Source organism: Nycticebus coucang, chromosome 3 (genome assembly GCF_027406575.1).
Source record: "Nycticebus coucang isolate mNycCou1 chromosome 3, mNycCou1.pri, whole genome shotgun sequence".
NCBI lineage: Eukaryota > Metazoa > Chordata > Mammalia > Primates > Lorisidae > Nycticebus > Nycticebus coucang.
In genome coordinates this window covers 67432659-67502953 of record NC_069782.1, presented here as the reverse complement: position 1 = coordinate 67502953, position 70295 = coordinate 67432659, and the positions used below count along the sequence as shown (strand labels likewise).

General features: G+C 51.8%; 1 protein-coding gene across 4 annotated transcripts; it reads left to right on the top strand.

Annotated features, from left to right (window-relative positions):
* The first annotated feature begins 20942 nt into the window (after positions 1 to 20942).
* Positions 20943 to 68712, top strand: ADGRL1 (adhesion G protein-coupled receptor L1). Of its 4 annotated transcripts, XM_053586597.1 has the most exons (24): positions 20943 to 21909; positions 39044 to 39208; positions 42918 to 43131; positions 48112 to 48221; positions 55416 to 56216; positions 57092 to 57406; positions 58035 to 58138; positions 58441 to 58626; positions 59146 to 59184; positions 59339 to 59522; positions 59716 to 59841; positions 60514 to 60728; positions 61013 to 61183; positions 61632 to 61841; positions 61929 to 62149; positions 62359 to 62425; positions 63436 to 63527; positions 64186 to 64354; positions 66169 to 66297; positions 66459 to 66555; positions 66645 to 66776; positions 66942 to 66959; positions 67718 to 67987; positions 68174 to 68712. In XM_053586597.1, the coding sequence occupies exons 2-24, from the start codon at positions 39139 to 39141 to the stop codon at positions 68458 to 68460; spliced, it is 4227 nt and encodes a 1408-aa protein (XP_053442572.1). In that variant the 5' UTR covers positions 20943 to 21909; positions 39044 to 39138; the 3' UTR covers positions 68461 to 68712. The 4 variants fall into 4 exon arrangements, with proteins under 4 accessions (XP_053442572.1, XP_053442571.1, XP_053442570.1 ...); XM_053586596.1 differs by having other exon boundaries at positions 66648 to 66776; positions 67718 to 68712; XM_053586595.1 differs by having other exon boundaries at positions 67718 to 68712.
* Positions 68713 to 70295: the final 1583 nt, after the last annotated feature.

The window sequence follows — 70295 nt, the reverse complement described above, 5'->3', positions numbered from 1 at the left end:
TTCCAGAATCTTCTTTGAGGTGAAAGGGACACTGTACATATACACACAAAGAGAAGGAGCCCTCCCATCCCCGATTTCTCAACGAAATATTTCCCCCCCAAGGCAGAAAATGAACCATTATTAAAACAACACAGCAACCATCCGGGAAAACCCATTTGCAGCGATTTATATCATGTAGCCGCCACTGCAGAGAGGAAATAAGAAGAGAAGCTCCAGGTTTTAAGCAGTGGGTGAAAAATCGCATTCTATCAGAGGGAGAACAGATGGGTGTATTTTTTTCTCTCCCCTTTCTCCTGCTTGGGCTCAGAGTCAGGAATCTATGTCAGCTGTGGGTTTGTTCTTGGTGTGATGGGGTGATTCTGGGGAGAAGTGGGCCCAGCCAGGCTGCTGGGTCTCAGGGTACAAGGGATGGCTATGAACCACCGGGGATTGTCCCATCCTTCTGCCTTCCCCCTTTGTCTCCTGGGCCTACTGGCTGCCAGATGGGAGCCCCAGTCCCACCTCCACCCCATTGTAATTTTTACATTTTCTATTACCCCCTGCCCCCAAATTCCTGTTTCTTTTTATTCTTGTCCATGGTCACTTTCCTTGAAGGCAGGGCCCTCTCTGTCCTGCTCATTGCTGCCTCCCCAGAGCATAGGACACATAGCAGCATATGTGAAGTAATCCTCTGCCACAGTACCAGTTACCCCACACATCCTACCCTGATTTTATTAGTGATGCTGCATTATTGATGCTGTTTGGTTTCCTTCATGGATGGATCCATGATCCTTCCACCCACAAAGATAAGGCAAGTCCACAACCAACTTTCTGGGTGCAAGGTGGGGTGGGGACATAAAAAAAATGACTGAGTCATTCAGCCGTGTAAAAGCCATCAGTGGTAGCCAGGTGTGGTGGCTCACACCTGTAATCCCAGCACTCTGAGAGGCTGAGGCAGGAGGACTGCTTGAGCCCAGGAGTTTGAGACCAGCAAACAATGGGCAATGCAGCAAGACCCCATGTCTACAAAAAATTAAAAAAATATATTATCCATGTGTTGTGGTGGGCACCCGTAGTCCCAGCTATTGGGGAGGCTGAAGCAGGAAGATCCTTTGAGCCCAGGAATTTGAGGTTGCTGTGAGCTGTGATTGAACCACAGCACTCCAGCGTGGGTGGACAGAGAAGGACTCTGTCTCTTAAAAAACAGCAACAAGGGTGGTGCCTGTGGCTCAGTGAGTAGGGCACCGGCCCCATATGCTGAGGGTGGCGGGTTCAAACCCAGCCCCAGCCAAAGTGTAACAAAAAAATAGCCGGGCACTGTGGCGGGTGCCTGTAGTCCCAGCTGCTCTGGAGGCTGAGGCAAGACAATCGCGTAAGCCCAAGAGTTAGAGGTTGCTGTGAGCCGGGTGACTTCATGGCACTTTACCCAAGGGTGGTACAGTGAGATTCTGCCTCTACAAAAAACAAAACAACAACAACAAAAAAACAGCAACAAAAATGAAGCCTCTGTAAAGCTAAGGTAATGCTTCCAGCAGCTAGGGGCTGGCCCTCAATAAGGGCTTCCCCCAACAGTGGAGAGGGGACAGGTTTGCCAAGGTCACAGGTGGGAAGTGGTCAAGGGGCCTCTGGGTCCAGACTGCCTGGGTCAGCTTACAGACTTTCTGTTCTGGAATCTTTCATTTGCCTATCTGGAGCAATTATTTTCACTTCTTTACTTGGTCTGCTGTTGAGGTTGGCCTCTGTGGATGCCAGCAATGGGCTCCTGGGTCCTGTGGCTTGGATTGGGTTTGGCCAGGGTGAATCCATGCAAAAGGTGGGAGCAGAGGCAGAGTGGGGTAGTTATTCCCTAGCTTAGCCCCTCACCCTATAGTCACTGTGGGTCATATGTCAGCAAGATAAATGTTAGCTATTATTACCATTATTTGCCACACTCGCCACCACTCTTTACTGTCTCTCTAACAGTATACCATAGATATACCATTGCTGGTGAAGTTGGTCTTCTTAACTCAGCTGCTTGGCTTGTTTATATTACCTACTGTCTGTCCCCTATAGGTTTGTAGACTGCTCGGGACTCAGCTCTGGATTGTTTATAAAGAGTTTGTTCCCCATCAATCCTACACTCCACTGCCCATCAGTTCCTTGATGTTCCCATTTTTGAGTTTGCCTTTTCCCACTGTGCCACCAGTCCTTCCAGAGGCTGCTGAAATGGCTGTGGACTTGAATATTAGGGCCCATGTTCATTTCCTAGGGCTGCTGTAGTACATTACCACAAATTGGGTAGCTGAAAACAACAGGAATTTATTCTTTCACCATGCCAGAGGCCAGAATTTGACATAAAGATGTGGGCAGGGCTGTACTTCCTCTAAAAACTCTCAGGAAGGATTCTTCCTTTTTCCTTCCAGCTTCTGGTGGTTCCTTGTGACTTTATCGCCCCACACTCTGCCTCTGTGTTCACTCGGTCTTCTCCTCTTGTGTTTTTTTCCCTTTCACTTCTAAGGTCATTTATCTTTGGATATAGGGTCACCCTAATCCAGGATGATCTCATTGCAAAGTCCTTAATTATATCCGCAAAGACCATTTGTCTAAATAAAGTCACTGCTGTGGGCTCAGCACCCATAGGGCAGTGGTTATGGTATCAGCCACATACATCGAGGCTGACGGGTTTGAAACTGGCCCGGGCCAGCTAAACAACAATGACAACTGCAACCAAAAAATAGACCAGCGTTGTGACGGGAGCCTATAGTCCCAGGTACTTGGGAGGCTGAGGCAAAAGAATCGCTTAAGCCCAAGAGCTGGAGGTTGCTGTGAGATGTGATGCCATGGCACTCTACCGAGGGCGACATAATGAGACTCTGTCTCAAAAAAAAAAAGTAAAGTCACTTCTGTGGTTTGAATGTATGCAACCCTCCAAAATTTATTGCATTGGAACACAGTCATAGGAGATGGTAGTAAGAGGTGGAGGCCTTGGGAGGTAACTAGTCCATGAGGGCTCCTTTCTCATAGGTGGGAAAGGAGGGATTGAAGGGGAAACTAAGTCCCTTTCTGCCCTTCTCTTCTCTTCTGTCATGTGAGGGCCCAGGATGTGTTCCCACCGAAAGAGGATGGAGCAACAGGGTGCCATCTCGAAAGCAGAGAGTGAGCAGACACTATACCTACCAGCACCTTGATCTTGGACTTCCCAGCCTCCAGAACTGTGAGAAATGAATTTCCATTACAGATGACACTTGAAGAACACGAGTTTGAATTGCATAGGTTTATATGTGGATTTTCTTCTACCTCTGCCACCCCTTCAACAAGACCAACTCCTCCCCTTCAGCCTACTCAATGCGAAGATAATGACATTTCTGATGACCACTTCCAATTAATGACTACTAAATACATTTTCTTTCTGTTTTCCTTATGATTTCCTTCCTTCCTTCCTTCCTCCCTGCTTCCCTCCCTCCCTTCCTTCCTTTTTTGAGACAATCTTGTTCTGTCGCCCAGGCTGAGTGCAGTAACATGATCACTGTTCACTATAACTTCTAACTCCTAATCTCAAATTGACATCCTGCCTTAGCCCCACAAGTACCTGGAACTACAGACATGTGCTACCATTCCTGACTACTTTTTCTATTTTTTTGTAGAGATGAGGTCTTGCTCTTGCCCAGGCTTATCTTGAACTCCTGGGTTCAAGTGATCCTCCTGCTTCAGCCTCCCAAGTAGCTGGGACTATAGGTGCACACCACCACACTTGGCTTATTTTTAATTTTTTCATAGAGATGGGGTCTTGCTATGTTGCCCTGGCTTGTCTTGACAACTCCTGGGCTTGAGTGATCCTCCTGCCTCAGCCTCCCAAAGTGCTGGGATTATAGATATGAGCCACCATGCCCAGCCTCATTCAGTTTTTTGAAGCTAGTGGAGACCCAGACCCAGGACTCCCAGCCCTGACCGTTGAAGCCTGCTGTCCTCTCTTTTCTCTGGCCCACAGGTGTGGTTTCCCTGCTCGGAGGGATGCATAGGCCCAAATGCCATCTTGTTCGCTCTCTATTTCCATGGAAGCTGAGCCCTTAGGAAGCCAGCTCCTCTTCCCACTGTGGAAGAACTGGCGTGACCACTCCCACTTTCCTGTAAGCTATCAGAGAACATCCCCTCTGCTGCAAGTAGTTTTATCATCTCTCCTCATCCCTATTCCCTCCTCTCCCGCCACAGTGTCAGGCTGGGCTGAGCAAAGTGGTTGTCATTTCTCTTTCACGCGTCAGAACTCTGCATTCTCTTCAACAGTTCACTAGCTGGCCTCTGACCCACGGCTGATTTCTTTCTAGGGCTGACAGGTTGGGTTAAGAGGGAACGCTCCCCTGAGCCGAGACATACTTTTTTTTGCCTCCAAGTTGCTTCATATCTCCCTTCACCGAGAATGTCCACAATTCTCTCCACACTCCTGATGCTGCAGTGTCAGTTTCCCTTCCCTGCCCTCCCTTTCTAAATGGCCTCTGCCTCAGGGCCAAGCTGGCCCAAGAATATATTTAGTTTGATCTGTGTGGGTTAACTCTTTGTTTTAAAATTTTCTTTTTGACCTGTAATCCTAGCACTCTGGGAAGCCAAGGCAGGTGAATTGCCTGAGCTCACAGGTTTGAGACCAGCCTGAGCCAAAGCAAGACCCCGTCCCTAAAAATAGCCAGGTAGCTTGGAGCCCATAGCTCAGTGGTTAGGGCGCCAGCCACATACACTGAGGCAGGTGGGTTGGAACCCGGCCCGGGCCTGCTAAAACAACAATAATAACTGCAACAAAAAAATAGTCAGGCATTATGGTAGGTGCCTGTAGTCCCAGCTACTTGGGAGGCTGAGGCAAGAGAATCACTTCAGCCCAATAGCTTGAGGTTGCTGTGAGCTGTGATGACACAGCACTCTACTGAGGTGACATAGTGAGATTCTGTCTCAAAAAATAAATAAATAAACTAAAAGAAAATAAATTAAAATAAAAATAGTTGGGCATTGTGGCAGGCGCCTATAGTCCTAGCTACTTGGGAGGCTGAGGCAAGAGAATTGCTTCAGCCCAAGAGTTTGAGGTTACTGTGAGCTATGACTTCACAGCACTCTACCCAAGGTGACAAAGTGAAAATCTGTCTCAAAAAAAAACACACCACTTTCTTTTTGACAACCAATTCACCTCATAGAAGATTAACCATTTGTTGTTGTTGTCGACAAGGTCTCACTCTGTCACTCAGGCTGGAGTACATTGGCCTCATCATAGCTGACAGCAACCTCAAACTCCTGGGCTCAGTGATCCTCCTGCCTCAGCCTCCCAAGTAGCTGGGAATAAAGGCACCCACCACAACACCTGGCTTTCTTTTTGGTAGAGCTGGGGTCTCACTCTGGTTCAGGCTGTCCACACACCTCAGCCTCCCAGAGTGCTAGGATTACAGGCGAGAGCCACAACACCAGCCAGTGTGGAGTTTTTTGTTTGTTTTGTTTCTTTATAGTCAAGACTTGTGCGCTCTCACCTCTAATTGCAGAGTATTTCCTCCACCCCCCAAAAAGACCCATCCCCATTAGGTCCCCCTGTTAGCCCTCCCCACTCCCCCTCCTCCAGCCCCAGGCAACTACCAAGCTATTTCTTGTCTTTGTAGATTTGCCTGTTCTGGATATTTCTTTTGTTTGTTTTTTGTTTTTTTACACTGAGCCTAATTATGTCACCCTCAGTAGAGTGCTGTAGCATCCCAGCTCACAGCAACCTCAAACTCTTGGGCTTTAGCAATTCTCTTGCCTCCGCCTCCTAAGTAGCTGGGATACAGGTGCTTGCCACAATGCCCAGCTATTTTTTTGTTGCAGTTGTCATGGCTGTTTAGCTGGTCCAGGCCGGGTTCAAACCTGCCTGCCTTAGAGTATGTGGCTGGCACCCTATCCACTGAGCTACAGGTGCTGAGCCTGGATATTTCATATAAACGGAGTTGTACATTGTGTGGCCTTTAGCGTCTGGCTTGTTTCTTTTAGCATGTTTTCAAGGGTCATCCATGTTGTAAGATTAACTCTTTTATGGTGAAGCACACTAATCTTAAGAGTATAGCTCCATGTGGGCGTCGCCTGTGGCTCAAGGAGTAAGGCGCCAACCCCATATACCAGGGGTAAGAGGTTTAAGCCTGACAAAAAAAAAAAAAAAAAAAAGAGTATAGCTCCGTGGATTTTTCTTTCTTTCTTTTTTTTTCTTTTTGTAGAAACAGAGTCTCACTTTACCGCCTTCAGTAGAGTGCCATGATGTCACAGGACTCACAGCAACCTCTAGCTCTTGGGCTTCCGTGATTCTCCTGCCTCAGCTACCCAGGATTTTTTTTTCTGAGACAGAGTCTCACTACATTGGCCTTGGTAGAATGCTGTTGCATCACAGCTCACAGCAACCTCAAATTCTTGGGCTTCAGAGATTCTCTTGCCTCAGCCTCCCAAGTAGCTGGAACTATAGGCACCTGCTACAAAGCCTAGCTATTTTTGTTGTTGTTGTTGTTGTTGTTGTCATTGTTGTTTAGCTGGCCCAGGCTGGGTTCGAAGGAGCCAGCCTTGGTGAATGTGGCCGAAGCCCTAAAAACTGTGCTACGGGCACCGAGCCAGATCTGTGGATTTTAAAAATATGTTTCACCCTTGTCACCATCACCTAGCTCAAGATACAGGACATTCCAGACCCCCAAAAGGCTCCCTAAGAGAACTTTACAGTGCATGTCCTGACCCAAGATACCGCTGTGTCCGCAGTTCTCATCTCACGGTGATTATGCATGCCCCTCCCAAGGGACATTTACCACAACCAGCGGGGAGCTACTGGCATTTAGTGGGTTGAGGCCAGGGACACTGTTCAACATTCTACAATGCACAGGACAGATCTCCACCACAGAGGACCTTCCAGCTGCAAATGTCAACAGTGACAAAGTTAGGAAACCCTGGACTCTCCCACGTGTCTTCATAGGTTACTTCTGCCTGTCCTTGAGAATGCAATCACTCAGGATGTTCTCTTTGTATCTTGCTTACTTTGCTGAACATTATGTCTCTGAGATTCATCCATGCTGTGCATGTATTAGTTTGTTCTTTTGTTCTTTTCAGATATAGGGTCACGCTCTGTCACCCAGGCTGGAGTACAGTGTTGCCATCATAGCTCACTGCAGCCTCAGACTCCTTGGTTCAAGAGATCCTCCTCTCTCAGCCCCCTGAGTAGGTGGGGCTATGGATGTGTACCACCACACCTGGGTAATTTTTTACATTTTTTAGAGACAAGGTCTCACTATGTTGCTCAGGCTAGTCTTGAACTCCTGGCCTCCTATCTTGGCCTGTGCAAGCCACTGCACGTGGCTTGTTCCTTTTCATTGCTGCATTGCATTTCATTATATGAATGAATCCCAGTTTCTCTTCCATTTGCCAGTCACTGGCTGTTGGGTGGTGTCCAGTATTTGGCGATTATGACTGAAGCTGACATGCATACCTGTGAATGTATCTTTTAGGTGGACATAAGTCCCCATTCCTCCTGGGAACCAAGCCAGGAATGCAATTGCTGGATTGTAGCAATTTTACTTTAGTGGATTCCCATGTGATATTTAAAGCTCAGAGAATTTTGCACAGTCACCCTGATTTCTGGCTTTGCTTGAAAAATCCAGTCTGGCAACCCCAAAGCTGAGTTCCTGGGACGTAGTAGCTGGAGTTGAGTAGTAGCAAGTGGATGCCTGCTTAACAATATTGCATGGACTTATTTAAGGGGCTGTAAAGATACATGGAGACCTGAAAATGAAAATGCAGAAATAAGAAAGGTATGAGGCATTAAGGGAATATCAGGTCCTCCCAGCTATGCCTCTTCCCTTAATGCCTCATACCTTCCTTATTTCTGCATTTTCATTTTCTGGTCTCCATGTATCTTAACAGCCCATTAAATAAGTCCATGCAAGGTTGGGCATCACTTCTTACCTTCCGGTGGCTATCACTTCTACCTCCATGGGACCCACATACATCTTTTTATTTAATTGTTTGGAATTTATTGAGGGTACAAAGAATTATGTTACACTGATTGCATTTGTTAGGTAAAGTCCCTCTTATAATTGTGTCCTGCCCCCAAGAGGTGTGCCATACACCATGACCTCCATCCCCCTCCCGCCTCCCCTCTCCCCAGTCCCTCATTCCCCTAACCCCCACCTCGCATTAGATCATCTACTGCCTTCATATTAGAATTGAGGACATTGGATTCTTGCTTCTCCATTCTTGTGATGTTTTACTAAGAAGAATGTGTTCCAACTCAATTCAGGTGAATACAACAGAGGGAAAGTCTCCATTTTTTTTTTTTTTTTTGAGACAGAGTCTCAATTTATCACCCTCAGTAGAGTGCTGTGGCATCACAGCTCACAGCAACCTCCAACTCCTGGGCTTGGACAATTCTCTTGCCTCAGCCTCCCGAGTACCTGAGACTACAGGCACCCACCACAACGCCTGGCTATTTTTTGTGGCAATTTGGCCGGGGCCAGGTTCAAACCCACCACCCTCAGTATATGGGGCCACCACCCTACTCACTGAGCCGCAGGTGCTGCCTGAAGTCTCCATTTTTTTTAATGCCCGAATTGTATTCCATGGTATACATATACCACACCTTGTTAATCCATTCCTGGATTGGTGGGCATTTATGTTGTTTACACATTTTGCCAAATGTAAATTGAGCTTCGATAAACAATCTAGTGCAAATGTCCTTATGATAAAATGATTTTTTTTTCTTCTGAGTAGATGCCTGGTAATGGGATTGCAGGGTCAAATGGGAGGTCTAATTTGAGTTCTTTGAGGTTTCTCCATGCCCACATACATCTTTTCATCTTTTCCCATTCTCTCTCCATTCTGCAAAGCCTATACTCCCCAATCCATCTCAACCCCAAACACAGGATCCCTTTAGACCTGGCATACTTTTTCTTTTTGTTTTTTGAGATGAAGTCTCATTATGTCACCCTCAGTAGAGTGGAATGGAGTCACAGCTCACAGCAACCTCAAACTCTTGGGCTTGAGTGATTCTCTTGCCTTAGACTCCCAAGTAGCTGTGACTACAGGCACCTGCCACAATGCCCGGCTATTTTTTGTTGTAATTGTCATTGTTGTTTGGCAGGCCAGGTTCAAACCCACCAGTCCTGGTACACGTGGCCAGCACCCTAACGGCTGAGCTACAGGCGCTGAGCCCTGGCACACATTTATAAGTTGCCTCAAACCCTACTGCAGCCTGGACCCTGTTGGCAGTTTTCTTGGTGGCATCCTTAGGACCTCCTCAAGAGTGGTCCTCTCTGCCCAGACAACCATCAGGGCCTCTATGTTGAGCCAGTGGGTTCCTGCTCTCAGCTGCCCTGTCATTTCCCCAAGGCAACCTTCTCTGAGCCCCTTGGCCAGCACCAGGGCTGCATCCATTTAGTCCATTGCTGTTTTCCCACCACCCAATTCATCCCACAATGAATCCTGGCCATGAAGCATGAAAGAGGGAAAGGGAGAGCAAGTGCCAGGTAGAATAAACGAACAAACCTCTTATCCTCATTAGTATGGTGGTGAGTAAAAAAAAAAAAAGAGTGAGAAAGAATAAACCTCTTACCTGACCTTACCTTCTGCAAATGGCAGCTGGGCTTCTCAGGTGAGCTTGGTAGCTACACCTCACTTTTTTTTTTTTTTAGAGACAGAGTCTCGCTTTGTCGTCCTCGGTGGAGTGCTGTGCTGTGACAGCTCGCAGCAACCTCCAACTCCTGGGCTTAGGTGATTCTCTTGCCTCAGTCTCCCAAGTAGCTGGGATCACAGGTGCCCACCACAACACCTAGCTATTTTTGTTGCAGTTTCACTGGGGCTGGGTTTGAACCCGCCACCCTTGGTATATGGGGCTAGTGCCCTACCCACTGAGCCACAGGCACCGCCCTTTTTTTTTTTTTTTTTTTTTGAGACAGTTTCACTCACTTCAAACTCTTGGGCTTAAGAGATTCTCTTGTCTCGGCCTCCCGAGTAGCTGGGACTACAGGCACCTGCCACGATGCCCAGGTATTTTTTTTTGTTTGTTTGTTTTGTTTTTAGCAGGCCAGGGCTGGGTTTGAACTCACCAGCCCTGGTGCATGTGGCTGGCACCCTACCCACTGAGCTACAGGCACTGCCAACTTCACTCTGAAGAAGCTCCTTTCTTGGCTGGGTATGGTGGTGCCTGCCTGTAACCCCAGCATTCTGGGAGGCCAAGAAGGGAGGATCTCTTGAGCTTTAAAGTTCAAGACCAGGCTTGCCACCTGTAGTACAAGTTGTACAAGCGGTTACCAGCCCGCCACATGCACTGAAGCTGGTGGGTTCAAACCCAGGCTGGGCCAGTTAAACAACAATGACAACTGCAACAAAAAAAATAGCCGGACATTGTGGTAGGTGCCTGTAGTCCCAACTACTAGGACTAGGCAAGAGAATTGCTTAAGCCCAAGAGTTTGAGGTTGCTGTGAGCTGTGACACCATGGCACTCTACCGAGGGCAACATAGTGAGACTCTGTCTCAAAAAAGAAGAAAAAGGGGGCAGCACCTGTGGCTCAGTGGGTAGGGCGCTGGCCCCATATATCGAGGGTGGTGGATTCAAACCCAGCCCCAACCAAACTGCAACAAAAAAATAGCCAGGTGTTGTGGTGGGTGCCTGTAGTCCCAGCTACTTGGGAGACTGAGGCAAGAGAATCGCCTAAGCCCAAGAGCTTGAGGTTGCTGTGAGCTGTAACGCTACTGCACTCTACCGAGGGCGATAAAATGAGACTCTGTCTCTAAAAATAAAAAAGAAGAAGAAAGAAAAGAAAAACAAACAAAAAGAGTTCAAGTTCAAGACCAGCCTGAGCAAGAGTAAGAACCATCACTACTAAAAATAGAAAAATTAGTTGGGCATAGTGGTGTGTGCCTGTATTCTCAACTACTCAAGAAGCAGAGACAGGAAGATTGCTTGAGCCTTGGATGTTGCAGTGAGCTATGATGACACCAGTGCACTCTAGCCTGGACAATACAGTGAGACTCAAAAAGCTACTTCCCCATTGCTGGCTGAAAACTGAGAAGACCTCCATGCTCCCCCTCCAGACCACACTGGCCAATTCCAAGTGTAAGAGAGTTCAGGGCTCCTTTCCTGAGGTCCTCAGCCCCATAGACCTGTTCCCATCCACCAGCCACCCCAGCTCTACCCATGCATTGTCCAAATTTCCCCAAGTCGAGTGTGCCCAAGTGCCCAGACTGACTCCTCACCTACTCACCTGTCTTCCCACCTCCAACTTTGCCCTTTGACCTCCGTGATTTCCTCACCTCTCTCTCCCACTTTCTCCCAAGCGCTGAGCTATCTTCTTCTCCGCACCTTCTCACACCTCCTAGCCTGTCCTGCTTTTTCCTCCTCCCTTTTAGCAGCCTCCGTCTCCAATACACTCAGCTCTCTCCCTTGAATCCATTCTGTCCCCTCGCACCCCAACTCTTCCCGCAGCTCCGCATTCTTAGCCAGTCTTCTTCTCCCTGACCAGGAGGCGGCGCCTCGCGCACACCTGTGGATAAGGGGCGGGGCCTCCTCACCTGGCAGCCACAGAGCAGAGGGGCAGCGGCCCCTAGCGGCCGGGGAAGGAGGTGCAGTCCAAGTGGGCTCCCCTTCCAGGTGGTTCCTAACTGGGAACCCACCTTCTTTTTCCTACTGCTCAGACTGGAATCTCACTTTGTTCCCCTACTATTTTCTCCTAAGTACCTACTGTGTGGTAGGAGCGGTTCCAGGCTCTGGGCATACAGAAGTGAACAAGAAACAAACATCCCTGGCCTGTTGAGGGGTTGATAACTCTAGTGGGGAAAACAGAAATAAATGAAAAGATAAATAGGTCTGGCTCGGCGTCCGTAGCATAGTGGTTACAGCGCAGCCGCATACACCTGCGGGTTCAAACCCGGCCAAGGCCAGCTAACCAACAATGACAACTGCAACAACAAAAAAATAACCGGACTTTGTGGTGGGCCCCACACCAGTGGTGCAGCTGCAACTCAGCTACTTGGGAGGCTGAGGCAAGAGAATCGCTTGAGCCCAAGAGTTTGAGTTTGCTGTGAGCTCTGACGCTATGGCACTCTACCCAGGGCCACATAGTGAGACTCTCTCTCAAAAAAAAAAAAAAAAGAAGAAGAAGAAGAAGAAGAAAAGATAAATAGGTCTGAATAGGCTATGTGGAGAGGGGAGCTAGGGAGTAAGGAGAGTGGGGTGTTTACAGTTTTCAACACAGTGCTCAGGAGGTAACATTTGAGTAGAGTCCAATGGGGGTGTAAAAGTTAAGGGATCCGTTGACTCGCCTCTAAGATACATCCCAAACTAAGTTGAGTGTGGTGACATGCAGCTGTAATCCCAGCTACTTGGAGGCTGAGGTAAGAGGATTGCTTGAGCCTAGGAGTTCCAGGTTGCGGTGATCTTTGGTGACAGACACTGTCTCAAGAAAAAAAAGAAACAGAAAGAAAAAGAAAAGAAAGAAAAAAGATATACCCCACTTCTCCCTAGGATCCGGTTCCAAGTCCACTGCTTCTCACCTGGAGGACAGAAGTGACCACCTCCTTAGTCTCCTGGCTCCCTTTCAAATCATCTCTATATATTTTTTAATTGAGATGAAATTTTCATAATATCAAATTAACCACTAACCATTTTAAAGTGGGCAATTCATGGTGTTTACAGTATATTCATCCTGTCGAGTTACCCACACGGCACCTCATGATTCCTCATTTTTGTTTTTTTCTTCATTGCTTTGATCACTCTCTGAAATTATCTTCATGTTACTAGACAATCATTGGTCTCTTTGATAAAATGTAAGCTCCAGGAAGAGTGACTTTGTCTATTTTATTCAACTTTATACCTCAGTCAAGACTAGAGTGAGGTAAGGCAAAAGATAACTATCAAGATAAATAATAATGCAGTTTTTTATTTTTAATGTTTTTTGCTGTTGTTTGCTTTTTTTTTATTGTTGGGGATTCATTGAGAGTACAGAGAACCAGGTTACAATGATTGCAATTGTTAGGTAAAATCCCCTTATAATTGTGTCCCACCTCCAAAAGGTGTGTCACATACCATGACACTCCCACCCCCACAATTTATTTATTTATTTATTTATTTATTTTTGAGACAGAGTCTCACTCTGTCACCCTGGGTAGAGTGCCATGGCATCATCATAGCTCATAGCAACCTCAAACTCTTGGGCTTGAGCAATTCTCTTGCCTCAGCCTCTTGAGTACCTGGGACTACAGGCACCCTCCACAACACCCAGCTACTTTTCCTACTTTTAGTAGAGACAGGGTCTTGCTGTTGCTCAGGCTGGTCTCAAACTCCTGAGCTCAGGCAACCCACCTGCCTTGGCCTCCCAGAGTGCTAGGATTACAGGCATGAGCCACCATGCCCAGCCTAGTAGTATCTCTTGTATATTTACAACACATCTGTAATTGGGCTTGTTAATCTATATATGCCTTAGAAATAGTCAATTGGCTGAGTATTTTAGTGTCCTCTTAAATTTTGCAGCTCAGGTAAGTGTCTCTTTGGCCTAGCCCTAATGCTGGTCCAACCTGGGACCCAGTATTTGGTCCTTCCATCCCTGGGTGTGTGAGGATGAATCCTCAAGTTGGTGGCAAGCTGGAAGCCAGGCAAACACCAACCTCATAAACCATCTCCTTGTGCACCACCACCCCCCCGCCCACCTTCACCCTCCACCACCAGGCAGTGGTTCCAAGCAAGGTCCCTGAGTCAGACCTGGCTCAGAACCTAATTCCATATTTTTTTTTTGTTGTTGCAGTTTTTGGTCAGGGCTGGGTTTGAACCCACCACCTCTGGCATATGGAGCCAGTGCCCTACTCCTTTGAGCCACAGGCACTGCCCCCTAATTCCATTTTTTAACCACTTAGACAAGTTGTGAAGCCTCAGTTGCCTCTTCTGTAAGATGGGGAGAAAGCTCCCACCTCACAGGGTACCATAAAGCATAAATGAATCTACACTTTATGGTGTTCATTTGAGCCATTTCTCAAACAGTCTGGACCTCTCCCAAACTCTAGCCTGACATCTGCACTTAGATATATCAAATAAAATGTACATTGTGGATCTAACCTCCAAAACTACCCCATCTCCATTTGTTGTTGTTATTGTTGTTGTAGTTTTTGGCTGGGGCCAGGTTTGAACCTGCCACCTCCAGTATATGGGGCCGGCACCCTACTCCTTGAGCCACAGGCTCTGACCCCCTCCCCCCTCATCTCCATTTTTTTTCATCCTTCCAGGTGCTCACTCAAGCTACAAATTTTGACTTTCCTCCTTCCCTCACATTCCACTTCCAATCCATCTGTTCCATCTTCAAAATACACCCTGAATTTGCCCACTGTTCACTTTCGTTGTCACCTTTCTGGTCCCACTGCCAGCATCCACCTCTCTGCTCTCTGGCTTCTGCTCTTGACTTCTGTACTCTGATCTCCCACCTACAATGACCAGACAGTGCCTGTGAACACATGAGTCAGGTCATTGCCCCTAGCAAATACCCTCCTGCTCAATGACTCTCAACTCACTCAGAACATTCTGCTCCATCAAACCTCTGCCCCTACCTCCTTCCTCTTTCCTCCCCACCCAGACCTTCCCTGATCTATTAAATGTTTCCACTTCAGGGCTTTTGCACAGGATGTTCCTTCTGCCCTGAACATCCCCCCTGACCCCAGTCCCTGTCCCCCAGGGCTCCTCCCTCACATCCTCAGGTCTTTGCTCAAATCCCACCATCTCAGACAGGCTTTCCCCGATCTCCCCTCTCTAAAATTACAGCCACCAGGCTCAGTGCCCATATCTCAGTGGATAGGGTGCCAGCCACATACACTGGGGCTGGCCGATTTGGACCCGACTCGGGCCTGCTAAAAAAAACAATTATACCAGACCTCAGACTATACTATAAATCGATAGTGATCAAAACAGCATGGTACTGGCACAAAAAAAACAGAGAAGTAGATGTATGGAACAGAATAAAGAACCAAAAGATGAACCCAGCTACTTACCATTATTTGATCTTTGACAAGCCAATTAAAACATTCAGTAGAGAAAAGATTTCCCTATTTAACAAATGGTGCTGGGTGAACAGGCTGGCAACCTGTAGAAGACTGAAACTGGACCCACACCTTTCACCGTTAACTAAGATCGACTCTCACTGCATTAAACTTCAGATTTGAAACTATAAAAATATTAGAAGAAAGTGCAGGGAAAACACTTGAAGAAACCGGCCTGGGCAAATATTTTATGAGGAGGACCCCCCGGGCCATTGAAGCAGCTTCAAAAATACACTACTGGGACCTGATCAAACTAAAAAGCTTCTAACCAGCCAAGAACACAGTAAGTAAAGCAAGCAGACAGCCCTCAGAATGGGAGAAGATATTTGCAGATTATGTCTCCGACAAAGGTTTAATAACCAGAATCCACAAAGAACTCAAATGTATAAGCAAGAAAAGAACAAGTGATCCCATCGCAGGCTGGGTAAAGGGACTTGAAGAAAACCTTCTCTGAAGAAGATGGGTGCATGGCCTACAAACATAGGAAAAAATGCCCATCATCCTCAATCATTAGAGAAATGCAAATCAAAACTACTTTGAGGGCAGCGCCTGTTGCTCAAAGGGGTAGGGCACTGGCCCCATATGCCGAAGGTGGCGGGTTCAAACCCAGCCTCGGCCAAAAACTGCAAAAAAAAAAACAAAAAACAAAAAACTACTTTGAGATATCATCTAACTCCAGTAAGATTAGCCCATGTCACAAAATCCCAAAACCAGAGATGTTGGCATGGATGAGGAGAAAAGGGAACACTTCTGCACTGCTGGTGGGAATGCAAACTAATACGTTCCTTAGAAAGATGTTTGGAGAACACTTACGAATCTAAAAATAGACCTGCCATTCGATCCTACAATACCTCTACTAGGTATATGTCCAGAAGAACAAAAATCACATTATAACAAAGATATTTGTACCAGAATGTTTATTGCATCCCAATTCATAGTTGCTAACTCATGGAATAAGCCCAAGTGCCCAGCGACCCATGAATGGATTAATAAATTGTGGTATATTAACCCCACGGACTATTATGCAGCCTTGAAGAAAGATGCAGACTTTACCTCTTTCATGTTTACATGGATGGAGCTGGAACATATTCTCCTTAGCAAAGTATCTCAAGAATGGAAGAAAAAGTATCCAATGTACTCAGCCCTACTATGAAACAAATTTATAGCTTTCATATGAAAGCTATAATCCAATTATAGCCCAGGAATATGGGGAAAGGGGAGAAGGAGGGGAGGGGAGGGAGGAAGATAGGTGGAGGGATGGTAATTTGTGGGACCACACCTATGGTGCATCTTACAAGGGTACATGTGAAATTTACTAAATGTAGAATATAAATGTCTTAACATAATAACTAAGAAAATGCCGTGAAGGCTATGTTAATCAGTTTGATGAAAATATTTCAAATTGTATATAAAACCAGCCCATGATTGCATTGATGTACACAGCTATGATTTAATTAAAACAAAAATTATAACTACAACAAAAAAATAGCCAGGCATTGTGGCGGACGCCTGTAGTCCCAGCTACTTGGGAGGCTGAGGCAAAATAATCACATAAGCCCAAGAGTTTGAGGTTGCTGTGAGCTGTGATGCTACAGCACTCTACTGAGAGTGACATAGTGAGACTCTGTCTCAAAAAAATAAATAAGTAAATAAAATGAAATTGCAGCCAACACCATACCTATGTCTTCCTTCCTTAATTTTCTCCCATGCCACTTGTCATCATCTCATAGCCTGTATCTTTTGTTTGTCTGATCTCTCTTTTTTTTTGGAGACAGAGTCTCATTATGTTATCTTCTGTAGAGTGCTGTTTTGTCATAGCTCATAGCAACCTCAAACTACTGGGCTCAAGTGATCCTCTTGTCTCAGCCTCCCAAGTAGCTGGGACTACAGGCACTCATCACAGCACCTGGCTATTTTTAGAGATGGGAGTCTCACTCTTGCTCAGGCTGGTCTCAAACTCCTGAGCTCAAGCAATTCGCCTATCTCAGCTTCCCAGAGTGCTAGAATTACAGGCGTGAGCAACCACGCCCAGCCCTGTCCGATCTCCCATCTTTTTTTCCTGATTAGAATGTCAGCCTCCCAGAAGACAGACACCTTGTTCGTCACTGTGACCCCAGCCCAAAGCACAGTGCCTGGCACACAGTACGTGTTCAATAAATGTTTGTTGACTGAATGGTCCCTCACCACCCTTCAAATATCTCAGCTGAAATTAATCCCAGCCCCCACCCTATCCTCCCAGTCCAATTTTGCACCTCTTTTCCTTGCTCTCCACTTTGGTGAGTAGTGCAGGTGGAACTGGACACAGCTCAGAAATCACCCTAAGTGGGGAAACAAAGAGCTTCTAGGAAAGCCAGGGACACACACACACACACACACACACACACACACACACACCCTTGTGGAGCTTGTATAGGTCCATCATCCACTCCCCTGGAGAGTAGGGCTAATTCCATCATGCGCTCTGTGTCTATCTTCTCCATGAGAAAGGGAGTGCCCCTGAGAAGGCATCCTGTCCTGTTGGGTTGTGCAGTAGGCTATTCTCACACTACATTTGGCAGATAAGGGTGTATTAGTGGTGCTGTGTGTTTGAGGAATAAATGGAAAGGATGAATACATGAACCAAGTGATTAAATGAACAGCAACGTGTGTATCTTGTACTGAGTGGGCTCTAGAAAAAGCCGAGCTAGGGGTGCCTGGTGATTCCAGGAACGTATATTCATCTCCAACCCCCTCCAGCCTGCTCTCCAAGGTGTTGCAGAGTGTGGCCCCAAGTGCACCTGCAGGACTTAAGCAGCCTGAGGCAGGGCACCCTAGGCGGGGATGGGACCAGATGGCTGGAGGGAAAGGAAAGCTGAACCCCAGGAACAACGTGGAAACCCAGGACAGTGTGTACAACACAGAAGGCACAGGGAGGAGGAAGAGGGCACAGGTGAGCTGAGCCAAGTCTGAAGTCCGGGAGCCGGACTCGTTAGGAGCACAGAATGTGGGGCCCCCAAGACTCAAAGAGAGAATTTGGAATGCCCTAGGCGGGAAACCCTGAGTATGGGGGTTCTCTGGCACGGGTGCACATAAGGTGGCGTTTCCAGGCTCAGGGGTCATGGAACCGGGCGGGGGCTGTGCTTGGAGCACAGGGCACCGTGTGGGTCCAGTGGGACCAGATGCACAGAACGTAGGATGTCCGAAACATGGGGCACGTAAGGGAACCGAGACGCAAGGTAGAATGCTCCAAGAGAGGAGCGCCCTGGGAGTAGTGTCAGAAGCTTGGGGACTGACTGGAGCCGTGCAGGGCACGCGGCGCCGGGAAGCGTTAGTTCCCGGATCCCAGCTGCCCGCGCGCCCTCCACTTCGGCTGCGAAGCCGAAGGTCCGTGGGGCACAGGGTTCTTCTCATTGCACCCATCCTCTAAGCACCCTTTCCCCGTCCCTCAGCCCTCTGCCCAGGAGACGAGGATGGGTTGGAGGCTGATGAGCCACTCCTGCTAAGGGCCCTCCCGTGATCACTTAGAGGTTCTGGAAAGGAGGTCCTACCAAGAATTTTCCAAAGGGTATTGGGGGAGGACCTCTCAAGGAATGCCAGCACGTCCCCTCCTATAAGTAAAGGCCACTCCTCTGAAGAGTCAGAGTTAGAACCATCACCTGGGCTAATCCTTAGGCTCCCTGTGTGGGGTAGAAGGATAGTCGGGGGCTGGAGGCTGGGTTGAGGTGGAAGCTTGGAGCCAGAAGATTCTGGGAACTGTCCAGCTTTCTCTGAGCCCCACTAGCTCTGTTCCCCCCTCAGTCCTGCTGGGTTTATGGAAAGCTGGCTCCCTGCATGTGGGAGAGGGTGTCTTGGTTGCCCCAGAGGCATGGCACCCACTCCCCAGCACCTCAAACAAAGCTTTCATGGGTCTTAGTGCTGTCAATATCTCAAAGTGGGAAACTGAGGCATGGAGAGTTGGGAATCTCCCCTCCATATCCGTGATAGATCCACAGAACCAAAGATGGATGGGATCTTTTCTGTACCCACCAACCCCTACCGTATGGTCCCTCAGATCCAGCTATCTGGTCACCTCTCAGATTCAAGGCAAAAGCTCTGTTGCTTTGGAATCGTGGGTGTGAAGGAAGGTGACCCACCACTGGTTCCTGAAGTTTTTGAGCTAGATTTGGTCTAGGTTGTGGTCTTTGACAATCCCTGACCAGTCCTGAAATGATGGCTGCTCACAGAGGTGGGGCCTGGTCACCTAGCCAGCCTAGAAGTTGGTGACCCTGCTTCTCCCCTAGTTCAACCACCAGGACATGCTTCTGGAAAGGGATTCTTAGAGGCCAAATTCATTGTATTGCAGATACTCAATTCAGGCTTTCTTAGATATTCATTTTTCCCATCCAACTCTGCCCCAAGTTTTGTGTATTTACCACCTTTCCCAATTTCTTACCCATTCTGCAAAAAGCTGGTTAGCAGTGCATTCTCTTCCTCCCAACACAGAGGGGGTGCAGTTTTCTCCCTCCCCTTTCTCTAAAATCCAGATCAGAATTCGTCTGCCCTGAGATTTGCTGAGATTCAGCCTGACTTTGAACTTTGCTTGAGTTGGCTGCTTGCAACATTTAGGCTTTCTTGGATGAACTCCTTTCCCTAAGGATCCAAATCCAGGTTTTGCTCCTCCCTAGCACTCAGTATTAGAGTTGTCCCAATGTTTCATAAAATGGAGCCAGAAGCCCAGCTTCCAGGTCTGGTCTCCAGAGATCCTGACCAGATCTTATCTCTCAGGGACTTACCTTTACCTCCCTCCTCCAGAATTCTGCCCCACCCCCACCCCCCATCCTTTTACCCCCAACCCCTCACTGAGTTGTCTATTCTGCAAAAGTGCCTGTTTTTGGCCTGAGGCCCGGTTTTATAGCCCCCACAGTGGGTCTTGGCAGTCATAGCTCTGGTTGCAGAGTTCCAAGCCAAGTTAGACAACCTTCCCCACTCCAGAGAGGAGACATGGGGCTCCTTCTGCCTCAACCTAAAACCTGTCCCTCGTCTCACTGGGCCTGATGCCTGGAAACCCAAGTCTGTTCTTTGACCTATTTTTTAGAGTCCACCAGATGCAGTGTGGTTACAAGATGGTGAAAATCCGTGCTGGGTTTTTGCTTTTGCCAAGAACATATATTCGATTTTTCTCTCATGACCCTCCCCCCCACATACCCTAAAAACAAGTCCTTTGAGGCATTCATAGATACTAACCTCCCCACTAGCAATCCCCTCCGCCCCTGCTGCCCGGTTAGCTCCAAGCCATCCCGTTGCCCTGGGATCTTATGCTGGGGTCTCATCCCTTCCCCTGAGCTCCAGTCCTGGCTTTGTGTCCCTCTTGCGCCTTTTATTGTAGGTCCGGTCTCCCAGGGTAGCGGCCACCTCACATTCCCTTCTCATCGCCCCTAGATCCAGAAACCACTTTTACCTGCCTGCTCCGATGCAGCCAGCGCGCCGAATCCTTTCGTACCCAGAGTCCAGCCCTCTTTTTGCCCCTCCCCCTTGCACGTCTCTGCCAGGATGATGCGAGCAGCCTGTACCCCCTTACTACTAGAGCCCTCAGTGAGCCCAGGTCCTGGAAACTCTAGGCCGGGTCTTGCTTGTTGCCACTGCATTTGGCCTGACGCACTACTCTGTCTCCTGAGGAGGAATCCGGCCTGAAATTTGCGTGCCCTGAGTGCATTTTGCCAAGTCGCAGCTGCCCCCACCCCGTTCCTCCCATCTCTGTCTAATCCAACCCGGGTTTTGCATAACCTTCCCAGAACTCCTCCCCCCGCATATCTCCCCTCACCAGATTCAGAGCCTTTCCTTTACTTCACTGCTAGAAAATCCGCTCCGGGTTTTTCTTGTACCTGTCGCCCTTCCCCCCACCACTCCCCGATCTAACGCAAGGATCCAGCACGTCTACTTCCCTCTCTTGGCTTTTCCAGGTGGGTTGAGAAGTGGAGAAGAGAAGCAAAATCCAGCTCGGGTTTTGGGGGCAACTTCCAGTGAGCCCAGGCAGGTTGCGGCAGCCAGTCCCTGGCGGTGACTCCAGGCCAGGTTTTACGGGCGCCCGACGCCCCCCTCCCGGAGCGAGTGCGACGGAGAGCTGGGCGAGCAGGCGGCTTGTCATTGCTGGTGCCCGGCGCCGGCTAGGTACGCGGTCCTGCGGTGTCCACAGGCCCGGCCTGGCGCCCCCATTTCGGTCGCACCGGGGGCGCTACGCCGCGGCACCCGCTTTCAGCCGCGCACCCGCCAACCAGTTCCGCGTCGCCCGCCCCCTACCCGAGCCCCCTGCGGCCACTGCGGGGAGCCGGAACCGTCGGCGCGGGAGCTGTCGGCGCTGCGGCGCCCCCGCCCCGCTGTCTGCCTAGGAGGCCCGGGCGAATGGGACCGTGCAAGCCCCGAAGCGGTGCCGCGGGGCGGCGGGGGCCTGCAGGGGCGTCTTGGCTGCCCCGTTAACCCCTCGGCCACCTACGCCGTTGGCGTGAGCTGGGAAGTCGCCTGGGCGCACACGTGCCTCCTCCGTCGGGGCCGCGGAGCTGCGGGGGAGATGCGGACCGCTGCCGGCGCCGCCTCGGGGCGCTCCGCCTCGCCCCAGCCCCCGGAGCTCTGACGCCGCCCCCGCCCCACCGCCTACAGCGCCTCCCTCCCGGGGAGGGGCGCAGACCCGCTAGCCCCCAGCCCCGAGCCTCTGCCGCCGCGAGGGGGCCGCCTTTGGAGCTGTGTAATCCGCCTTTTTTTTTTTTTTAATTTTTGGTCGTTGGCGGTGGTGCTGGGCCAGGGGAAAGAAAGGACACGGAGGCCGCCCTCGCCCGGCCACCCCCCACCCGCTTTCCCCTGCCCGGGCTCCGGGAGATGTGCCGGGCGGGGGGCACGGGTTCACGGAGCCGCAGGAGGGACTCGCAGGGCCGACCCCAGAACAGCGCTGGACAGGTGAGTGTCTGCGGACTCTGGGCTAGGGGGACGCCGCACCTGAGCCAGGTGTGCGCAAGGAGTGGGGTGGTGGAAGGATGGGAGCCAAGGCCTATCCTGGCCGCGAGGGGGAGGGGATGCTGGAGCCGCAGGTCACCGCACCTGAGCCGGAGGGGCTTCCCGCACCCCACCTCCACCGGCTAGGGGGCTGGGAGGAGCAACCCCCACGGAATGCTGTGGGTGCGGGGGTGCGGATGGGTGGCCGCAGGGTGCCTGGCTGGGGGAAGGGACTGCGAGTGTGCCCGCGCGTGGCTGCGTGTGCCCGCGCGCGCGCCAGCCTTTGTGGGGAAGCGGCGCGGCGGTGCCTGCGTGTCCCCGGTGCGTGTGCGCGCGGGTGCTTGGCGCCCTGTTTGTGTAGGTGTCTGGGTGTCAGCGGAGATGGTGCGTGTGCGCGCCGCGCGCGGGCCCGGGGCCCCGAAGGAGCGGTGTTGGGGGCTAGCACCACAGGATGTTGGGCTGGGGGTTGTTTTTCTCCAGGAGTCAGTGGCGCAGGGGATGGGGAGGGGTCTGTGGTGTCCAATCGGCTGCAATCCGGGGGGGGGGGGCGGTGCAGCGAGGCACAATCTTTTCGTGGTACCAGGTTCGGCCTGGAAGGCTGTCAGGTTTGATCCACCGGGATTATTCGTGCTTCGAGGACGAACCCCCACCCCCACCCCAGGTGGGCATTGGATAGAGCTGGAGCCGAGGAGGGGGAGATTCAGTTGTTATCCTCCCACCTGAAGGGCCTGGGACTCAAGGCCAGGTCCAAAGAGGAGGGTGCTGTGCTTGTCCCGCCATGGAAAGAAAATGACCTCCCAGGCTCGGGCCAGTGAACCCCCCTACCCCCGCCGCCCCCATCTGAAGACAGTGTCCTGCTGCAAACAGCCTCCATGTGTATCCCTGTCCCTACACTTCCAGTCTAGGTCAGCGCACTGCACCTCACTGTACCTGCCTGGTGCCCTAACCTCAGCCCCTCTGTCCCCAGCTGTGGCAGCTGTGTGGGTGTCTGACCATTCCAGTTCGAGGCAGGACCCCTTTTCCTCCCAGCTTATACAGGACCGGGAGCCGAAGTCTGTCTTCCCACATCCCAACATGTGGTGTGCCTGGGGGTGTGGGGGAGGGGTTCAAAATGGCTGCCAAGATGGCTGGCCGCCTCCTCTCCCTCTCTCTCTCTCTTTTCCCCCCTCCTTCTCCCTTCCCCTCTCCCTCCTCTTCCCCGTCTCCCTCACCTTCTCTCTCCCCTTCTCCCCTTTTCCATCTGTTTCTGTCTCTCTTTCACTGTGGAGAGGAGGTTGGGCAGTGTGGGGACAGGTGAGGGGGACACCACAGGGTGGATGTCTCTTCTGGGCCTGTTGACCTCCATGCTGTTTGGAGAGAGCCACTAGTTTCTACACCTCTCCCCGGCACCCTGAGGGCCAACATGAGTTTGTAACCTCCAGGCCCTCTGGCTAACAGCTTCCTGCTTTCCACCTGCTCCCTCAAGCCTGGCACTCTGAATCAATTCCTGGGGTGTCAGGATACCCCCACAGAGGGTCCACACCTCTTGTCCTCTTCATCTCTCCTGATCCAGGGGACTGTGTAGGCCCAGGTCAGATCCCAGCTTTGGGGGGCAGGTGACTTCTTCTTCCTCCCTGTGCCTCTCCTACAAATGCCACATTTATTACTTAGAAGTAGGATGAAAACAGGGAGAATAAGAGAAGGAATACAACCTTCATTATCATATCGAGAAAATTATCCGTGATTTTCCTAACTAGCAATTTGCCTGCCATGCCGTTCAGAACTGACTTGCCCATTAATTACAGAGATGAAAAATCATCTGGAAAGAGGAAAAGGGAACTAATTCTGTGGCTGGCAGCCATCGCACCCATTCACGGAGCCTTATATGTGTGTGCTTGTGCTCACATGTGGTTGCTGACCCCACCCCACCCCCACCCCTGCTGTTATTGCTACTGTCTCCCTCCTGCCCCTTGGTGACACCCCTCAGGCCTTGACTTGGCCCACCCATGTGCCTGTAGCTTCTGTCCTGGGATACCCATCTATACCCTCCCTCCCTGCACAATGCCTGCCTCAACTCCCATTTGTGGAGGGCTTACATCCCCCATAATTGCCTACAGTGGAGCCTATCCTTGGGTGTGGAGCCAGCACTCAGGGTTGGGGGAAGGTGGCGAGCTAGGGATCAGCACACCTGGGCAGCAGCCTGAAGGAAGGAGGTAGAAGGGGCCCAGCTTCTATTCCCTACCTTCCCAGAGGAATCCCTTCTCCTGGGGGCTTAGGAAGACCTTGTGGGCACACTGGGAGGGACCTATGGGTGCCTTGGCTGAATGGGAATCTATTTGCATCAACGGTCTGGGCTCCTGGCCCTTGACATCTCCACGTGGGTGTGGGACGGCATGCTTCCTGCGTCTCTGGCATCTATGTCTTCCCTGCCCCACCAGGCTGGCTGCAGAGTATGTGGCATGGCACTTTTGGCCCCAGCAGATATTTTGCGGGGGGGGGGGGCAGTAAGTGAGAATCAGGAAGAGTGGGGGCAGCTCCCCATCCCTGTGCAGTGGCCGTAGGGAGCTGGAGCTTCATCTCTGCCCCCGCCTGCCTCCCCGGCCAGACATGTGGCCAAGGACACACAAGGCTCTGGTTTCTATGTGGGCTTTTCTCATGGATCTGATTTCCAGATGCCAGACATTTCCCCTCCTCCAGCCCTGACATGGGCAGTGAGAGGAGGGGCTCCAGAGGTGGGCGTTCCAGACAGGGAACCCCAGTGACCCTGGAGGTACCTGGGCAAGACAGCATCCCTCCTAGCCTGGGTTGGAGCAAAGTGATGGAAGAGGCAAGTGGGATCCCAGGTGGGGTAGGAAGCTAAGTATTGACATGAGAGGCCATCCTACTGCCCCTGGAATCTAGGATTTAGTCCTCTGTCAGCTGTCTGTCTGTCTGTACCTATGTGTATATGTTCTCAGTGTGCATGGCTTATATGGTAATCCAGCCAAGTATGTGTGTGGCCACGTGTCCAATAGGCTTATCCTGTGGTCTCTTATGTGGTGGTATTTGAGTTTTGGAGAGGGGGCGCTGTGTGTGTTGAGGGGGAGTTCCTGGAAGGAGCAGCTGTCTGTGCATGCATGGGCCTGTCTGCATCTGTGTGCACCTGCAGGCTTGTGCTCAGGTGTGTGTTCTCGGGCTCCTCAGAGCAAGGCTGGGTACACTTTTTCATGCAACCTGCATACATTTTCCTTGTGATTTGTCTTCCAGGCACCTTGCTGGGGACACTGGGAGGGAATGATGGCCATGTCCTGACCTTGTGGAGCTCACAATCTAATAGCACACTGTGATTTCAGTCAAGAGGCTCCTATCAAAGGAGTTGAGGAAAAGGCTTGTATCTCCCCTCTGGAGTAGACAGGGTCCCCAGCTGGGGATGATGACCCCAGATTCTGAGCAAAGCAACCCCAAGCACCCCCACACCCTGGCACAACATCAGTCCCAGGCTTGGGATATTCTGGGGTCTGCCTCTGTACCTCTTTCCTTCTAATCCCTTTCCTCCTCAATGCTCCTCCAACATGCTAAGCAAGATCTAACCCCAGGACCTTTGCACTGCCTGTTCCTTCCACCTGGAAGAAGGCTTTTGATCTCTCACCCCCTTGCGTATCATCTCCCCTGTAATCTTTTACCTCGTCCTCCCTGTATAAAATCTCCATTTTCGGCACTCCTCCCAGCTTTCCATAGAACTGATAGCTTTTTACATGCTATGTAATTTCCTGATGTTTTGTGCCTGTTTGTTTACTGTCTCCCCGATCAGAATCCAAGAGTGTGAGGATGTTGGTACTTGGCTTTGCTTTTGGATGTCAGGCGCTAGAATCATACCTGGCCTACGGTATGTGTTCAAGAAATCTTACCTGAATCAGTGAATAGTGAAGGGCGGCTCCTCCAAAGACCTAGAGATCCTCCCCACCCCACTGTGTGACTCCCCTTTACTCCAGTCCCTACCCTGCCCCTATCCCAGAGCCTACACCTATGCAGACTTAGAGGTGGCTTCATGGCGCTGGAGTGTGTGAGGTTATCTTCCTGGGCATGTGGTTAGATCCTGGAAGGGGAACATGAGGACCCTGTGCCCTCGCTAGGGGGGTAGGAGCCCCTGAGGTCAAAGCCTCACCTGCCCTTCCCCCCTTTCTCAGGGCACTGACCCTAGTCTTTGATGGTATGAGACCTTCCCTCTAGTTTAGGTCTGCTCTGATGTTCTAGGGAATTAACCAAACAGAAGCCCCTCCCCCCACCTTCCCTACTTCTCATTCCAAAATTTGGAGAAAGAGATTCAATAAATAGATTCTGAAGCTAAAAATACCCTGCCAGTCACCAACAGACAGACCAGGAAGCTAGGTGCATTCTCTTTTTTGCCCCAGTGATGCCAGCAGGTGAGGGACCCAGGGCTAGCTCTCCAGGATAAGATTTTCTGGCCATGGCACTCCTGACTTTGGGACCTTGTCATTCTCTGTAGGGGGCTATCCTATGCCTATATACGTTGCCCTGGCCTCCACCTACTAAATGCCAGTAACATCCTGCCCCCTCTATCACCTCAAAATATCTCCAGGCATTACTGAACATCCTAGGTTAGGGCCTGGCATGGCCCTGAATTGAGAGCCATGGCTCTAAAATAGAGGCCAGCAAACTCTTCCACAAAGAGCCAGATGGTAAAACTTGTGGGTTTCATGGCCTGCCGTGAGCTCCCTTGCATGTTCTTTATTTCCTTTTTCTCAACACTTTAAAAATGGAAAAACCATTCATGGGGCCGGGCAAGGTGGCTCACACCTGTAATCTCAGCACTCTGGGAGGCCAAGGCTGGTGGATTGCCTGACCTCCTGGGTTTGAGACCAGCCTGAGCCAGAGTGAGACCCCATCTCTAAGAAAATAGCCTGGCCTTGTGGCTGGTGCCTGTAGACCCAGCTACTTGGGAGGCTGAGGAGTGAATCACTTGAGCCCAGGAGTTTGATGTTGCTGTGAGCTGTGACACCGTGGTACTCTTCCAGGAACAACAAAGTGAGACTACGCCCCAGAGCATCCCCCAGTGTCTGTTGGTGGCAAAGGTTGGGACATCCTATGACTTCACACTCTTCAGCAGAGGGGCAGCCCCATTTGGGGAGCAATTGTGTACTTAATTAAGCATGTGAGTCTTTGCACAGTCTGTCCGGCACCTCCCCATTCTCACCTCCTCCTACTCTTCCCCACCAGCTCACACCCCATGGTCACTCTGAATCCAGCCCCCATTCCTCAAACAAGCAGTCACAGCCCAGTCCCAGGACATTTGCATGGGCAGTGATCACTGCCTAGAAAGATATTGTAGGGAAATCTTCGTGTTCTCTCTCACATTCACAGGGAAGTGTCATCTTCCCCAGGCAAGAAGGCCTTTCCTGATCACCCTGTTGAAAACTAAAACTACAACCACCTCCCCACACACTCAGCCCTCTTCCTGGCCTTTTCTTCTGTAACAAGAACTCTTGGGACTCTTTACAATCGACTTCTTTGTAGCTTTTTGTATCTGGTTCCCCAGTGCCTGGCACGTAGTAGGTGCTCCAAAAGAGATGTGTGGAATCGCTAAATATTATTTCATAGCCACCGTTAAGACTGTTGTCTCCCCTGTTGGAGAGACAGAGTTCAGAGGACCGACTTGGGTGTCCTGGCATGCAGCTCACACAGCTGGGATTTGAACCTGTGATTTAAGGGGGCTGCTATGTCTAGTACCTCGTTCCTCTTGCCCTGCTAGTCACCATGCCCTGCTCTGCTGTGGATCTCTGGGCTCCTCACCTGCCCCTTCACTGCCTCATTTGGTGGTGCAGATGCATCTCTGCACCTTCTGCCTCAGGCCCTGGCTCCTGTAATTCTTTTGAGCTGTTCTCCGCCATGCTCAGAGTGCAAGGCTCTGGGCTAGGCAGCAACACGTTGGAGTGGATGGAAATAGATCACAGGCCCCTGAGGGCACAGAGGGAGTACAAGTCAGGGAGGAAACCTAGAGGAGGGGGCTTCCCAGATGCAACCTGACAGGGGAGGAGGGATTAAGTGGAGGAGAGGGAGAGTCCATGGGAGAGAGGAGCTGCCCAGAGGTCAGAGAGAAGGTGGAGAGAGGAGGCTAGAGGCTGACCCTGGGGTTGTGAATCTGTGTTTTGGTTTGTCCATGGGGCTGCCAAGGTTGTGGAGGGGCTGTGCAGCTTCCTCTGGCTGGGAGCTCCATAGGAGAGAGCTGCAGAGAGCAGGGAGGGAGACCCACAGGAGGCCCCTGAAGCTATCAAAAGGAGGAAGCAGCCAGCTCAAGGGCAAACTTCAGGTTTTTGGCTTTGACAGCCCAGCAGATGGGAGGAAGGGGACAGAAGGAGTCAAACTCCCTCCTTCCTCTACTCAGAAGCCTCCGTAGCTTTCACCATACTAAAAAAAAAAAAAGCAAAAGTCCCCTTCCAGGATCCACAAGTCCCTGTACAACCAAACCTGTGACTCCTCCCACCACCCACCCCCACCTTCACCTCTTTCTACCCTGAGCTTCTCATATGGGGCTCCAGTCACAATGCATTGCAGCATAATCCTACCTCAGGGCCTTTGCATGGGCCATTCCCACTGCCCGGGATGCTTTTTCCCCAGGTATCTGGATGGTTAACCTTGAGATTTCTGCTAAAATGTCACCTTTTTAGAAGGTGGTGCCCACACACACACACACCCATACTCTCCTTTTTTTTTTTTTTTATTAAGTGCTATACACATAGATTATGAATACATTTATGCATGTGTAGGGTACATTGTGTTATTTTTTTGTACAATCTGATGTGCTTACATCAAACCAATCAACATACCTTTCGCCTCATTTACTTGATTATTGTGTTAAGACATTTATGTTCTACAGTTGACAGATTTGACTTGTACCCTTGCAATATGCTCCATAGGTGTGGTCCTGCCTTTTACCCTCCCTCTATGAAACCTTCCCCCTCCCCTCCCTTCCCACTCCATTTCTCTCCTTCATCCTGGGCTATAGTTGTGATCTATCTTTCATGAGAAAGTGTGAATAAATATAAGTTGGTTTCATAGAAGTACTGAGTACATTGGATACTTTTTCCTCCATTCTTGAGATACTTTACTAAGGAGAATATGTTCCAGGTCCCTCCATGTAAACACAAAAGAGGTAAAGTCTCCATCTTTTTTAAGGCTGCATAGTATTCCATGATATACATATACCACAATTTATTAATCCATTCATGGGTCACTGGACATTGGGTTCTGTAACTTGACTATTATGAATTGAGCTGCAGTGAATAATCTGGTGCAAATATCTTTTTTGCAAAGTGATTTTTGGTCTTTTGGATATACTCCTAGTCATACTCTCTCCTTTAGGTGCATTTTCCACCATATACTTGTGGCCAGATGGGGACTTAGTTAACTCCCACTGAGTGGATAATCTGGGCTTGCTTTCTATTTTTTTTTTTTTTTTTTTTGTGGCCCTGGGTAGAGTGCTGTTGCATCCTAGCTCACAGCAACCTCAAAACCCTGGGCTCAAGTGATCCTCTTGTCTCAGCCTCCTCCTGAGCTCAAGCAATCCACCGCCTTGGCCTCTGAGCCTGCCACAGTCTGTTCTTTTGATTTGTTTCATCTTCATTCATAAGCAAATGAACAAGCATCCACTCCTTGCACCAGGCTGGCCGTGGAATGAAAGCCATGCCCACCAGGATGGAACTTTGTCCTTGAGGTCTAGCTGGTGGGAAAGACAGACATTTAATAGCTAAGTCCAAGTCCAAGCAGGGGATCAGAACATGGAGACCCAGTGTGCTGTGAGAGTGGATATGAAAAATACCAAAACAGTTCTGGGGGTCAGAGCTTTTGAGAGGAAGAAAGGAATAGAGAACAGGAACAGAGGTCCTGGAACTGTGTGTGTGTGTGTGAGAGAGGGGTGGGGGAAAGAATAGGCACTGTGGGAGGTACCTGGACAGAGAAGGTGATGGAAAGGTGGCAGGAGACCATGTTAAGGCATTAGAGGCAGAAGGGAGCCATAGAGGATTGTAGGCAAGGAGGAATGGAATGAGGCTTTCATTTTGCAAAGATTGTTCTGGCTTCAGGGTGGAGATCAGATGGGAGCAACCCAGGAGGAGGCATCTAAGGGTAAGGAATGCTTTGAACAGCCTCCACCCCCTCCACCCCACCCCCCGCAGTCCAGCACTGCTTGGCAGCCTGGGTGACCTTTTAAAGCATCTTCATCGAACATTTATATATCAACTTCCTACTTGCATCAGGCACTGTGCTGGGCCCTGGGGATCTGGCCACAGACAATACCTAGTAAGCAAACCCTACCATGGAGAGCCAAAATCTAGTGGGAGAGAGTTAATAAGCAGATAAGTAAAATGTGTGCCATGCTGGTGGGAGTTCTATGGAGAAGTAAAGCCAGGACAGGGTAGAAGAGTGCTGGGGCTAGCAGGACTTTCCTGAGCAGGTGACATTGGAGTAAAGTCCAAAAGGAGACGTTGGAGGAACTGTGAGAATATCTGGGGAAGAAGGAACAGCCCATGCAAAGCTCCTAAAGTAGGACTGTGCCTTGTGTGTCACATTGTCCAGGGCCTTATAGGCCTTGGGGGTTTTGACTTTTGCTGTGAACTAGTTGAGAGCCATGGATTGTTGTGGGTAGAGGAGGACAATGACCTATTCAGGTGCTCACAGGCGCCCTCTGCTGGCTATGGAGGAATAGCCTGTGCATGGGTCCTCAGACTGCAGCCGTGGGCCACATGAGGCTGTGTGATTGTATTTGTTCTTGTTTTGTTTTTTTACTTCAAAATAAGATATGTGCAGTGTGCATAGGAATTTGTTCATAGTTTGTTTTGGGGTTTTTTTTTTTAAACTATTGTCCGGCCCTCCAACGGTCTGAGGGACAGTGAAACTGGCCCCCTGTTTAAAAAGTTTGAAGACGCCTGCAGGGAGGATTGTCCAGGAAGGTGGTGGGGCTGGATTAGAGAGGAGGCTCAAGAAAGGTGGTAGAGAACAGATTGGATGTAGTGCGAGAGAAGAGGGATCTAGGCTGATTGTGTGGTCCTAGAATATCTGGGGTGGCTAGGTTGCTATCTGCTGAGATTGGGAGGGGGAATGAAGATGCAGGGATGGGGAAATGGGCTCAGAGAGACCAACAACCCTGTGTGAAGCCACACAGCAGATTCAGACCCAGGAGCTTTGACTCTCAGCTGCTATTTCCCCAGGGATACATGTGGATTCCCGAAGGCTTCCTGGAGGAGGTGGGTGACAGGTGACGGTTTGAGGAGTGGGCAGGATACAGGAGGTACAGCCAGAGATCTATGTCTGGAGGGGCTGCCTGCTGCCAGAAAGGGGCAAGGTTGTGGGGGGCTCAGAACTGCCCTACCCACCCCGCGGACACTCAGACTCCCACCCACTTGAGCACAGAGGGTCGCCATGGTAATCACAGGCTAGGGCAGACTAGAGGCACCCTCTTCTTCTCTGGCAGCCAGCGTTTCCTCCTGTTACCCTCCCTAGGGCACCCGAGGGCAGAATCTGAGCCTCAGTGGCCCACCCTGCTGTGCCCACCCTTGACTTGAGTTGGACTTGGGGCTCAGACCCAAACAGAGGCAGGTGGGTGGGTGGTTGGCAGGGGTGGTCAACTGTATGACCCACAAGTAGACAAGCCTGGGGTCAAGTGTCCATCAGTTCCCACATGTGAAATGGGGCCACCTGGGACAACTGAGGTGCAAGGTGGGAACAGACACAGGTGTGAACTCACTTGGTCTGGTAGGTACAGAACCTCTAGGCATGTGCAGCTCTGAAGACATACAGTCACTCGAATGCAGCAGAGACCTCAGAAGGGAACCTTTTTGGTTCCCAGGGTCTCCCCAGATCACCAGGCCTCCCTGGGTTCAAGGCTTACTTAACAGTGGCATTCGCCAGGGTATGTCTTTCCAGCTATGGGGCCTCTCTTTCCTCCTGTAAAATGTGGGTACAAGTGCCTCCCTTACTAAGCTGTTGTGAGGATTAAATGAGCTGCATGTGGAAGGTGTTCCAAATGGGACATGGAGGTGTTGGTCTCAGTCCCTGACATCTTCGGCAGGTCCTTACTGAAGAGTCTGGTCAGACCTCTCGCCTCCATCCTGGTCATTTGTTGTTCTATATGAATGGTGTCCTCAAAGTTGTGCTCTCCTTCACCTCTCGCTCACTCCTTAAGTGTCCTGACCCCCATATAGGCTTCCTAGGGCTGCTGTAACAAAGTGCTACAGACTGGGTGGCTTTAGCAACAGAAGTTTACTGTCTCACAGCTCTGGAGGTTCTAAATCCAAGATTAAGGGGTTAGCAAGGTTGATTTCTTTCTGAAGGCCTTGAGGGGGAATCTTTACTAGTTCTCCCTCCTAGTTTCTGGTGGTTTCTGGCAATCTTGGGCAATTCCTTGGCTTCTGCAAGCACCACTCCCATCTCTGCATTCATTGTCACATGGCCTTCTTGTGCGCATGCCTATCTGTGCCCAGATTTCCTCTTTCTACAAGGGCTCCAGTCATATTAGCTTAAGACCCATGCTAATGACTTCATTTTAAATTATATGTATAAAGACTCCAAATGTGGTCATATTCAGGGGTATCAGGAGTTAGGACTTCAACATATTTGGGTGGATGCACATTAATCCATAACAGCTCCCAGTCCACCACCAAAGTCACAGGGATGGTCAGGCCTGGGTCTCCCACCTACCAAGTAGGACTGGTCCCCTCTGGGGATGTGCAGAGCTTCTGAGGTGAGCTTCAAGCTCCTGGAGAATTCCATATGCACCCCTAAGGCAATGGTGCCCAGCCTGTGCAGGTCAAATGTAAACCAGCCCCAATTCAAAGGACAGATGCCTGTTTCCAGCTGTCTTCACCATCATCTTTTTTTTTGTTTGTTTTGGGACAGAGTCTCACTTTGTCACTCTCAGTAGAGTGCTATGGCATCACAGATCACAGCAACCTCAACCTCTTGTGCTCAAGCGATCCTCTTGCCTCAGCCTCCCAAGTAGCTGGGACCACAGGCACCCGCCACAACGCCCAGCTATTTTTTGGTTGCAGTTGTCGTTGTTTGGCAGGCCATCTCTGGTATATGTGGCTGGTGCCCTAGCCACTGAGCTACAGGAGCCGGGCTCAAGCCATCCTCTTGCCTCATTCTCCCAAGTAGTTGGGATTACAGGCATCTGCCACAACACCTAGCGAGTTTTTCTATTTTTAGTAGAGACAGGGTTTGGCTCTTGCTCATGCTGGTCTTCAACTCCTGCGCTCAGGTGATCCACTTGCCTTGGCCTCAAAGAGTGCACAAGCCACCATGCCAGACCATTCATCATCATCTTTTTTTTTTTTTTTTTTTTTTGTAGAGACAGAATCTCACTGTACCACCCTCAGGTAGAGTGCCGTGGTGTTACACGGCTCACAGCAACCTCTAACTCTTGGGCTTACGCGATTCTCTTGCCTCAGCCTCCCGAGCAGCTGGGACTACAGGCGCCCGCCACAATGCCCAGCTATTTTTTTGTTGCAGTTTTGGCCAGGGCTGGGTTTGAACCCGCCACCCTCGGCATATGGGGCCGGTGCCCTACTCACTGAGCCACAGGCGCCGCCCCATTCATCATCATCTTTAATCATTCCCCTGTGTTCATTCAGTAAATATTTGCTTGGGGACATACTCCGTGTTCTAAGGACCAAGAAAGCAGTCAGGGAAACCAAGTCCCTCCCTCATGAGTTTTCATTTTCCTGGGGGAGGGGATAGAAAGGAAGCTGGATTTGCTAGCTCCTTAGTCTTGGATCTGGCCTCCAGAACTGTGAGAAAGTAAATTTCTGCTATTTAAGCCACCCAGTCTGTGGTACTTTGTCACGGCAGCCCAAGCTGACTAATACAGATGGTGACCATGGTAACAAGGGACGCTTTTTCCTTGCTATGTCCCAGGCTCAGCCCTATTTACTGTGTATGAATCTGTCCTTTTGCACAGCTTTTATACCCTGTATAAAAGATAGCCAAGATGGCCAAGGCCTGTGTCTGGGTCTCCTCTGAGTAGGGCACTTCTTAGCCTAAGTGACATGAGGTTTGGGACATAGGCTGAGGCTGTGAGGTGGACACCCAAGTGGCTGTAGGAGAGCAAGCAAAAAGTGTTCAAGGGGTTAAAGCAGGGGCACATGTGTCAAGATCATCTTTAAAAGGACCACTCTGGGAGGCCCAGGTGGGTGAGTTCCCTAAGCTTAGGAGTTGGAGACCAGCCTGAGTAAGGTCAAGACCCCATCTCTACTAAAAATAGAAAAAGTAGCCAGGCATCGTGGCAGGCGCCTATAGTTCCAGCTACTCGGGAGGCTGAGACAAGAGGATCGAGCCAGCCCAAGAGTTTGAGGTTACTGTGAGCCATGATGCCATGGCACTCTACCCAGTGTGACAGAGTGAGACTCTGTCTCAAAAAAAAAGGACCCTTCTGGAATGGACTGAGTCTGGAGGACATTATGCTCAATGAAATAAGCCAGACACAGAATGATAACTATCGCATGATCTCACTTATCTGTGGAATCTTAAAAAAAAAAAAAGAAAGAAAGAAAGAAAAGTTGAACTCAAAAGCAGAGAGTACAGTAGAACAGTGGTTATGGGCTTGGGGCAGGGGGAAGAGGGGATGTGGGTGGAGGGATACAAGCTTTCAGCATGGTGACTATAGCTAATACTGTGGTACATACTTGAAATTTGCTGAGAGAGTAAACTCAAGTATTCTCACCACCACAACAAAAAACCTGGTAGCTAGGAAGAGGTGATAGATACGTTGGTGGTTATCTTAGTTGTGGTAATTATTTCTCAGTGTACATAGATATCAACACATGTGGTGCATCTTAAATATATACAATTTTTGTCAATTACACCTCAGTAAACCCTGGGAGAAAATAAAAGACCCCTGTGTGGAAACAACTCCAAGTATCTGTCAACGGGTGGATGGATAAACAACATGTGGTCCATCTATATGATAGAATATTATGCAGCTGTGAAAAGAAGAAGGCTTTGATCCATGCTGCAAAGTGAATGAACCTCAAATGCATGACAGTTCTTTTTGAGAGATGCTAGACACAAAGGCCACATAGTGTATGATTCTGTTTATGTGAAATACCTAGAATAGGTAAGTTCATAGAGATGGAAAGTAGATTCAAGGTTACCAGGGGCTGGGGGAGAGGAAAGGGGAGTTATTGTTTCATGTTTGAGATGAGGGAAAAAAACGTTTTGGAAACAGATAGTGGTGATAGTGACTTAACATTGAGAATGTAATTAGTGCTGCTGAATTGTAGTTCACTTACTTACTTATTGGTTAAAATGACCAGGTAATTAATGCCACTGAATTGTACACTTAGAAATGTTTTGTTTTGTTGTTTTGTTTTTTGAGACAGAATCTCCTTCTGTGCCCGGGGTAGAGTACCATAGCATCATAGCTCATAGTGACCACAAACTCCTGGGCTCAAGCAATCCTCTTGCCTCAGCCTCCTGAGTAGCTGGGACTACAGGCACCTGCCACAATATCCAGCTAGTTTTTCTGTTTTAGTAGGGACGGAGTCTTGCTCTTGCTCAGGTTCATCTTGAACTCCTGAGCTCAAGCACGTGCTGGGATTACAGGTGTGAGCCACTGTGCCTAGCCAGAAATGGTTTAAATGGTTAAAATTATACCATAATTTTTCTTAAAAGGCCCCTCTGTCTTCCAGGAGATCCTAGACTTTGGGGACAGAAGGGCTGTAGGGCAGTTGGGAAGTGGTCAGGGCCCAGGGCTAAAGAGGCAGACACTGAGGACAGATAGGTGGACGAATGCTGGCATGTTCTAGAGGTGTAGACAGACCAGAACTTACTCCTGAGCTGGGTTTAGGGGTAAGGGAAAGAAGTTAAGGGTTTTTAACTTCTGGTGTTTGGGCTGATATGGGTTGATGGGTGCTTTGTTTTGGTGTGGTCATACTAAAGGTGCCGTGGAGACCCCTGATGGAGATGTAGGTGGTGAGAGAGGGGCAGGGCTGGAGGGCAAATGCGGTGGTCATCGCAGTATAGGAGCTGTCTAAAGGTGTGAGGTTGGATGGGGAAGAGGCCCCAGGACTCCATCTGGGTTCCCAGCATTCTAGGGTGTAGCCTGGGAGGGGCAGAAGGACCCCCTCTCCCTTTCAGATAGTTGTTCCTCGTGTTCTGACTGGCACCCTGCTACAAACAGCACCCTCTGATGGATCCTATTCTGGCCCAACATGCAGGTAGACTGCTGTTCTTACTAGTACCCTGCAAATCTGCAGAGCTGGGGAACTGCAGGCCAGGAAGCTGAAGAGAAGCTCAGGGGTACACAGCAGGTATGAGGCAGAGTCAGGATCTAGAGTCAGGATCTAGACTCATGTGGTTTGTCTGCCTCCAGACCCTGCTATTTGGTGGCCTCCCCACCATTTTAACTTCACCGAAGCAGTTGAACTTTTTGCTCCGATGCCTGGTGCAAGGGGAAAGAACACTCTCCAAAAGCCTGAGAGGAATACTTGCCAAGCTGGGATCAGTGCCTCCCCTGAACCTGATCACGGCTATGACAGAAATAAGGAAGTTAATATAACGAAGGGATCCTCTCCTCTCCCAATGTGAAATGTTATCAAATGATCCAGAAGTGCCACAGGCAGAGTCTGGTCAGGGCTGCCAGGGGACACATGGCTGTGGAGTGGGGACTTCCTAAGGCTTGGGCTGTGGGGATGAGACAGAGAGTTGCTGGAGGCATGGGGAGCGGGTATCCAGGGCTGCCCAGCAGATACTACCTTTCATTTCTCACATGAGGAGACCGAGGTATGGAGGAGGTTATTCCTGCTCCATGGATGTGCCTCTCTGATCTTTATTGAGGAACTGTACCGAGTTCCTGCCTCCCTAAAGGGGTTTATATTCTCGTGAGGAAGGCTGACAACAGATCTGCCAATATAGAAAAGGTCATTTTAAGTGCAGGTGAGAGCTATGAATTAAAAGCAGAGAAAGGGGGCAGGTGTAGTGGCTCACATCTATAATCCCAACACAACATAGCAAGACTTTGTTTCTGCAAAAAATAGAAAAATAAAAAAATCTTGCATGGTGGCTCAACCCTGTAGACCCAGTTACTTGGGAGGCATCGCTTGAGCCCAGGAGTTTGAGGTTGCTGTGAGCTATGATGCTATAGCACTCCAGCCTGAGTGACAGAACAAGACCCTGTCTCAAAAACAGACAAAGAAAACCAAATAAAGCAGGGAAAACAGTGGCAGATGAGGACGGCAGGTGGATTCTGGGGTTTTTTTTGGGGGGGGGGTTGGCAGGGTAAATCATCTGCTGGGGTGACCTTGTGCTTGAGCCCTGAATGAGTAGAAGCTGCAGCTGATGTCTGGGGATCTTGGGAGAGGCTTGCAAAGGGAACAGCCCAGGCAAACAAAGTCTTGGGTGGGGGGGGGGGGGAAGAGGAGGAGGCTGGAGTTGGAATGTTCTAGGAACAGGAGGGAGGAGGCAGGGGGCTTGGTGGCACCAGATCACTCATGTCCTCAAGGCTGTGGTGAGAAACCAAGACCCTAATAGAGAAGCAAAGGAAGGTTAATGCTTGGGTCAATGTACCTTAGCTCTGAGTAGCGGGTAGATTGGGAGGCAGTCTAGGAGGCCAGGAAGAAGGCCAGGACAACAGCTAGGTGTCATGCGATGGTGGTCTGGTCCTCGGTGGGGGTGCTGTAGGCCTGAAACCTGCAGGTTGGTGAGATATTTTGCTGGCAAATTGCCTATAGGATTTGCTTATGGTGCCTTTAACAGGGACTGCAGGAAAGGTGAGGAATCAGGACAGATTCCTAGGGTCTGAGATTCATTTGACAAGTAATTCGTTATTATGCGCCAGGCCTGTTCTTAAAGTTGGGTATATGGGCCATGAATAAAATAATTTAATGATCCCTGTCCTGTGAAGGGAACATTTCATACACCAGATAATAATTACATTTGGACAAAGACCTGGGGAAGCCTGCCATGTGAATAACTGGTGGGCAGAACCTGCAGGCAGAGGAAGCAACAAGTGCAAAGGCCCTGCCCTAGGGCCTGGTGTGGCCAAGGAGTAACAGGAGCAGCTGAAGCAGAAATGAGTTCAGGGGGCTCACTAAGCCATTTGTTAGACTTCACAAGGGCTTTGGTTTTGGGGGGAAACAGTAGTTAGGGCTCTGCTGAGAGATTCCAGACTAGAGATGAGAGATCTGGAAAGCATCAGCTCAGTAGTGGAGACACTAGCAAAGCCCGGGATAGGACAGGCTGTGGTGACAGCCAGAGAAGACAGAGGGCCCCACTCAGTGTGTGTCTAGCAAGTTCCTGGAGGGACTGATGCCACTGGGCTGGGGCCACGCCTGGGGAACCAGGGTGGAGTTAAGGAAAAAGCTGAGGGTGGACATCTGGGCATGCAACTTTAAGAGGATCTCAGGAAACTGGGGCAGTGAGGAAGGTGATAAGGTGCCCCTGAGAGGGAGGTAGGAAGAAACAGAGCCACTGTGCCCAGGGACAAAGGAGGGGGCGGGGGGCACAGCACCCGTCCTCCCTTGTATACCCCAGGTCCCCCAGAGAGGACAGCATCCCCCTTCACACCACCTGCTTATCTCCAGTTTACCCTGGGGAAAGAGGGGACTCAGGGGTCCCTGGTTCTCCATCTGTGGCGCCAGCCAGCTGGATTCTAATGAGCCACCAGAGTGCAGGAGACAGGAAGCAGGGGGCTGGGGCTGGGTTGGATTCATGCCCAAGACTGGGAGTCTGCATGTTGGGTTAGCCTGCCCGGGTCCTGACCCAGGAAGACAACAGTTTTACCTTCCTCCTTGCTCATGGGTGAGGGTGCTGAGTGGGGAGGTCAGGGTTTGGGGATGGGGAAGAGGCTTTGGGGGTGTCCAAGGCCTTCCTGGGACATCTTGATGAACTGCCCCCAGAAGGAGCTTCTAGCAGGGAAAAGTGGAAATCTGGTCAGAGGTACCAAGATGGATGGGTCTTTTTGCCAGGATATAGGAAAGGGGGTGCAGTGTAGCTACAGGCCTTGGACGAGGGCCCTGTAAGTTGAATGTCAGCCCCTTGGGGCTGCAGAACAGAAGTCTTTGGCTAGCAGTAGGAGAAGAGAGTGGCCTGGTCACCTCTGCGTCCCCTCACTCTCCCTGTCTTCCCCTAGGCTGGTGGGCCAGGCTGTGGTGTCCACCAGGTGATGCGGGGCAAGGCCTCTTACACAGGCCACTGAGAGTCCCGGACGTGCCCCTGGCTGCCACGATGGCCCGCCTGGCCGCAGTGCTCTGGAGTCTGTGTGTCACTGCTATCCTGGTCACCTCAGCCACCCAAGGTAGGTGCTGCTGGGACAGGGGAGGGGCCACAGCTTTTAAGAGGGAAGATGAAATATGGAAATCTCTTTTGACCACTTGGGGAAGAGCCATAGCCCCTACCCCACCTAAGACCATGGCTGGACTAGGATGAAGGAAGACTCACCGTACCCTCTAATGCCACCAAGGGGTCCTAGTGGCCCCCTGGCTGTCCTGGACCATCCCCTCGCCCTCAACAAGTCAGCCAGGCTAGGGCACCAGCAACCATCCCGCTGTAGCCCCTGTGACCAGGACAGGCCTTCCTGGTGAGCTGATGTTCTTCCCTCTGTGTGTGTCTCTCTCTCCCTATGATTACATCTCCAAGGCTCTCACTGGGAAGAAGGCTTAATTAAAGCATGCCCGCTGACGTTTATTTAAAAACAACTAATTACCCAGCTCAGCCCTATGCTGGCCCTGGGATCCTGCACACGCCACAATTAGTGCCCCAAGCCTGCCCGCCCACCCTCATCAATTACTCAATTACTGTCCTCATGAAAGGCCCAGGTGGGGGCAAGTTTAAGAAGAGAGGGGCAGAGAGAAGGGGCCTACTGGTCTGGCCCCTCACCCTGTGCTGTGCCCCATGCCTGCACTACCACCCCTGTCTGAAGGGCACTGGTGGTGGACCCTGTTCCAGCTCCCAAAGTGGAGGGGACTTTGGCCATGCCCTGGGGCCTTGACACTTTTCTCCTCAGCCAGAAGCCTCACTCCCCTGGTACCATGTTCTCTGTCCATCCAGGTCCTGCCCTACAGCCCCAGCTGGCCCAGAAGGGGCCGCTTCCACCCCGAGGTCCATCTGAGCCATCCCTCCACCCCTGGCCCTCCCTCCCAGCCCTGGGAAGGCTCAAATTAGATGAGGAGGCAGATGGTGCTAGAGGAACACATGTAAAACTTTCCCCTCACTGGGACTCAACTCACCCCTCAAAAAAACCCCAGGGCCTAGCTGCCACATCCTTGGGTATCCAGTTGGCATCAGGAGGACCAGATCTCTGAAAAAGCCTATCTCTGCTACCACCGTGCATGACTGCCCTCGTGAAACCCGGTGGCATTCATTCCCTGTACCTATAAGCCAGGGTCCCCACATTGGAGCATCCCCACGTCCCACCATCAACCTGCAAGGCCCAGCTGGGACCAGTGTCCCAGGAGGTGTTGCCCTGGCTGGCATACACCATGCCAAGCCACTGCTGTTGTGCAAAGACTAACCACCTTAATAATATTCATAATAACAGTAATTAGCATTCAGATCATCTCACCATGTATGGCTCACAAACATTAACACCCCAGATCCATTGCAACAGCCTGTGAGATGGGAACTGTTCTTGCTGCCCCTCACGGGAGGGACAGAGGCACAGAGACAGTCAGTGACTTGAATGAGGACACAGCCAGGGAGTGGCTGAGCCAGGATTCCAACCCTAGCCAGCTGTCGGGCTCCCGAGCCAAGCTCTCAGTCCCTGCATAGCATAAGATAATGGCTGACATAGAATAGTATCGCCTACACCGGGAGCTGGGCATGTCCCTTGATTGTCACAGTGACCCTAGAAGGTCTCTCAGATAATAATTGGGAATCACCAAGGCACCTGAGCAGGACACCATGCTCAATACTTCCTTAAAGAGCATTTTCTAGAACATGGAATCCCTGTGGTATGATGCTAGACAGATGCCCATTTTCCACATTGGGAAACTGAAACTCGCAGAAGTTATAGCAGTGGCTGTGTAAACTTGAGCATGCATCAGAATCATCTGGTGGACACATAGCCCCAGAAGCTCCTGGCGTCACTGCAGTGATTCTGATTTAGGAGACTCAGCACAAGGCCCAGAATCTGCATTCTGAACCAGGCAATGCTGCGGGTCCCTGGGCCACACTACACCTGCCCTGTCAGCTGGGACATGGCACAGCCAATCTCTGTGGTTTCCTCTAGAAACCTAAGCACATTCTTGGGCTTTGCTCTGTGCAGGGTGATGTGAAGTCAGGAAAATCCCCAGACTAACTCACTTCTGACACCCTCTGCAAGTTTAGGAGTCTACCAGACCAGCCTTAAGTCCATGGCAGATATTATACTCACAGTAACAGTTGACCACAATGAAAGAAAGGATACAGATTATAATCAGCCAGGGAAGAGGTGCACGCAGGGCAAAATTCAGCAAAGTTTCCTGGACAGAACTTCCAGTTGTCCGTGGCCAGGCCCGTGGAGCTGTAGAAAGTGTTAACCCTCCTGGCAGTGGCATATGACAACACGCATGGTGTACCTCCAGCCCAGGGGGCTGCCCTGAACCTCAGTGTCTAGGGTCCCTTTTTTTCTTCTTCTTTCTAGTGTCCAGGGTCCTCATTGGAGCTTGTCATGTAGACGTGGTTGACCTCAAGCTCCAGACCATTCAGAGGTCAGCTGATACCAGGTGACCCAAAGTTCTCACCCTAAGTTATATTGTTAGTGTGTACATTTGCTAGGGCATCTAAACAAAGTAGCACAGACTGTGTGCCTTAAAAACAGAAATGTATGGTCTCATGCTGCCAGAGGCAAGTATCCTGAGGTCCAGACGTCAGTAGAGTTGGCACCTTCTGAGGCCTCTCTCCTTGGCTGGAGGATGGCCATTGTCTCCCTGTGCCTTCACATCATCTTACCTCTCCATCTCACTGTCCCAATTTTCCTTTTTTTTTTTTTTTGTAGAGGCAGAGTCCCACTGTACCGCCCTCGGGTAGAGTGCCATTGTGTCACACGGCTCACAGCAACCTCTAACTCTTGGGCTTATGCGATTCTCTTGCCTCAGCCTCCCGAGCAGCTGGGATTACATGCACCCGCCACAACGCCCAGCTATTTTTTTGTTGTTGTTGTTGCAGTTTGGCCGGGGCTGGGTTTGAACCTGCCACCCTCGGCATATGGGACCGGCGCCCTACTCACTGAGCCACAGGCGCCACCCTCAATTTTCCCTTTTTATAAGGACCCCCATCATGTTTGATTGAGGCTTACCCTAATGCCCATGTTTAAGTGCTAGTGGCTCATGCCCTAGCACTCTGTGAGGCCGACGTGGGTGGATTGCCTGAGCTTAGAAGTTCAAGACCAGCATGAGCAAGAGCGAGACTCTGTCTCTACTAAAAATAGAAAACTACCTGGGCGTTGTGGTGAGCGCCTTGTAGTCCCAGCTACTCAGGAGGCTGAGGCAAGAGGATTGTTTGGCCCAGGAGTTTGAGGTTGTTGTGAACTATGATGCCACTTTTACCCAGGGTGACCAAGTGAGATTCTGTCTCCAAAAATAAATAAGTTTGACTACCTCTATAAAGACCCTACCTCCAAATAAGGTCACATTCTCAGGGAACTGGGGTGAAAACTACAGCATATGAATTGCAGGGTATACAGTTCAACCCATAAGTTACTATAGACTATCTGGTGTGGCCCATGAGGCCCAGGAAAAGAGACAACTCATCAGGAAGGACATTCTAAGGGCTTAGATGTCACTTCCCTAGGAGCTGAGGACAAATGCCAGACTCTTTTTTGCTTGGAGTAAGTCCTTATTACACAGGTGGGCAGATTGAAAAGCCCATTTTATAGCTGAATAAACTGAGGTTCACATCACCAGCTTCCCAGAAACAACCAAGCTGCAAGTGGCACCTTGGCAGCCAACAGGGTCTTCCCCTCTTGGCCTGGGCACCCCTAAGCATGAAACAACAACCATTCCCCCCCCCCCCCATCCTTCTTGCAGGCCTGAGCCGGGCCGGGCTTCCGTTCGGGCTGATGCGCCGGGAGCTGGCATGCGAAGGCTACCCCATTGAGCTTCGGTGCCCAGGCAGCGATGTCATCATGGTAGAGAATGCCAACTATGGGCGGACGGATGACAAGATTTGCGATGCTGACCCTTTTCAGATGGAGAATGTGCAGTGCTACCTCCCAGATGCTTTCAAGATCATGTCACAGAGGTGAGTAGGCTCCTGGGACAGTTTTTCAATGAATGCTCACTCCAGCCCTGGTCTCCTGGCTGGCATCCCCCACTCACCTTTAGTCTTCATTCATTCATTCAGTTATTTATTTAGTGAGACAGGGTCTTGCTTGTGCATGAATGTGTGTGTTTGTGATTGTGTCTATGTGTGTGAGCACTTTAAGTGTGAGCAGGTATGTGGGTGTGGATGAGTGTTCGTGTGTGACAGACACACATTGGGCATCTTCCTGCTCAGGGCCTCCTCTGTGCCTTTGCGCTGGCTGTTCCCTCTCCCTGGAATTGTGTTCCTGGATATCTGCGTGGCTCCTTCCTCCCCTTACATTTTGCTCTCTTTACCTAACTATCCCTCACGAGGCCTTCCTCATCACCCTCTCTACAACTGCAGCACCCCCTTTCTTACTTTCTCTCTCCTAGCCCTACCTTCCATCCACATTTCCGATATTTTGCCTCTTTATTGTGTTTCTTTAGTGTCTTCCCTCACTGGGCTGTCAGCCCCCTATGGGACAGGGAGTTTTGTCCATTACTGCTGTGTCCATAGGCAGGTAGGTACACAGCAGGTACCTACAAGATGTTTGACAAATGTCTGTGAGAGTGCAGATCCTGGAGCATAGAATGGCAGAGGGAAGGACAGCTAGGGCCAGCTCAGAAAGTTATCACTACGTGGTGGTGGTGGGGTGTCTGCAAGCTTCAAGAGAGTTATGGGAGGGAATGGGTGTGGTCATGTGGCTGAGACAGGCGGGCTGGACTAGACTTCCTCACTCACCATTTCTCTCTCAAACTTCCATCCCTTCCTCCCCCAGCAATCCCCCTTCCTGTCTCCTGACTCCTCTGACTGGGTATTCCCAGTCCAGCCTTCCAGCATTTGCTTAGGCCGTGCCCCTTCCCTGCTTCCCTGGAATCCCTTCCTCCTGCTTCCCCAAATGCTCCTCATTCTTTCAGTACCAGCCCTGGGGACTGTTACTCTTCACATTTCTCCAGTACCTAGTACTGCATCTGGCCCCGTTCTGTTGCCCATGGAGAACACTGAGTTCCTGCGGCGGAGGGAGTAGAGGGAGCAGGGAGTGTGATGAGGCCTCTGGAGCCTCATCTAAAAGGAAGGACTTGGGAGAGTCTCAGTCCTGCTTCCTCTCCCTTCAGTCTCCTGCCCCTACAGCTCTACTGTCAAAACCTTGGGGGTCTTTGCTTTAGTTTAAGGTTATAGTTAAGCTGCTCTGATGGACACCCCTGAATAAATACATGCACCTAAACTAAATCAGAGTTGAAAAACACTAGGCACTAACACCAACCCCGTCTCTGTTCCTCCCAGAGCCCAGCCCTTAAAAGGCACTTCAGCATGCTAACTCCCACCTCATTGGCCAGAACTAGGTAATGTGCACTTCTGCCTACAAGGGAGGGGAGTCTCCAGCTGGAAGCCCAGTGGGTTTTTTTTTGTGTGTGTTTTTCCTTTTTTAGTGAAGTGACAAAAAAACAAACACTATTTAATTATTTACTAATTTACTTTATTTATTTTGAATTGGCAGGATAGTGCAATTTGTTTTTAATGGACTAAAGTTAACCATTTTAAAGTCAATAATTCAGCTGGGCCCAGTAGCTCACACCTGTCATACCAGCACTTTGGGAGGCTGAGGCTAGAGGACCATTTAAGGGCAGGAGTTCACAACCAGCTTGGGCAACAAAGTGAGACAGTATCTCTACAGAAACTTAAAAATTTAGCCAGGCATGGCATGGCGGCAGGTGCCTATATCAATACCCTGTTTCCCCGAAAATAAGACAGTGTCTTATTTTAAGTTGTGCTCCCAAAGATGTGCTAGGTCTTATTTTCAGGGGACGTCTTATCTTTCCTGTAAGTAGGTCTTATTTTCGGAGGATATCTTATTTTCGGGGAAACAGGGTAGCTAAGAAGGCTGAGGCAGGAAGATGGCTTGAGATCAGGAGTTGGAGGCATCAGGGAACTATGACGAGGTCATTGCATTCCAGCCTAGGCAACAGAGCAAAACCCTGCCTCTAAAAAATAATTCAGTGGCATTAACCACATCGACAATGTTGTACAACCAGATCACTTCTACCTACTTCTAGAACATTCCATCACTCCAAAAGGAAACCCAATACCCGTTAGCATTCACTTCCCATTTCCCCCCAACCCTAGCTCCTGGCAACCACTGACTTGTTTTCTGTCTTTGTGGATTTGCCTGTTCGAGGCATTTCGTGTAACGGGAGTCATACACCATGTGGCCTTTTGTGTCTGGCTTCTTTTCACTCCACATTGTGTTTCCCAGCTTTGTTCATGTTGTCGTGTATATTGTTGCTTTGCTCCTTTTTAGGAATAATATTACTATATGGGTATGCTATGTTTTGTTTATTCACTTGTTGGTGGACACTTGGATTATCTCTACTTTTTGGTGATTGTGAATAACCCTACTGTGAACGTGCACGTATAAGGATTTGCTTAAAAAGCTGCTTTAAGTTCTTTAGGGTACAGCAGTCCCCCCTTATCCTCTGGGGATATATTCTAAGACCCCTAGTGGATGCCTAAAACCACAGATAGCATGGGACTTTATATCTACTATGTTTTTTCCCTATACATACCTAAGATAAAGTTTAATTTATAAAGTAAGCATAGCAAGAGATTAACAATAACTGATAATTAGGCTGGGCTTGGTGGCTCATGCCTGTAATCATAGCACTTTGAGAGGCCAAAGTGGGAGGACTGCTTGACTTAGAGACCAGCCGAGACAATAGCAAGACCCTGTCTCTACAAAAAAACAGAAAGTCAGCAAGTTGTGGTGGTGCACACCCCTGTAGCCCCAGGTACTCAGGATGCTGAGGCAAGAGGATCATTTGAGCCCAGGAGTGTGAGGGCGCAGTAAGACATGATGACACCACTGCACTCTAGCTGGGGTGACACAGCCAGACCTTTTCTGAAAAAAAAAGAAAAAACCTGATAAGTAAAGTATTAATAAATAAAATAAGAATTGCTTGAACACAGGCACTACCGTGCTGTGACAGATACAATAATAGAGACAGCTACTGTGACTAATGGGCGGGTAGCAGATACAGCGTGGATGTGTCCTGGAAAGCATGAGATCTCATCATGCTAATTAGAATGGCATGCAATTTAAAACTTAAGAATTACTAATTTCTAGAATTTTCCATTTAATATTTTTGGACTGAGGTTGACTGCAGGTAACTAAAACTATAAAAAGTGAAATCACAGAGTGAGGGAGGCGACGAGCGTACATGTCCAAGAGTGGGATTGCTGGGGTAAATGATACTGTAACCTTTGAGGCCTGTGTTCCAGCTGAGGTGAGTGGATGTGGACAGACCCTCCTGTGTCCTGTTCCCCACCTCTTCTTTCTTTCTCCCTCCTTGCTGGATCCTTAGCCCTTTCTTGAGTTTCTGCATCAGTGTTCAGCACATACTGGTTAAGGGCAGGGTTGAAGGGGAGACACAGGGACCCCCACTACCCCCCTGTTGGGAAGCCTCTCACACTACTTCCTCCTGTATGGCCACAGCCTGCCTGAGCTAGACTTAGCCTGCTCTAAGAAAGGAGGACCCTGACTGTAGGGACACACAGCAGAGCGGCATAACTTTTTGTTGTTAAATAGGTTCCCCTTTACATTCTAGTCAGACTCCTCAAGAATGGCTTTTCCCATTCTCTTCTGGCTGCTCTGGCTGCCAATCCTCACAGCTGCACTGTCCAAAAGGTGGGATGTGTCCATGAGATGGTCTGAGGTGTACACAGCTGGAGCATTTCCTTGAGAGTATGTTTGCAAAGACACCACTTTATATGCATGGTTTCACGTGTATTCCTCTTCAGTGAGCAATGCTGAGGCTTCAAAGTCGAATTTTACTGGTAATCCTAGCACTGTGGGAGGCCAAGGCAGGAAGATTGCTTGAGCTCAGGGGCTCAAGACCAGCCTGAGCAAGAGTGAGACTCCGTCTCTATTAAAAATAGAAAAATTAGGGCGGTGCCTGTGGCTCAAAGGTGTAGGGCACCAGCCCCATATGCCAGAGTTGGTGGGTTCAAACCCAGCCCTGGCCAAAAACTGCAAAACAAACAAATAGAAAAATTAAGGCCAGGCATGATGGCTCATGTCTGTAATCCTAGCACTCTGGGGGGCCAAGACCAGCCTGAGCAAGAGTGGGACCCTGGCTGTAAAAATAGCCAGGCATTGTGACTGGCGCCTACTGTAGTCCCAGCTACTTGGGAAGCTGAGGCAAGAGGCTTGCTTGAGCCCAAGAGTTTGAGGTTGCTGTGAGCTATGATGCCACAGTACTCTACTGAGAGTGATAAAGTAAAACTGTCTCAAAAACTATATATATATATAGAAAAATTAGGGGGGTGTTGTGGTGGGCACCTGTAGTCCCATCTGCTCAGGAGGCTAAGGCAGGAGGATCACCTGCGCTCAGGAGTTTGAGACCAGTCTAAGCAAGAGCGAGACCCTGTCTCCATTAAAAATAGAAAAATTAGCCAGGAATTGTGGTAGGAGCCTGTAGTCCTTGCTACTGGGGAGGCTGAGGCAGGAGGATCACTTGAGCCCAGGCGTTTGAGGTTGCTATGAACTAGGGTAATGCTCTAGCACTCTAGCCTGGGAAATAGAGTGAGACACTGTCTCAAAAAAATCAATCAATCAATCAATCAATCAATCAAATTCTTAAAAAATGTAATAGTATCAGCAGCACTCAGAATGAGAATGATAAGGGGTGACCAGGAAAGCACTCCTTATGGGGTAATGCCTTCATCCTAGCCCTGAGCACTGTGCCTAGGCTGAAAATAGAAAAACTATATTTGGTAGGAAAGAGACAGGCAGGAAACAGAAAATGATGTCCACGTGAGGCCTCTGAGTTTGATTTCCAGCTCCATGGCACCTTCCCAATTTGGGGGTGTCTGTTCCTCTCTTGACCCTCCAGGCCCTCTGGAGTGAGGTCTCTTTCTCAGCACTCTGTGTCTTCCCTGCAGGTGTAACAATCGTACCCAGTGTGTGGTGGTCGCCGGTTCTGATGCCTTTCCCGACCCCTGTCCTGGGACCTACAAGTACCTGGAGGTGCAGTACGACTGTGTCCCCTACAGTGAGTCATCTTGTTCCTTGTGCGGATACGGGCCCTCCCCCCATGGAGCAATCGAGGAGGAGATACCTTGACCCACCACCACACATGTACATGCATGCATGGGGGCTGGAGGGGACAGTGGGCCTGCTCTCTCCCTCACACCTTCCTTCTCCCAGATACCCTGGTTTATACTCAGTACCTACTCCCCTGCCTCACAGACTCTGCTCCATCATGGAGGTACTTTGTCCCAGCCCACTTACCTTACTCCTTTACATGCCTCTTGCTCGTTTACACGCCCCCAGACCACACTCCTGTGCTTTGCTTGGCACATTTACATCTCTCTTCCCCCTTGGTCTTGCTACCTTTCGCATCTGTCTCCCTCCCTGCTCTGTTCACACCTTACCTTCTTGAGCTCCTGCAGGCACCTTCTCCTCCCTCTCATTCATGCAGCTGCTTCTTTTAACTCCCTTTCCTTCCTCTCATCACCTCACTCCCCACATGCCCCCACTACTGCTCTTCCCAGTCGTGGAAGTTGGATTGTACACTCGTAAAGAGGCAGATCACAGGCCTGGTAGCAGATCTGGTGTGAAGGGCTGGGGTATTACCAACAGATTCATATCTCCCCATTGGTTTGGCCATTACCATGATAGCACTTCCTATCTACAGAGGAAGTGCTGCCATGTTAGACTGAGGGTGGCCTCCAGGAAGCCTGAGGAATGTGATATAGAGAGCCAGAAGCCTAGCTGTCTTACACCTGGCAAAGGGGAGCAAAGACAGGGTCTCTCCTCCTCAGCACCCTGCCCTTAACATTGCCCTTCTTTCCTGCCCTCTCTCTTCCCTTCCTCCTCCCCATCACCTCTTCCCTTTCCTCCCCGACCAGACTCCATGTAGCCAACCTGGAGGTGGGGCTTCCAGGCAGAGGGGGGAGGAGGCAGGGCCACCAGGGTGTCTTAGTGTGGTGGGCAGGGGCAGGGGACTAAGAGACCCTGTAACTCTCCCCTCCCACTGCAGCCTTTGCCCCCCAACCTTTGATTTCTCCTTGCAGGTGACTCCATGACGCTGGGGGAAATAGGATCCCTTATGTGCTTCCATAATTTTCTTCTTTTACCTCTTGCCTTTTCCTTTCAGCACCTGTGGACTTCAGCCGCCATCTGAGGGGGTCGCCCATCTGCTCCTTGAAGCCTCCCCACAGCACTGGGGACACTGCCCATCCCCATGGCTGGGGCAGCAGGGAAGGCAGGTGGAAGGCAGTGAGCTTAGCACAGAGGGAAATTCAGATGGGCCCCAGTGTGAGGCTCGACTGGGCTCTTGAATTTTTCTGGCTCTAAACCTTGAGCTAGTGACTTAATTTCTCTGGGCCACTGCAAGAGGTGGGAGTCTGTAAGATGATACATGAGAAGCACTTGTCTCAGGGCCGGCCACAGAGTTCACTCCTAGTGTCAGAGTTTTGAATGCTGAATATAATAAACTCCCTGAGGGCAGAGTCTCCATCTTCACCCCTCAGCGCCCAGACCTATGCCTGGTTCAGAATGTGCTCAGTAATGGTATGGATGCTCTTTCAGCCAGCTGAGCCCGTTCATTTACCTGTGATGAGGAAGGAGAAATCAAAAGCCATCGCAGGGATTCTGTGAAGGTAGAGACAATGTGGGTAAAGCTTGTATGTGCCCAGAGCCATAGGTGCAAAGAAGGCATTTCCTGCCTCTGCGAGCCATGTGGCCTTGACCATCTGGCTTCACTTCATTCGGCCTGTATAGACAGAATTCCCGTCTATAGACCATTCTCAAAAGATTGCCTGTGTGGTGCCTAGCATAGGTACCTTGTAAACATGGGACACTTGTTACTCATCTCATTTTTTGGGACTACTCATAATGTCTCTCAGCAAATATTTTTACTTCTGTGGTCATCAAAATAAAAATTGCAACAAATGATGAACCTAACTCCCTTGGGACAAGTAAGATAAAGGGCAAGAAAAATTCCCTGGTCCAAGTGGAGTTTAAAGCAAGTACATGATGTACACAGCTATGATTTAATTAAAAAAAAAAAAGGCAAGTAGATGGCATTCAAATGATGAAGCAGGAAAAAATCTGGCCTGAGAGGAGAGCTGCTGAGAGACCTTCTTAGAACTAAGCCCCTGAATGTGGTCCAGGAGGTACAACCTACAGAGACCAGGAGGGCTCTGGGGACAGAGGGCAAGACAGGGGGAGAGCTAGCCTGAGCCCTCCGGAAGACAGGACACACATGTGCACACATGCACACGGTTTATATCTGGGGCAGAGCTGAGGGACCTAGCTGGCTCCTTGTCCTCCAGGAAAGGGGCTGGAGTTATGAGGGAGGGACAGAAAGTAGCTGAGAGGACAGGGAGGCTGAGCACCCACTCGTACCCCAAATGTTTGCTGAGCACCTCCTGAGTGTCAGGCCCTGGGCGAAGCGCTGGGAAGGGAAACAAAGACTGCCCCTGCGGAGCTCCCTGCTGAGCCCTTCAAAGACAGCCCCCTCGGCCAGAGGTTCCTGAGGGCCAGGGACACAAAGCCTGGAGAGGAGCGGCCTGGGCAGCTGGCTGGCCCAGGGCTTAAGAGGCTGGGGTGACCCCAGTGCTGGTGAGGGTGGGTCAGGGGTGGGTGGTAGGGGCTTCTGTGGGGAGGGGGCACTGGATGCGTGGGGACCCCTCCACACTGGATAAGCCGAACTAACGCTGGATTTGCCTTGCAGCTGAGCACAGCCTAACCACTCCCCTTCCTCCCCCAGGTGCTCCCGCCCACTGGGCAGCAGGCAGGCACAGTGCTGCTGGCTCTGGGGGCCCTGGGCCCGGAGTTGGGCCGAGCAGAGAAGCTGAGCCTCCTTGGCTTGCCCCAGGGGGAGCAAGCGTGGGAGCATGTCTGTGCCCCGACCAGCTGTCCTGCCCAGTCTGTGTCACCTGCCCCACCACCTCTCTGCCTGTCTCCCCTGCCCTGGCTCTCTCTGAGCCCCAGGTGCATCTGCCTGTCTGCCTCTCTGTTGTTCTGTGTCTGGCTCTGCCACCCTCTCTCTGTGTTTGCTTTTTCTGGGTTGTAACTGTTTGGGGGTGACTCAGCGGGACTTGGGGCAGCAAGCACAAAGGGGAAGGGGTTCAGCCTATTCTCTAAGCCAGGGGGGTACCAGGCCCTGGGATACCCTGAACCCCATCCCCTTGGGCCCCTGGTTCTAGCAGCAGGAGGGCAGCAGGCATGGTGGGAGAGGAACTAATTAGCCTTTTCACCCCACTACTCCCTGGTGTCCCCCCAACCAGACCCCAGCTCCTAGCTGGGGGTCCCCCCTCCCTGCCTCCTCTGTACCTGAGGTCTCTGTCCACCTGCCTACCTGTCCCCTCCCCACACACCTGGTGTCTCTTTTTGTCTCTTCCCTCCCATGTGGCCCTGTCCCCCCCCCTCCCCCCCACTGTCTCCCTGGCACCCTCTGGCCCCACTTTACCCCAGAGGAAGGGACTTGGGGGTGGGGGCCAATCTGATGCTACTACTACGGAAGGGGTTGGGGAAGCAGGAATAAGGAAGGAAAGGAAAAAGGGGGCATGTTGCCAGAAAAGAAACAAAAGCAATTTAATCTCTTTTTTTTCTCTTTTTTTTCTTGCACATTTTTTTTTTCAATTTGTTTTCTCTCTCTCTTCCGATGCTTAAAGTAGAAGTGGAGCAGAAAGGTAAACGCACTGTTACCAATGCTAACCCCTAACTCACACTTTGTTCTACCTGTGCCATACTTATGTCACCTGCCCTACTCTCCTGGCCCCTTCTTCTCCCCCAACCCCTACTTGGTCCAGTTGCTATTCCCCACCCCGGGGTGTCCTCCCCGGTGGGGCCAGCCCCAGTGCAGCCACGGGCATCTGCACCCTACAGATATCCACGGAAGCTCCTCTCTGAGCTCGGGCAGGATTTTCTCTCTCCCTCTGCCTGCTCTTCTCTCTTTCTCTTTTTTCTCTCTCTTTCTCTGTCTCTCCCTGTCCCTCCTTCCTAGTCCCTGCCCTTGCAGGGGACCTGGCCTTCTCTCATACTTCTTTTGCCTCCTTCAGGAGAAGTTTATAAGCGGGTGGGAGGGAGGGACCCCCTCCAGGGTGAGGGGCACCGGGTGAGCTGTCTCTCTCTCTTTTCTCTTCCTTTTTCCCTGTACCTTTTTATAACATGTTTCTGGTTCAAGGGAGGCGGGATGGAGGGGACATCTTCGTTTTCCTTTGGGGGAGCAGATTTCTCCTATCTCTCTGGCTCCTGGTGGCTTAAGTTCTTGTGGTTTGGCGTTTCCCAGAGCTGTTTTGGAACATGGAGCACCAGCCTCCCCACCCCCCAACCCCTGTTCCTGGCCAGCTGAGGGCCCCAGCCCCAGGGAGGGATGTCAGCTGTCCCCAGCCCTGGGTGGGAGTAGCCTACCAAAAAAAATGAAGGGGAGAGGGTGGGGGTGGGCCTCATGGTGGGGGGAGTGTGGGGTGGGGGAGCGTTTTTCTCTGTTTCTTTCACACTTGCAAAGCTGCAGTCAGGGTTTCTTCTGGGCTGTTGTGGTTAGAGGACCAGGGAGAGGGGCGGGGGAGAGGCACAGCCTGGGGACTTCCACAAACGCCATAATTTCTTGTAGAGAACTCCACAGCAAATGGGGCTGTCCATTAGTGGGGGGGGGTGCTCACTGCAGCTGAAGGGATTTGAGGGTGGGATATCTGTCTGGGATTGTAACCTCCTCCCCAGAAGGTTTGGGAAACTGACAGATCTGAGGCCACAGCAGGGATTGAGGCTGGATCCATTTTGCCTTGAAATTACGGTGGTCTGTGGAGCATCCCCTGTGAGGGAGGTGGGGCGGGGTTCCTCTGAGCTGCTCCCCTCCCCATCCTGCCCCCATCCCCATCTCAGAGAGGCCTGGGCTGCCAGCCTGAGGTCTGCCCCTCACTGCACCCCTGCACTCTCCCTCTCTCTCCTGGCACCAGCCGCTCTTCTTGCAGGCCCGTGTTGGTGGTTTGGATGTGGCAGCATTGGAGATTTTCTCTTCAAGGAGGGGTGGGGCAGGTGGGGGGAGGAGGAGGGAAGAAGAGGAGGTGTTGGGAGCTTGGTGCTGGGGAGTGGTCCTTGCTGTCCAAGGCCCCAGGCAGACCCACCCTCATCTTCTCCCCCTTCCCCCAGGGTGACCTCTAACCACGTTTTTCCTTCCCTGACACCCTCTTACTAGGTCAGGCTCTGAGATCTCCCACTGTCCCCTTCACACACAGACATATCCCCTCATATGCTACACACCTGCAGGGAGGCCTGGCTTGGGCAGACGGGAGACCCGGGGCACAGAGGAAAAGGGAAGAGACCAGTGTGCTGGATGCAGAGTGTAGGCTGACCCCTTAGGGGTGCCAGGGACAAGGAGATGGCCAGATCCTAGGGCCTAAGCCAGGATCATTCTGGCTTCTGCCCACCTCCATGCCCCAGGCTCCCCTTCCCCTACAAAAATGGGACATTCTTCTGGCTGTTTTTGTGCCTTGGGATCCTTAAGCCCAGTGGTCCCCATGCTGTGAAAGGCAGGCTGTGTATCTCCCTACCCACCAGGCCTACTGGAAGTGAGAAGGAGGAGTGGTCCCTGCCCAAGTCCCTCCTGCCACCAGGGCTGCCGCCCAAGCCGATGCCAGGTCCCAGCCTTCCCTGTACCCCTTGGGGCCTGCTGCCAAGGGGCCTGCTGCTTTGGCAGCAGGCCAAGCAGGAGCAGAGAATTCACTGCAGACCCTCCCACCCCCATCCTGGAGACCTCGCCCCAGCCTGCCTGTGGGTTCTGCCAACAGGGAGATTGGGGGGGGGCAGTCGCCCTGGATGGAGGGGGCCTGGCCACACCAACCCCACTGGATCATCAAGGGGAGGCCAGGAGGAGGTGGCACTGGGATGTGTCGGGGCAAGGGTGGGCAGGCCAGCGGTGGCCAACGAGATGCAGTTGAGGTTTTCCTCCTTTTCAGGGAATGGGGGGGTGGGGCGGGGCCCCCCACCTTTCTGACATCAGCGATGCCTTGGTCCCTCCTCCCGAGCCGGGGATGGTTGCAGGTAAATCGGGATCCGGGCAGGGGAGGTGGGGGGGGAGGCCTGGCTGGGGCGGGCTGGGTCTTTATCCTAGCACCTGGTTCCCTCCCTTGCCCCCTCTGAGCCGGACCTGGGACTGCCCCCATGAGGGACCCTCAGTCGGGCCTGGGCCTTGGAGTGAATTCTCTGCTCACCCCACTCTCTCCTCCACCAGCACTAACCCTTTCTTCCCAGGTGGTCTTCAGCACGCCCTCACCCAGCCCTTGGAGCCAGGACCTCGCCAGCCCCCCAACCCTTGTCTCTCTTCCCTCCTCACAGCTCTCCTTTCCCCTCCCCTCCTGGGAGTCCTATCCCTCTCCACGTCCCTACCCCCGTTCCCTGTGCACCAGGGTCAGTGTCTACTGCTGAGCCAGACCCCATGAGAGACCCTGCCGGCTGGGGGCAGGGCTGGGTGCCCTCAGGGAGGGGCTGGACTCTTCCATTCCCTGTCTTAGCCTGGGAGCTGCCTCTAGGAATCCCTTCCTCAGCTACTGCCTTTGTGGGTACTGGATGTTGGGGGAGATACAGATACATCAGAACCCTGGGGAGAGAGTTGATGCCCCTATGTCTTCCCCACCCTGGAATAGGGGACACTCCTGACTCCCACAATGGGTACGGGAACATCACTATCTTGCAATTTTTGCAGGAGGAAGAAAGTGGAATTTAAACAAACAAAAAAATCTGTCCTGGTGTGGTTGGTGAAGGATGGGACCCTGGACCCCTAGCTCTTCCCTAGGGGGCCAAGAGGAGGGAGAAGGGACCAGGTGCTGGACATCAAAGCTAGGAGTGACTGCAGTAGGAAGAATCTTTGTCCACCCTAGCTTAAATCACACCACACCATCTCTGGGAGGGTTCTTACCAAACCCCTTCTTCCCAGCCTGTGGGGTCTCTAGCAGCCAGGGAAGGGGAAGGGCACCACTCCACCCCAACTAACCCCATTCTTAATGGCTTCCAGGGTTCACATCTCCAGGGAGAGGGGCAGCTGGGCTGGGGGGGGGGGTCCCAATCCGGAAACCCCCTTCCCATCACCAGCCCTACCAAGCAACCATGACTGCAGCAGCAGGAGGGGACAACCTGGGTCCCCCCTCAGCAGCTTGACCAACTTGCCTCTCTCCCCTCTTTCCCTGTGTGCCTCTACCTCTCCTCTGTTACCTCCTCCCTGCCCTCCTGCCCTGCCCAGTCTTCGTATGCCCAGGGACCCTGCAGAAGGTGCTGGAGCCCACATCCACGCATGAGTCAGAGCACCAGTCTGGCGCCTGGTGCAAGGACCCACTGCAGGCGGGCGACCGCATCTATGTGATGCCCTGGATCCCCTACCGCACGGACACGTTGACTGAGTACGCCTCTTGGGAGGACTACGTGGCAGCGCGCCATACTACCACTTACCGCCTACCTAACCGTGTGGATGGCACCGGCTTCGTGGTGTACGATGGCGCAGTCTTCTACAACAAGGAGCGCACGCGCAACATTGTCAAGTATGATCTGCGGACGCGCATCAAGAGCGGGGAGACAGTTATCAACACCGCCAACTACCATGACACCTCACCCTACCGCTGGGGGGGCAAGACTGATATCGACCTGGCAGTGGACGAGAACGGGCTGTGGGTCATCTACGCCACTGAGGGCAACAATGGGCGACTAGTGGTGAGCCAGCTCAACCCTTACACACTGCGCTTCGAGGGCACATGGGAGACAGGCTACGACAAGCGTTCGGCATCCAACGCCTTCATGGTATGCGGTGTCCTGTACGTGCTACGCTCCGTATATGTGGACGATGACAGCGAGGCGGCCGGCAACCGCGTGGACTACGCCTTCAACACCAATGCTAACCGTGAAGAGCCTGTCAGCCTCGCCTTCCCCAATCCGTACCAATTCATTTCCTCCGTTGACTATAACCCACGTGACAACCAGCTTTACGTGTGGAACAACTACTTTGTGGTGCGCTACAGCTTAGAGTTCGGGCCGCCCGACCCCAGCGCTGGTGAGGATGGCTCCGTTGGGGGTGGGGGGCGATTTTCATTTGTCACCTCTATTTAGATCTGTGTTCCTGGGCCCCAGGGTGGGGAGCCCTCTCTGGGAACTCTTGGGGATCTGGAGATAGGTTTGGGTGTGAGCCCAGGAGGTAAAAGAAAAGTCACAGCATGTGACAGATGTTGTTCTAAGCACTTCAACTTATCAATGAGACAGGAATCCTTCTGCCTATTTTCCAAAAGATTCTGTGGTACTACTGGGCAGGTAGGGGATTAACCCAGGTCTTGGCTTCTGACTACTGACCTACACTGCCAGTTACCGGGGCTTGGGCATCTTTAGTCCTTTTTAGTCCTTGAATCCACCAAAATCTCGGGTCAAGGAAGCCCAGTGTCTGTGAAACAGAAAAGCCAAGCTGCTGCTGTTGCCTTGGTTGAGGCCCCCCATAGTCTCATTTTATTGCCTCAGCTGCCCTAATCCAGCTCTCTGCAGCCTCGGGTCTCCAAGGCTGCTGTCACAGCACCTCATTTGCAAAAGGGGGAACTGAGACCCAGGAGAGGTTACAGAGACTAGAGTGAGCTAGAACGGGGGGTGGGGTGGGGGGTAGGTTGTGGTGTTCAAAGCCTCTGGATGCCTCTTAAGCAGCCTCTGCTCTCTGGACTGCTCTCAGACCTCAGGGGACACACAAGTGGATTTTTACCACCTTTTGATACTTTATGTGGTCCTATGGGTATAAGGGACTCTATGAGCACAGAGAGGCCAGGGCAGATCTGTCCCCAGACCCAGAGGTTCTCAGGATACCTTTCCCTTTCATGGGGTAAGAAACGTGCTTAGTTGCAGGGCCCTGAGCATGGGGGTGACCCTGTCTCATATCCCTCTCTCTTCTAGGCCCAGCTACTTCCCCACCCCTCAGCACAACCACCACAGCCCGGCCCACACCCCTCACTAGCACAGCCTCGCCCGCAGCCACCACCCCACTCCGCAGGGCACCCCTCACCACGCACCCAGTGGGTGCCATCAACCAGCTGGGACCTGACCTGCCACCAGCCACAGCCCCAGCTCCCAGCACACGGCGGCCTCCAGCCCCTAATCTGCACGTGTCTCCTGAGCTTTTCTGTGAGCCCCGAGAGGTACGGCGGGTCCAGTGGCCAGCCACCCAGCAGGGCATGCTGGTGGAGAGGCCTTGCCCCAAGGGCACACGAGGTGAGTACAGAGCTGGGCTATCTTCACTGTGGCTTCCAGGAGGGATGGGGGGCATGTTCCATGAGCAGCTTAGCGCAGATGCACATATAGGTGGCCTTTCCTGCTGGAGCGGGGGCTTTCTGAGAACAGGGGTCATCCCCAGTGCCCAGCAGAGTTCCTAGCACAGTGACTCAAGTCAGTTCCCCAGGCTGCGCTTGCACAGCCTACAGGGAGCCCACATGAAGTGACTTGACTCCCAGCCTCAGGCTGACCTGGGACAGTCCTGGGAGCAGTCAGTTGCAAGATGGGAGCTGAATGTTCTAGAGTCCAAGGGAAGGGTCTGAAAAGGCTTTGTGGAAAGGGAGCCTTCTGATGGGCCTTGCTGGAAGGTTCTAATTCTGGTAGTCAAAGACAAAAAGGGAACCAAGAAAGAGAGCTCAGTGACCGTGAGGGGTGGCTTATGTCACCTGAGAGCAACACCTCTCTTGACTGCCTGGCCTGCTTCATGTCTGTTTTTCCGTGTTCCCCTCACCTCTCTCTTCGCCCACATGTCCCTTGCTCTCTGTCATGTCCTTTTCCCCTCCATTGGCCCATCCTTCTCTCCTCCCCTTTGGCTCCCTTGTCTGTTCCTGTACGTCTGTCCCTGCAGGAATTGCCTCCTTCCAGTGTCTACCAGCCCTGGGGCTCTGGAACCCCCGGGGCCCTGACCTCAGCAACTGCACCTCCCCCTGGGTCAACCAGGTGGCCCAGAAGGTACCAGCCACCACAGCCCCCCGGCAGGCAGGCACATTTGCTTGGGCCCAGGGCCCAGCATGGGTAGTAGAGCAACTGGGGAGACAGACATGGGCTGGCAGGTCTGGAAGGCAGGACTGTGGGGTCCCTCCCCTCCTCCCGGCCTACAGAGACAGACGGGGTGGGAAGGGGCCTATAGGGAGAAGGGGAAGCAGAGAAAGGGGCGGAAGGGGATATTCAGGGGAGGGGAGAGAAAACATTGGGGAGAACAGGGTGGCCCCTGATAGACCTGGGGTCCCTCCTCCTCCCATAACCTCATGCAGATCAAGAGCGGAGAGAATGCAGCTAACATTGCCAGTGAGTTGGCCCGCCACACCCGGGGCTCCATCTATGCGGGGGATGTCTCATCATCTGTGAAGCTGATGGAGCAGCTTCTGGACATTCTGGATGCCCAGCTGCAGGCCCTGCGGCCCATCGAACGCGAGTCAGCTGGGAAGAACTACAACAAGGTGGGGCCAGGCTGCCAGACACACAGCACTTCATCAGAAAGGCAGGACCTGGGCGGCGCCTGTGGTTCAGTGGCTAGGACGCTGGCCCCATATACTGAGGGTGGCGGGTTCAAACTTGGCCCCGGCCAAACTGCAACAAAAAAATAGCTGGCTGTTTTTAGGTGCCTTTAGTCCCAACTACTTAGGTGGCTGAGGCGAGAGAACCGCCTAAGCCCATGAATTGGAGGTTGCTGTGAGCTGTGTGACACCATGGCACTCTACCAAGGGTGATTAAATGAGACTATCAAAAAGAAAAGAAAGGCAGGACCCCAAGGGCTGCTGGGCCTTGCTCCAGTGTGCTGCCCTGGGTAGTCCTAGGGGTTGTAGATCCCCAAGGAGTATCTCCTGCTGAGGGCCTAGCCCCAGGCTGATGGTAGCCACAGAAGAGCAAGTTCTCCAGGGCCCACATATGACAGTGCTGGGGTTAGGGCAGCAGTGCCCAGAGGCCCAGCCTAACACTGCCTGCATCTCTTTCCCTAGATGCACAAGCGAGAGAGGACCTGCAAGGATTATATCAAGGTGAGACCCAGAGAGTCCCCAGCATAAGGACCATGGGTTCCAGCTCACTGAGGCAATTGGGGAGGTGGAGGTTGAGAGTGGGGCCCCAGAGCCTACTCCGAGGAATGAGAGGATATTGGGGGACTCACAGCACTGTTGTCCCCCACCCATACAGGCTGTGGTAGAGACAGTGGACAATTTGCTCCGGCCGGAAGCTCTTGAGTCCTGGAAGGACATGAATGCCACAGAGCAGGTGCACACGGCCACCATGCTCCTGGACGTCCTAGAGGAGGGTGCCTTTCTCCTGGCTGACAATGTCAGGGAGCCTGCCCGCTTCTTGGCTGCCAAGGAGAATGTAGGTGAGTGTTACTGTCAGTCACCCCTGGGGAAGGTCAGGCATGAATCTTGAACTATGAGGGGGGCTGGCCTAGAGACCACAAAGGATGGCCCTGGTCCTTCTTGCCCTTTACCTTGGGTCTCACTCTTTAGCCTGAGTCCCTGGATGGGGTACAGACCTTACCTGCCTGTGCCTTGCCATCCCTGTCCCCACAGTCCTGGAGGTCACAGTCCTGAACACAGAGGGCCAGGTGCAGGAGCTGGTGTTCCCCCAGGAGGAGTACCCAAGAAAGAACTCCATCCAGCTATCTGCCAAAACCATCAAGCAGAACAGCCGCAATGGTCAGTGTCCCCCAGACCCCTAGTCCTGTGCTGGTATCTCCACTCCATTTATGGAGAGCAGTAGTCCTGAACTTTAGTCAGCTTTTATCCACTCGAGCTAATATGAAAATCGTAGGAGATTTGTGGGTCCCCTGAAGCCCTGCAGAACGTTGGGGTGAGCCTTACTGCTTGCAATAGCCCAGTGAGTCCTCACAGCTCATAGAGGATTGTGCCATTTGAGACAAAGGCTCAGAGAGGTTAGAAATTTGCCCAAGTTCACACCCAAGGGAGGGTCAATCCATGTGTGTCCTGGCCCACTGCTCACAACTAAGCAGTGGTCTCAGCACAGTGGGCTCACGCCTGTAATCCTAGCACTCTGGGAGGCTGAGGTGGGTGTGTTGCCTGAAGCTCCATTACACTTCTACTAAAAACAGAAAAACTCTCTGGGTGTTGTGGTAGGCGCCTGTAGTCAGTTACTCAGGAAGCTGAGGCAGGAGGATCACTTGAGCCCAGGAATTTGAGGTTTCTATGAACTGGCTTGATGCTATGGCACTCTAGCCTGGGCAACAGAATGAGACTCTATCTCAAAAAAAGGGAGTTCCTCGAGTCCTCCTTCCCTAGACTGTGGCCTGGTTTCAGAGGTCCCAGCGGCTGGGGACTACTGGCCCATCCAACTGTCGCTATCTTCCCCAGGGGTGGTCAAAGTTGTATTCATCCTCTACAACAACCTGGGCCTCTTCCTGTCCACGGAGAATGCCACAGTGAAGCTGGCAGGTGAAGCAGGTGCAGGTGGCCAGGGTGGTGCCTCCCTGGTGGTAAATTCACAGGTCATCGCGGCATCCATTAATAAGGAGTCCAGCCGCGTCTTCCTCATGGACCCTGTCATCTTCACCGTGGCCCACCTAGAGGTGAGCTGAGTCATTCCCCTCCCACTTTGGGGGTCCCAGCAATCTCTTCGCTTCCAGGCTGCATATCTCCACCACCCTCACTGTATGTTCATCTATAGAGCAGGTTACCACCTCTCCCACTTCAGTAGTATGGGCTGCTTGTCCCCCAGAGATCTCAGACTGTAACATGGAGTCCTAAGCCTCAGGCATTCCTCTCAACACTTTTCACTATCCCAATCTCTGGATATGGGGTGGTGAGATGGGGCTCCCCCAATTCTGATACCTCGGCCATCACCACACAACAGGATAAGAACCACTTCAATGCTAACTGCTCCTTCTGGAACTACTCGGAACGTTCTATGCTGGGCTACTGGTCAACCCAGGGCTGCCGCCTGGTGGAATCCAACAAGACCCATACCACATGTGCCTGCAGCCACCTCACCAACTTTGCTGTGCTCATGGCTCACCGCGAGATCGTAAGCTGGCCAGTGCTCTGCGCCTCTGGGTGGGCCCACTTGGTGGCCCTGCTTTGCATGGCTTTCTAGAGAGTGCACACGGCATGGACGGTGCAGGCAAAAGGCCAACTTTGTAGGTGTGGGGGCCCCTGGTCTTGCCTGTGGTGTGAGGCCATGTGCCTGGTCCTCTCTGGTCCTCTCTGGTCATGGTCCCGCCTTCTCCCAAGGCACTCTGGAGAAGGAAACAAATTGGCATCACCTTTGTCATCTCTCCACAGCCTTTCAGAGCATGAGGAAGTGAGCACGCCGCCTGCAGAGGGGTGGGGGCCAGCAAGTTGGCTGGGTGGGCAGCTCCCGGAGGTCCTCATGGCCCATGGCCTTGCCAGGGGCCCTGCCTGCAGCTGGTACCTGGCCAAGCCCAGAGTGCAAAGCCAGAGCCCCTGAGCGTGCCCCCCGCTCCTGTCCCCAGTACCAGGGCCGCATCAATGAGCTGTTGCTGTCTGTCATCACCTGGGTGGGCATCGTGATTTCCCTGGTCTGCCTGGCCATCTGCATCTCCACCTTCTGCTTCCTGCGGGGGCTGCAGACTGACCGCAATACCATTCACAAGAACCTGTGCATCAACCTCTTCCTGGCTGAGTTGCTCTTCCTGGTTGGGATTGACAAGACTCAGTATGAGGTGAGCTGGGGCTTCAGGGCCAGTGACCACCTGGGAATAGAAAGAGTGCTATTGGGACAGCCTCTTACCTGCAGGCTCTCCCCCCAGATCGCCTGCCCCATCTTCGCTGGTTTGCTGCACTACTTCTTCCTGGCAGCCTTCTCCTGGCTGTGCCTAGAGGGCGTCCACCTCTACCTGCTGCTGGTGGAGGTGTTTGAGAGCGAGTATTCCCGCACCAAGTACTACTACCTGGGCGGTTACTGCTTCCCAGCCCTGGTGGTGGGCATCGCAGCTGCCATTGACTACCGCAGCTATGGCACTGAGAAGGCGTGAGTGTCCCCTTTCTTGCCCCCCACTCCCTACCCTCCTGTCTGACTCCCTGCTCAGTACCACACCTTGGGCCAAGCCCCTTGGGGTGCTGGCCTCTTTCTCCTGCTTTCTAAGGCTGCAGCTAGCCTACAGAGTCCCTGGCCTCCCTGGGTTGTTAGTGGAAAGGACCCCTCAGCTTCCCTCTGCCTCAGCCTCATTGCTTTTGCAGCTGTTGGCTTCGAGTGGATAATTATTTCATCTGGAGCTTCATCGGGCCTGTCTCCTTTGTTATTGTGGTAAGTTGAAAGGCACCCCTAGCACTGTGTCTCCTTCCTCATCCAGGCTGGCTTTTACTGTAACCCCACCCCAGGCACACCGAGCTGCCAGCTAAGAGGATGACAGCAGGCAGGGTCTGTAGAGCTCGGGCACTGCGGGCTGCTGGCCAGGGAGCTGTGACCTGAGCCTCTATTGTGTGTCAGGCTGTGGGCCCTGTCCTAGCAGCAAGGAGTAACATAGAACAGCCAGGCATGCAAGTCAATAACCACAGCACAGCAGGCAGAGAGGGAGCTGAAGCTGACACTTTACCAGGCTGCACCCTGGCCTCAGAATGCACTGAAGGCCAGGTGCGGTGGCTCACGCCTATAATCCCAGCACTCTGGGGAGCTGAGGTGAGTGAATAGCCTGAGCTTAGGATTTCGAGACCAGCCTGACCCAGAGTGAAACCCTGTCTCTAAAAATAGCCAGGCGTTATGGTAAGCACCTGTAGTCCCAGCCACTTGGGAAGCTGAGGAAAGAGGATCACTTGAGCTCAAGAGTTTGAGATTGCTGTGAGCTATGATGCCACAGCATTCTACTAAGGGTGACCAAGTGAGTCTCTGTCTCAAAAAAAAAAAGAACTCACTGAAGGAGGTAGAGCCTTTGTATTAGACTGTCAAACTTGTCAAGGTCGTGTTTACCTTATAGTTTTTGCACAAATTGTTCCCTCTACCTGGAATGTCCTCTCCCAAAGGTCAAGTAACTGGTTCCTTCTTTGCATCACCTTCAAATGCCACTCCCATAGAGAGACTCCTCAGAAGTAAACAAGTCAGTCTCTATCACCTTATCTTGCAAGTTTTATTACTGTAATGTGTTTTATTGTATAGGATCCTCATCCATCTCATTTATTGTTGTACTCCTAATACATACCTAGAACACTACTTGTGTTACAGTTTAGATAACTGAATGAATTTCCCAATAAATACAACATTTAAAAAAAAAAAAAAAAAAAAGGGGCTCAGCCCAGCCCCTCCCCTTGTCCCACCCCTAGGTGAACCTGGTATTCCTCATGGTGACCCTGCACAAGATGATCCGAAGCTCATCTGTGCTCAAGCCTGACTCCAGCCGCCTCGACAACATTAAGTGAGCCCTGCCTCTAGCCCCTGCCCTGTGTTCCTCATGCCACCCAGGGTATCCTAAAAGGTGATACTTTTGCCCCTGGTAACACACAAGGATTGTAAGGATCAAGATGGGTGTTTTATTGTACTCATTATGTACCTACCTAATGGCAATTAGAAAGCATATCATTAGCATGTCTAGCCTGTGGTTTGGGGGGCATAATTGTGTTGGGTGAAGCTAAATTCAAAAGGGGAGTCCATTTCAGGGCAACTTAAGGAGAAATAGGCAAAAAAAAAAAAAAAATGTAGGTTAAATGATCTGAAATGTAACAAAAAATAATGAAGCTGAGCCAGGCATTGTGGCAGGAGCCTGCAGTCCCAGCTACTTGAGAGGCTGAGGCAAGAGAATTGCTTGAGCCCAAGAGTTTGAGGTTGCTGTGAGCTGTGATTTTACAGCCCTCTACTGAGGGCGACATAGTGAAACTCTGTCTCAAAATAATAATAATGAAGCTGGCAGGGGAATGACCAATATTCACAAAACCCTTAACCTAGTATCTTTCCCCCTCAACCCCAGGCCGGGTCAGTGCAGACAGGACCCCTTGCTCCATACAGAGGCAAACAGGACTGTTGAGGTCATCTCCTTGGGTGGGTGGGTGCTCTGACATGTCTGTCCCCCACACCAGATCTTGGGCCCTGGGGGCCATCGCATTGCTCTTCCTGCTGGGTCTCACTTGGGCTTTCGGGCTGCTATTCATCAACAAGGAATCTGTGGTCATGGCCTATCTCTTCACCACCTTCAACGCCTTCCAGGGGGTCTTCATCTTCGTCTTTCACTGCGCCTTACAAAAGAAGGTAAGGTTAGGGCATGGGCCTAGGCCATGCCTCTCTTAGAGACATTGTCTAAGCACTTAGCTGAGGGAGGTAAGGGTGAAGGGAACCTCAGATGCTCCCTTGAGCCCTCAGCATGTGCTGCAGGTGCTAGCCTCTTATGAGGGGACTTGTGGCTGCTGGAAAGGGAGCTCTGGCTCAGGGTCAGAGAAGATTTAGCCATGGGTAAAAGGGTTCTGGCAAAAAGCCAGAGATGGTAGCCTAGAGGATGGAGAGTGGGATAGGGACAGGGTGCCCTTGCCACGACAAGGGCCATGTATCAGACAGGCCTTGCAGAAGGGACAGGACTTTGGGCGCCCTAAGTGAACATTTCCTATGTTCAATTGTGAATTTTGTAGTGATGAAAAGATTCGTTTTTAAATAAACATGTTAAAATCTGAATCTTACCAAAATCTATACACAAAAGAGGCATCTAGCAGGGAAAGGTGGAGAAGAGGGAGGAGACAGAGCTGTGGCATTTACAGACTTGGTCTTAGAGGCAGTGAAGGCTGTGGTCAAGCACTTGCTGACCGGGGAGGATGTGGGTAAGGTTTAAAGCAGGGTGATAGCAGAGGTGGCTATCAGAAGGATTCTGGTTGTAGGAAAGATGGACCATGTCCCTGCTCTGCCCTAAATTGTCTGGGCGCCCCCCTTGGACACAGAGGCAAAGGCAATATCCTTACACAGCCCTCATCTCATACACCGTTTCAGCAACGTCCTTACAGGGACACCCAGGCCCATACGGTCCGATCTGGGCCCTCAGCTCCCCTTCTCTCACTTCTGTACTCTCAGACACCTAGGTGTGGATCCTCCTCAGGGTCTGGCCTTTCTCTTCCCCAGATAGCCACAGGGGATAGCCAAAAGAGCCAGCCTCAGGGTCCTCTGCCTTATTTCTTTGGGGTCTTAGTCAAAATGTCTCTTTCTCCTGTAGTCCCTAACCCCCAGGCCACAGACTGGTACCAGTCCATGGTCTGTTAGCCTTCTCTATCTTGACAGCCACTCCCCATTGCTCACAGCATCACCTGGGCTTTGCCTCCTGTCATACCAGTAGCAGCATTAGATTCTCATAGGAATGCTAACCCTACTTTGCATGTGAGGGATCCAGGTTGCAGCTTCTTATGAGAATCTAAGGCCCCTCTTCCCTTGTCCATGGAAAAATTGTCTTCCATGAAATCAGTCCATGGTGCCAGAAAGGTTGGGGACTGTCATCTTTCCCTGATTGTTTTTTTTTTTTTTTTTCCCAAGACAGAGTCTCACTATGTTGCCCTTGGTAAACTGCCACGGTGTAACACCAAGGCTGAACCCACAGCCTTGTAACAACTGAGCTATAAGCGCAGAGCCATCCCTCATCTTTTTAAAGTCACACCTCTCTTGCACCCCCATTAGCACTGACTAATGAACCCTCTTCCTAACCATTGTTTTCTCCCAGCACCTAACCCCATCAGACATCCCATGTAACATTTGTATTGCAATGTTACACGCTCAAGAGGTAAAGATTCATGTCTGTTCTGTCCTGTCCCCAAAGCCTAAGCATAGCGGATGCTCACTGAAGTTCTTTGTGAATGAGAAACTATCAGTGGAGGTAGGGAAGAAGATGGACAGAGTGAGAAAAGAGCCAGCCTCAGCAGTTATGTGCTGGGGGACAGGTGACAACCAGGTTTTGATGGCCGACCAGTCACTGAAGTGGGGAATTTTGGACTCTGGGGGCTATCTCTCTTCTGATCAGCCCTGTGGGCGGCTGGATCACCGAGAGGCCAGCATCCCCGTGAGCGGCCACTCAGGTCCTCGTTGCCACTCAGGTGCACAAGGAGTACAGCAAGTGCCTGCGTCACTCCTACTGCTGCATCCGCTCCCCACCCGGGGGCACTCACGGCTCCCTCAAGACTTCAGCCATGCGCAGCAACACCCGCTACTACACAGGAACCCAGGTACAAGCTGGGCAGGGCTTCCCGGGACTGAGAGCCTGAGGGGCAGGGGAATGCTCAGCCCGGGTCTCTGTGGGGCTGATGAGGCAAGTGATCTCAGAAAGGTCCCAGGGCAAGCGGGGGAATGGCCCAAGGACCCCCTTACATTTGGGCTGTATCCCCAGAGCCGAATCAGGAGGATGTGGAACGACACCGTGAGAAAACAGACAGAGTCCTCCTTCATGGCAGGCGACATCAACAGCACCCCCACCTTGAACCGAGGTGAGACTATGTCTCTGCCTCTGGCTGTAGTCACTCAGGGCTCCTGGGCCTATGTCTACAGGCCACCTAGTGACCACTGATCCCTTAAGCAGGTACCATGGGGAACCACCTGCTGACCAACCCTGTGCTGCAGCCCCGAGGAGGCACCAGCCCCTATAATACCCTCATCGCCGAGTCAGTGGGCTTCAACCCCTCCTCGCCCCCTGTCTTCAATTCTCCAGGTGAGACCCCCCCACCGGGAAGATGTCCCAAGTCAGGAAGTGTGAGTTTAGTGTCCAGCAGCTTTCCATTTCAGGCATCGCGTGCCCCCAGAACTGGAGCCTAGATTTGGAATTCTAAGCTAACTCTCCCTTTCTCTCTTTTCTCTCCTGGCTTGGCACCTGCAGGAAGCTACCGAGAACCCAGTAAGTGTGACCCTTTCCTGGTAACATTGCCAAGGCTGGGAGAGGAACAAGATAGTAGCCTTCTCAGATGGTCTCACTAAGGGACAAGAAGGACTTAGGATGTCCCCTCACCCCCATATGCAGTCTCTGGCTTGTCTAGATAGATGCTGTTGGTTGAGTTTGGACCTTCAGGTGGAAAATGAAGGTCGTGAGGGTCTGAGCAGAAGAAATGGATCTGGTGGCCCAGGCCTCCTCTCACTGCTGAGATTTTAAATGCCCATCTGGTGTGGGGGGTACCCCAGCTGAACTAGTGCTTACCACTCCCTCCTTCCATCAATCTGCTACTGGGCTGGTGTCCCCACCGCTAGTGAAGAAGAAAAGGAATGTGAGACTTGGTGCCCATAGCTCAGTGGTTAGGGCGCTGGCCCCCACATACACCAGGGCTGGCAGGTTTGAACCCAGTCAGGGCCTGCTAAAAACAATGACAACTTTAACAAAAAAATATGGCGGGCACTGTAGTCCCAGCTACTTGGGAGGCTGAGGCAAGAGAATCACTTAAGCCCAAGAGTTTGAGGTTGCTTTGAGCTGTGACGCCGCCGTACATAGTGAGACTCTGGTCTCACATTCCTTTTTTTTCTTTTTTGAGACAGAGTCCCCAGAAGACAGGGAAAACCAGATTCAGTGGAGCTCCCCTTCTCCACGTGGACCGCACCCCACCCACTACCCCCCAGTGCAGCCAGGTCTTCTCATCATCCTGACTAGCCCTTTCTGTCCCTCAGAACACCCCCTGGGAGGCCGAGAAGCCTGTGGCATGGACACCCTGCCTCTGAACGGCAACTTCAACAACAGCTACTCCTTGAGAAGTGGGGATTTCCCTCCAGGGGATGGGGCCCCTGAGCCACCCCGCGGTCGGAACCTGGCAGACGCCGCTGCCTTCGAGAAGATGATCATCTCTGAGCTGGTGCACAACAACCTGCGGGGGAGCAGCAGTGGAGCCAAGGGCCCTCCGCCACCTGAGCCACCAGTGCCGCCTGTGCCAGGGGGCAATGGTGAGGAAGAGGCAGGCGGTCCCGGGGGTGCTGACCGGGCGGAGATTGAACTTCTCTATAAAGCCCTGGAGGAGCCTCTGCTGCTGCCCCGGGCCCAGTCGGTGCTGTACCAGAGTGATCTGGATGAGTCGGAGAGCTGCACAGCAGAGGATGGTGCCACCAGCCGGCCCCTCTCCTCCCCTCCAGGCCGGGACTCCCTCTATGCCAGCGGGGCCAACCTGCGGGACTCGCCCTCCTACCCGGACAGCAGCCCTGAGGGGCCCAGTGAGGCCTTGCCCCCACCCCCACCTGCGCCTCCTGGGCCCCCTGAAATCTACTACACCTCGCGTCCACCAGCCCTGGTGGCCCGGAACCCACTACAGGGCTACTACCAGGTGCGGCGGCCTAGCCATGAGGGCTACCTGGCAGCCCCAGGCCTCGAGGGGCCAGGGCCCGATGGCGACGGGCAGATGCAGCTGGTCACCAGCCTCTGAGGGGACCTCATAGACTGGGGGCTGGTGGCCCAGGCCAGGGAGGGAATCCTGGGTAGGGTTCTGGTGGGAGAGGAAGACTGATGATGGAGGTAGTGGCTGGTGGGCCACTCTCTCCAGGTACCCCTTAGCCATGGGCCCTACTGTCCCTACACAGGGGGTTCTGACCTGGGGGCCTGAGGTACCCGGGTTCACAGACAGGGTTTTCCACCAGCCACATACACCAGCTCTATTTGGGGGAAGTGCAGTGAGGAGGAGTCCAGAGGTCCCCAGTGGAGTAAGGAGGGAGAACCTGGAAGGGTGCAGCCCACTTGATTCCCCACTTCATGCTTCCTATCCCCTATAGGGAAGTGAGAGGTTTAGTTTCCCTGGGCAGGGAGGGGCAGCTTCTGAAGTTGCCAAAGCCCCTCCACACACTGGATCAAACCTGTCAGCTGCTCTTCTCCACAGCCAGGAAGGCTGCCAACTGCACTGCAAGGGAGCAGTGAGATAGGATGAGGTGGGATAAACAGGTTTCTCCTGCACTAAATGGGCAGTTGTGGCTGGTGGTTTAAGGCCCAACTTTCTGAAGCTCCTTCCCCCTCGCTCTTGGTCCCTGCCTCCCAAGCAAGGCTGCCCCTCAGCCCTCCAAGAGTGCACCCAATGACCCCCTCCCTTGGGGCGACTCCTGATGAAGCACAACTCCCCGCAGGGCCCCGAGCCCACAGGGGTGGCCATATTTGGGCAGTTCCCAGTCCTGTGGGCTTGGCTATTTGGGGAACAGATTTTGGATCTGGATCTCCCTGGGGAGTGGGTCCTGGGCTTGGATCTTTCCCTAGGGGCCCTATTGCCCCTTTCTCTCTCCTCTCCCTCCCCCATTGCTGTAAATAATTCAACAAAATGGAAAAGAAAAAAAAAAGACAAAAAAAGAAAGAAAAAAATCTTATCACTTGAAGCCACGGGGAGCCTGCAGCCCGGGCTTTCCTTGGGAGCAGAGCGGCACTGCCACCCTGGCAGCCAGGACTTCTTGTACGTGCGCATCCCTGGCTCCAGCGGGGTGGGCAGACCGCCAGAGCAGCTTTTTACACTCCAGAGACAGAAAACAAAATCTAGATGCAACAGCAAAACAAAGAACCCATTTCCTTTCTGGCACCATTTCTGTCCCTTTCTTTCCTGCCCCCGGCATCATTGGCCCTCCTGGGGTGTGTACCTCACTGCCTGTCCCAGGACCAGAGGCCTGTCTCCTCCCCTCCCACCAGTCCAGGGGAGACACCCTCACACCCAAAGATGCTTTTGCCAAGATGGCCGCACTGTCCCTTTGAGTTCCTATTTCTTTTACATCGTTTCTGGGACTCTAAGGGAAGAAGGGGCTAAATTACCATCTAGAGAGGTTGATGGGGGAAGGAAAACAGGGAGCTGGGACAGTGAAGGGCAGCAGGGCTTAATGGTGAGATGGCTGAAGTTGGGAGTGGTAAGGTTGTCTTTTCTCTGGGGGAGAAGGGGACAAAGGTGAGAGATCACCTTCCTAACCTTCCACCCTCCTGCAGGGGAGGCAAAGCCAGGTGCCAGGGCGTGGGGTCAGAACACCCTGCACGTTCCACCCTAACCCCCAGACTGGAAGCCCCAGGCTCAGGATATCTCCTGAGTACCTCTCCCACCCACCTCTCCAGCTAGTCATCTGGCCTTCCCAAAACTCTGACTTCCACTCTGGGGGTAGCATAGTTCTCTTGCCACATTAGCCCAGCCCCTTCATTGCCATGTCCCCAGGGGTCCACTTCTACTCTGACCTCTCCCTGTCTCTTTTGCCCCTCCCTCTTTTCTCACAAGTGCCATGAGTTTTCAAACATCTTTGGGTCTCA

Bases quoted from the DNA above. Each gene is read 5' to 3' on its own strand.
- ADGRL1 (XM_053586595.1), top strand. From the start codon at position 39,139: ATGGCCCGCCTGGCCGCAGTGCTCTGGAGTCTGTGTGTCACTGCTATC. The intron at 39,209-42,917 runs GTAGGTGCTGCT...TCCTTCTTGCAG, and splicing joins GGTCACCTCAGCCACCCAAG to GCCTGAGCCGGGCCGGGCTT. The intron at 66,298-66,458 runs GTACAAGCTGGG...CTGTATCCCCAG, and splicing joins GCTACTACACAGGAACCCAG to AGCCGAATCAGGAGGATGTG.